General features: G+C 38.4%; 1 protein-coding gene and 1 long non-coding RNA gene across 2 annotated transcripts; both read right to left on the bottom strand.

Moving 5' to 3' along the window:
• Nucleotides 1-37,771: 37,771 nt before the first annotated feature.
• On the bottom strand, nucleotides 37,772-41,655 carry LOC138889572 (dual specificity protein phosphatase PHS1-like). Its single transcript, XM_070172903.1, has 7 exons — nucleotides 41,571-41,655; nucleotides 40,790-40,981; nucleotides 40,206-40,567; nucleotides 39,761-39,907; nucleotides 39,443-39,670; nucleotides 38,685-38,842; nucleotides 37,772-37,907 (listed from the first exon to the last, which is right to left on the bottom strand). The coding sequence occupies exons 3-7, from the start codon at nucleotides 40,326-40,328 to the stop codon at nucleotides 37,772-37,774; spliced, it is 792 nt and encodes a 263-aa protein (XP_070029004.1). The 5' UTR covers nucleotides 40,329-40,567; nucleotides 40,790-40,981; nucleotides 41,571-41,655.
• Nucleotides 41,656-42,085: 430 nt separating this feature from the next.
• On the bottom strand, nucleotides 42,086-51,779 carry LOC104224992 (uncharacterized). The gene is made up of 8 exons (XR_710479.2): nucleotides 51,552-51,779; nucleotides 49,900-50,211; nucleotides 49,737-49,808; nucleotides 49,595-49,657; nucleotides 49,310-49,399; nucleotides 44,885-45,547; nucleotides 42,616-42,678; nucleotides 42,086-42,139 (listed from the first exon to the last, which is right to left on the bottom strand). It is a non-coding gene; the product is annotated as an uncharacterized lncRNA (long non-coding RNA).
• Between the last annotated feature and the right edge of the window lie 20,310 nt (nucleotides 51,780-72,089).

Below are 72,089 nucleotides of genomic sequence, written 5' to 3'. Positions count from 1 at the left end.
ACCAGAAGTTGCTTCCTTTCCTTTTGTTTCTGACTTCACTAAATCTGGACCTGTTCTGTGCAACACTGATTTCTCACAACTGAGTCTGCTTGTTTGTTGTTTGTTCTACTCGAAAGTTTGGTTTAGTTGGGGTTGATCTCACTCCAATTGTTTTGTGAGTTGTGGTTGCTACTCTACTGTTTCTTGTTGCTGTTGCTATACTGCCCTTGCTGCTACTGTTAGTGCTGTTACTGCTGCTGCATTTGTTCATTGTTACTCTACTGATTGCCCTCTTCTTCAATTGCAAATATTCCCAGGTACACAACCTTTGAACCATGTATTGTTGAAAGTTTGAAGTTGAAGCAGAAATAAAGAAATGAACATCAGTTTATGTTATAGCATTGGTGTAAAAAGATAGTTCGAATGTTAGTTGGGCCTGTATTTTTACTGCAAACTGCAAATATTCTGTATAAACTAGCATACATTCTGTTTAAGATGAACTGTTAGATAGCATGGCTCAACAGTAATGACAGTATGACATAGACAACATGTTTGATTTAGTATACATTCAGTTCATCATAACACTTGTTTGGTTTAGTTACGACTCTATAACATAGAGTCATGGTAAGCACTTGTATGTATTTTGCCTAGACCACTGAATTGACAAATCTGTGGTACTGGGTCCGGGATAAATGTATCCCAAACAAACTCTCATGCGGTCGCATTAAGAGTTTGGCTATGAAGGCCAGCTTTCCTGTCAGATTATGTGCTCCAATATAAGTTCGATGTCGGGCCTCGGTATAGATTCCTTGTTTTGAAATAATGTGATGATTGTTGAGGGAAGCTAGTAGTCGTTTTGAGGTCAATTAGTCGTAATTTTCCTAATAAAACAGCCAATTTCGTTTATCAATTTCAAATAGGTTAGAGATAAAAAAAACAGAACTTGGAGGTCGTTAAATATAACTCAGTATATGTTGTTAGTTTGCTTGCAATCTCACTTAGCAAATTAATAAGCGCGTTCACTCGATGAAGACAAAGCATGAGGTGACTCTCACCTCATAAATATTCAATCAGGTAATCAAACAAACTTAGGTTCGGCAAACATAATAAAGATTCAGTCTGTATTTGTTCAAACAAGTAAGTTCGGTATCATCTTTCTTTTAGAGACACACATAGTAGAAATGTCGTCACTGTAGGATACCTTTCTAAAATAAAGAGACGAGCCTCGCCAAATAAAAAATGCAAATTGCGGGGCCCTCGATAAATAACCATAATAAATATTTTAGAATTCAGGCTAGGCCGTTTAGCGAATCTCACGGTCCTCCACTAAATAATAACGCGCTAGACTCTTCAGGCACGGTTTAAGTAAATTATATTCTTAAATTCGGGTGCACATTGATGTGACCCAAATTCAAATCTCAACGAAGTCGAAATGTGTTAACAACTACGGGTGCATTGATTGTGACGTGGTTCGAGATGCATTTTCACGACGTTGCAATTCTATAAAAATAAATGATAATGATAAAAGCGGTTTTAAACTTAATAAAAGCACATATAGTCATAACATGTACTTGAATCAGATATTTAGCCATTATAACAATTTAAGCGACCGTGCTAGAACCACGGGATTCGAGGGTGCCTAACACCTTCCCTCGGGTCAACAGAATTCCTTACTTAGAATTTCTGGTTCGCAGACTTCATTTGGAAAAGTCTAAAATTTCCTCGATTTGGGATTCAAGATAAACCGGTGACTTGGGACACCAAAAGCCAAACCTTTCCCAAGTGGCGACTCTGAATTAAATAAATAATCCCATTTCGAATATTGTCACTTAAATTGGAAAAACTCCACCCGCGCATTTAACCCTTCGGGGCGGGCGCGCAAAAAGGAGGTGTGACAAAGTCTGAATTCCTTAATTAAATGAAGTCTTGTATTGATTGATTTTTAATTGATATCCAGTTCCTTAATTGTTTTCTTACCTTATTTCTGCTTGTTTTTCACACTATGAATACACGACTCTTTCATTAACGAAAGACATCCATAACTCGTAGTATTTCTGCACTTACACTCAAAAGTATTCTCTCTTGTTGCTTGTACTGTGGCCTGTTTACAAGACTATTGCCTGACTTTCTTTATTTGCTTCTTTGAAATTGGTATATCCTTATTTAAGCTTTTTTAGCACCACAACAATGTGTTTATTTACAACTTTTGTATCCCTGTCTGCTTACTGCTTCTGTGTGGTTCAACACTACTGATTTCTTTCTGCCTGTTCTGTTATGAATCCCAAACCCCTGCCCCCCTATGTGTTCATGCTATGGTTTGAGGCATGGCAATATGCAAATTATTGTCCATGAATTAAACTTGATCCCTTGGGATCCTAGCCTCTAATAATGTGTGTTCTAGTAGGCTTATGGGTATACTAGCATCCTCCATTGCTGGGCATGCCTAAAGCCTGCCCTTGCCTAAGCAATAGGCTCTTTACAATCTCTCTATTCCCCTGAAGCCCCCTATGTGTGTTTATTAGTAGATGTTTCCCTCTCCTTTTCCCCTTTAGCATTCTATTCTGTACATGCACACCTTCTTAGTCTTTAAGTTCTGCCCCCCTCTTGTGAGCCTTGCCTTGGGACCCTTTGAGTTCCCTCTGAACTTGGACACTTGAGGGCTGGCCCTTCCACACTACACTTATCCTAATCTGATTATATATTTGGGTGTGAGCAATGCCCGAAGTCCCTTTGAGGCTCTTAGAGAACTTTGACACACTCAAATGGGAGAAAGGCTTTGGATCATGATCTCATGGAGTTGGTTTACCTCATATTTCAGACATGAAGTCTGAATCAGGCTCTCTTTTGGTTGTACTTTTATTTTCTGATGTATTTTTACTTTATTCCGGGCTGTAATAATTTGTAATAAACTCTTGGGGATGGTTAGTGAAAAGGGTGGGTAACTTTGTATGCAAAAAAAGGGTAGATACCATGTCTATAGGAATTTTGAATATGCATATAGAAATCATGCCTATAGGTGTTTGGAAATCTGCATATGCAAATGCATATAGAAATCATGCCTATAGTTCCTTCTGAATTCTGTATATCCTACATTCATATAGAAATCATGATCATAGGACTACTATATTCATATAGAAATCATGCCTACAGGATTGTCTAAATCTGCACGATCAATTGCACCTAGATATCATATCCATAGGTCTTAAACAAATTTCTGCACCTAGACATCATGCTCATAGGACTTAAACATTCAATTGCACCTAGATATCATATCCATAGGTCTTAAACAAATTTCTGCACCTAGACATCATGCTCATAGGACTTAAACATTCAATTGCACCTGGATATCATGTTCATGTCTTAAATAAAATTCAGCATCTAGATATCATGTTCATAGGTCTTCTGCATTTTTATACCATGTCTACAAGGTTCAAAACCAACTACGTGTAGAAAGCATGTCTATAGGAATTCCTAATCGAATCTGAACCGCTTCATTCCCATATAGAGCTAAAACCAGTAATAACAGGTACCATCAGTTGCAGAACTTATAACCTTGTTAAAACTTGCCTTTCTTTTAATAATCTGACTATCCCTTTTAACCAGTACGTATTCAGTTTACTTTAGACCTTGTTATTTCATTGCTTTCTAAATTCAGTAGATACCATGCCTATAGGATCCTTGTCCAACACTTAGGCAAGCCTTAGGGTAAAGTTATAAAATGAATCTATTCTATTAACTACAACCAGCAGGCAGGCCTGATTCGGGCTTCTTATTTGAACTATGTAATAAATCAGTCTGCCTCAATCTTTAAGTTCTTTCATGTCTTGTATTAATCAGACCCTAAACAGTATATGTAAGTCATAATAATTACATGTTTCTTTGTGTAAGGAGGTATATTTGAGCCTCTGGGACTGATAGGATTGGGACGGGTAATAATCCTATCCGGGACTGATAGGATTGGGACGGGCAATAGCATGCAATAAGTAATCGAGACCATCCCGCGCTTTAATACCTTAACGGGGTGGGAAGGGTAGATATGGATATAATGACCACGCGATAATGTCACGTGTAACCCCTCATTGAGGAGTGATTACCGGGCATTGTGTGGGGTGATCCATATTATTACTAAACCTAGGACCCCCTTCCCTTTATTCTTACTTCTTTTCTTTAACATTTTTAACTCTTCTATTTCTAAAATTAGCTTCCTTAAATTGCTCTTTCAAACTTTATCTATTCTTTTTTTTAACCTTTATATGTGAAATCCCCTCTTATTTGAGCCTTATCTGTCTATATGTTACTTGCACCTAAGTTCACAATAATTGTATGACCGGGAACCACACTAGTGGATTCTGAGGGGTGCCTAACACCTTCCCCTTAAGATAATTTCAAGCCCTTACCCTATCTCTGGTTATTCAAACAAACTTAGAATTGAACCCTATTGGTGTCTTAATGCACCTTAAATCATTAGGTGGCGACTCTTCAAATGCAAATCCAGTTCCCAAAAGGAAAGAGTTGTCCCTCCAAATGTCATAAACCCGACTTCGCGAGAAAAAGGGGGCGCGACAGCATGGCGACTCTACTGGAGATCTTTTAGGCTTTTACCATTTCAGGCTATTATTGTGACTTTACGCTTCTTTATATGTCTTTATTTGTTTAAATGCCTTTAAGTATTTAATTCCCTTTTCAATTACAAAACTGACTTGTCTTTTGTTTCTTTCCTTTATTTCTTTCCTTTACTGCTTTCCTTTATTACTGCTTTAAATTATGAAGAACTGTTGTATTTACTACTTTCTTAACATGCAAATACCTGACAACTTGCTTTAATTATTGCATAAGCAAGTTTTCAACATCATATTTCACTCGTGCCAAACAAAATATCATAGCAACGCTTATAATGAGTGGTTGTGCTCTTCCGATATTAACACCCCTAAATCCAGAAAAGGCATATTTGCGGTAAAACCAGTCGATCAACGGTGTAGTCGATGGTTCCGTGCCTTTCCCCCTTGAGTTGTCCGTTCAAGGGTACCAGTCTAAAACCCCATAGAAACCTTACTCTGTTTAATTGTGCATGCATCATGGTCAAACCTAGCCAAGTCAGTTATGTTGTCCGCATAATGACTCTTTAAGATAGCCTTGTCCAAAGTCTACTGGGTTTCCCTAAAACCCAAACGGGCACTATCACGTTCTGTGCATTTATTTGGAGAACTAAATGCTTTTATGCCAATTATTGATATTTAATAGTCAAGTCCGGTGGGGGTAAGGGCCTAACCCTTTTGTCTTGCAGAAATATGAGGCACGAAGTCCCCAGATTCGGCATAGACACCAATATCCACTTAAAATTTCTAAGCTGGTGAGAGGATCTTTATTCCAATGATCAGACTCTTATTCGGAAATACCTAGGAAATCTACCTTCCCTCTTGGAAATCCAACCCAACAACAAGATTATTGAAGATGCTACTCTGTTTTGGGATTGTGATAGGTCTGTGTTCCGCTACGGGGACATTGAAATGACACCCTTGCTAGAAGAAATAGGAGGATTGGCCGGTATACCATGGAAACTCGAGGTTTGTTAATGCCGGAAAACCGCAAAGGTAGAGGTTTCCTCAAAATGATGGGTCTAAAGAAGAATCCAGACTTGACATGCTTGAAAGAGTCGTATATTCCCTTTGATTATTTGTCCGAGAGGTACGATCACAGCAAATCCTACCGTACTTATCCTGATGAGTTCTCCCTCACATCATTAGGGTATATTCACCGAAGGGTCTTTGTCTTCATGTTTTGCTTCTTGGGGATGATAATGTTTCCAACGAAGAAAGCAAGGATCTATACCAGGATGGCTATGGTAACTAAAACTCTAATGGAGGGAATTGGTGGACAACCATTTAGCATAGTGCCCATGATCATTGCAGAGATATACCGAGCCTTGGAGAAGTGTCAACAAGGAGCCAAACACTTCGAGGGCTGCAATTTGCTACTCCAGCTCTGGCTCATGGAGCATCTCCAAAAGGGTGAATATCGGCAAGAGATTTAGCGAAGGGATTGGGATTATCATATAGCCTTCCATCATTCAAGGCGAATGAACTACATGCCCAACATGTTTGCCCAGCCGGAAGATGCCAAGGGGTGGTTAGAGCTATTTGAAAATCTAACTGAGGATCAAGTACAATGGATGTTCGAGTGGTTCCCTACTGAGGAATTCATCGCCCGATCCAGAGATGCACCGTTTCTGATACTGGTCGGTTTGAAAGGAACCTACCCTTATGTCCCTCTTCGAGTTATGAGACAGGCTGGTAGGAAATAGGTTATACCAAGGGTCGACAAGATGAGTCACTTTCGGGCCGAATTTCAGGATGATGATAGCCCTTACAAGTGCCAAGCTCAGCATATGTGGCACTGCAAAATCGTCATGGGAAGGGATACCATCGAGCGAGACAGATACCATGCTGGTTGTACTCCATACTATTCAGGCTGGCTGGAGGATAATCATAATGGTATGGGTCAACCCGGGTTTGTTCGAGGTCACAAAATCATAGATGAAAAGGTCGAGGCACAGTTACAATCAATAGCACAAGAGAATTCGGGAATGTGAAAGCAAGCACCGTGAGATACAAGAAGCCAACTAAAAGCTGATCGAAGAGTGGAAAGACATGGCTATCAGTGTCAACAAGCGACTGGGATACTTGGAGCGGGGTTCAGTGGATTTGGAAAGGAAATTTCTCAAAAGAATCGAGGATTGCCAGAATGCTGAAGGAAACGAGGGCGGACACCTAGCCAGAGCCTACCTGTTGTTGGGACTTCACGAGTTGGTGAAGTTGTTTGATGTAGCCAAAGATGCCGAGTTTGGGGAAGGTCCTTTTGGGACCAAATAGATAGGAGTTTTTTTCTTTTTGCTTTGATAAATGTAATAAGTCCAATAGCCACTAGTGACATTATATTTCCTGTTATTTAGTGTCGTTTTGGGATTCGTCTACTTTTTATCAATAAAATGAGGCATTTAGCATTCTAAGTTCTCCAAATCAATTTGTCGCTCGGCCTACCTCGGACACAAAGAGGTTCCTCAAATTAGGACACGATTTACATTCTTGCACTATGTGTTTAAATATCGCATCATTTTCTTATAATCCTCACTAACTTGTTACTTTTTGTTTTATTCCCCTCCCCAAAGGTTAGTTTGTGCACTCTGGCATCATCATCCTGTTCCACGAGATCTAGGGGCCTTCCACCCACTCCTCCTCTTAGTCCTGTCAGAAACAAGAACAAAGGGAAGATGGAAGATTCGAACAACACCAAAAAGGAAAACGCAACTGAACGGGTAGAGGTCACTTATGGTGCTCAGGTTTCCAAAGAAAGTGTTTCCTAACTCGAGCAAAAACTGTTGAAATTTCAGGAAGAGCTTGATCAGGTTCGGAATCTGGCGAATTTGTCATTTTCCCTCACCACTCCAGACGTTAATTTCCCAAACACTCAGAACCCCGCACCTCCACAAAATATCCCAAAACTACAAAACCATCCCGCTCTTCACCACCACTGCAATACTTGCCACACTTCCAACAATACTCCACTGCTCATCCTAGAACCTTTGAACTCCACAAATGACCATTTCCACACTCATCATAACACCCCCATCTATGTGGAGACCATGCCACACTCCACCCAACCCATCTCAAGCACACCCAAGTCTGATGATAAAGACGCACTCATCAGGAACCTGGCTGAAGAACTTAAGAAATTGACTAGGCGAATTCAGGGCGTCGAAGGAAGTAAGGGGATTGAAGTGTGAAACTACGAAGATCTTTGCATACAACCCGACGTCGAACTGCCCGAGGGGTACAAACCTCCAAAGTTCGAGACGTTTGATGGTACAGGAGATCCGAGAGTTCATTTGAGAACATACTGCGACAAGCTGGTCGGAGTAGGGAAAGACGAGAGGATCCGTATGAAACTTTTCATGAGGAGTCTTAAAGGAGATGCACTGTCTTGGTACATTAGCCAAAACCCAAAGAAATGGTTAAACTGGGTAAGTATGGCGTTTAACTTTATGGACAGGTTCAGGTTCAACATACAAAATGCATAGGATATGTTCTACATTCAGAACTTAAAGAAGAAGCCCACAGAAATATTCTGCGAGTATGCTACTCGTTGGAGATATGAAGCTGCCAAGGTCAGACCTGCCTTAGAGGAAGAACAAATGAACAAATTTTTCGTCCGAGCTTAGGACCCGCAATACTATTAAAGACTGATGTTGATTGAGAACCATAAATTTTCTGACATTATCAAGTTGGGTGAAAGGATCGAAGAAGGCATCAAAAGTGGTATGGTTACGAACTTCGAGGCTTTGCAAGCTACCAATAAGGCCTTACAGTTCGGTGGCGCGTCCAAGAAAAGGGACGTAGGTGCCGTAATGGTTGCACAGAGAAACAAATCTCCTGTCAAATACCAAACCTACCCAATGCCTCCACTCATATATCAGCCTACTTCGAACTACCAAGCACCCCCACCCTCTTACCAAACTCCACCACCCACTTATCAATCACCTCCACCTCTCACATATCAACCTACCTCACCAAGATATTCCCAACCTGCACATGTCTACAAATTTACAATGCTCAACCGTCCAACTATCAATCACCTCCTACATGCCAAAGCTTCCCAAGACAGCGACCCAATTTTGACCGCAGGCCTCCTAAATAGTATACGGCCATTGCTGAACCAATTGACCAGCTGTACGAAAGGCTCAAAGCTGCTGGTTATGTCACCCATATCCCTGCTGTAACCTCGGAGAACCCTTCTCAATGGGTCAATCCAAATAAATCTTGTGCATACCATTCCGGCATGAAAGGACATACCATCGACGAGTGTCGCTCCCTGAAAAACAGGATTCAGGCTCTCATTAAAAACAAGATTATTGTGGCAAAGGAGCCCGCTCCGAATGTCCGCAATAACCTTCTGCCAAACCATAAAGGTAGAGGCATACACATGATTGAGGTAGAGGATGATTGGGATCCCGAGGGATCAATCGGGATGATCACAGAAGGTGACAACCAAAAGAAGCCAATAGTTACCCTGAATCCAATTGTGGTCCAGATTCAGCCCTCTAGGGATGTTGAGATAAACATGTCTATGTCACTTGAGTTTGAAGCAACTGCAAAGGCACCAACACTAATTGAGTTCGGATCCGTGTCTCCAGCGAATGCACCTGCACCATTTGAAGTTATGGTTTTACCTTCCAAAGCACATGCACCATTCGGAGTAAAGATAGCCACGCCAATTCCAGTAGCGATGTCGGCCATGCCACCGTTCTATACCAAGGCTATGCCATAGGACTATACATCTGAGGTAAGAAGGAAAGGCAAGGGTAGGTTCGAGGAAACTGTCGTTGCACAGGGTATGACGAGAACTGGTAGGGTCTATACCCCGGAACACTTAGTTGAGTCAAGCAAGTAAGCCTCCAATCGGTCACCCATCATTGAGACCGGTCTAGAAGATCTTTGGAGAAAGATACAGCCAAAGAATACTTGGTCATTGACCAGTTGAACAAAACAGCGGCGTAAATCTCCATCCTGCCTTTGCTACAGAATTCTGAGGCACACAAAAATGCTTTGTTGAGGGTATTAAGTGAAGCACATGTGCCCAGCAACATCACCGGCGGAGAAATGGCCAACATGGTCGGACAGGTGCTGGAAAGTCACAAAATTACTTTTCATGACAATGAGCTACCACCTGAAGGTTTGGGTCACAACAAAGCGTTGCATATCACTATGCAATGCGAGGACTACTTTATTACCAGGATCCTGATTGACGGAGGTTCTAGTCTCAACATTTGTCCACTGGTAACACAAGAGAAGTCGGGAAAGGGACTGCACGAGATAAAGGATGGAGCCATCAACGTGAAAGCCTTCGACGGTTCCCAGAGGTCTACTATCGGGGAAATTAGTTTGTGTTTGCAAATGCGGCCAACTTGGTTTGATGTTGATTTCCAAGTGATGGACGTGCCGGCATCTTACAATCTACTGTTGGGACGACCATGGATCCACACCGTTGGGGCTGTGGCATTGACACTGCATCAGGCAGTGAAATTTGAATGGAATCATCAAGAGGTGATCATTCACGGTGATGGCAGCAACCCTATATACAGTCGCCAGACAATCCCATCAATTGAAGGAAGAAGGAAGCCGGGTGGAGAGACTTACCATCACATCGAAAGGGTAAATGTTGTTGACTAAGACAAATGGTGGGAAAACAAGATCGAGAGTATACTAAATTGGTATGGGTACAAGCCTGGCAAAGGGCTCGGTAAGAACCTCCAAGGAATTGCTAATCCCATAAAGCTCAAGAAGCATGGCACTACTTTCGGTCTAGGATGCGAGTATACCTGGGAAGAATTCAACAGTTGGTCTCCACCATGGAGCGGTCCTTACTATCCACTGGAGCAGCCAATACCACATCTGGAGCAGACTTTCCAGCCAGCCGATATTATTTATGGTTCAGAAGAAGAAGAAGCACTTACAGTAGTGAAGAACTTGCTCTTAGAGGATAGTGACATGGATTGTTGTGTTGTTCTCAAAGAGGAGGGGGAGGAAGTCCCTTCCATACAGGTCGTAAACAGAGGAGCTAGCCTCAACAACTGGACCATCAGGACAACCAGAGCCCGACGAGCCTCGGGGTAGCAAGGCTAAAACAAGCATTGTTTCTGATTTGCTAAAAAAATTTATTCTCACACGTCTTTTAATTCCCGCAATAAGATCTACAGTGTTCAAAACAATTATGCAATTTATCCAAGCATTTTGACTTTTCTTATAAATCAACGCTTATTACTATTGTTTTCTCTCACTAATTTACTCATACAGCATTACTATTACTTGTCTTGATGAACCAATGACTGTGACGTGCAACGAAACAACACAACAAACGGACATAGATTTAGAGGAAGATGACATACCAGAAGAGATTATTAAAGAAGTCGAGAATTTTGAGAACAGACCTAAGTCCAACCTGGACGAGACTGAGATTGTTAACTTGGGAGATGTAGAAAACGTCAAAGAAACACGAATCAGCGTTCATTTGTCACCGTTAAAAAAGGAAGAGTACACAGAATTTCTAAGGGAATATGAGGACATATTCGCCTAGTCGTATGATGATATGACTGGTCTGAGTACATCTATTGTGGCCCACAAACTGCCAACCGATCAGTATGTCCGCCGGTAAAGCAAAAGCTCATGAAGTTTAAGTCTGATATAAGTTTGAAAATCAAGGAAGAAGTCACTAAGTAGGTCAAAGCTAAGGTTCTCAGGGTGGTAGAATATCTGACATGGTTAGACAACATTGTGCCAATGCCAAAGAAAGACGGGAAGGTCAGGGTCTGTATTGACTACCGGGATCTCAACCGGGCCAGTCCGAAAGATGACTTTCCTTTGCCAAATATACACATCCTGAATGACAATTGCGCCAAGCATGAGTTGCAATCATTTGTAGATTGCTTCGCTGGGTATCATCAGATCTGGATGGATGAAGAAGATGCTGAGAAAATGGCTTTCATTATGCCTTGGGGAATGTACTGATACAAGATGATGTCGCTTGGGTTAAAGAATGTAGAGGCCACCTACATGAGGGCTATGACCACCATTTTTCATGATATGATACACAAGGAGATCGAGGTGTACGTAGATGACGTTATCGTCAAGTCTAGAAGGTCCACTGATCACATGGAAGATTTGAGGAAGTTCTTCAATAGATTGCAAAGGTACAACCTAAAGTTGAATCCCGCAAAATGTGCATTTGGGGTTCCTGCTGGAAAACTGCTTGGGTTCATTGTAAGTTGCCGAGGGATAGAACTGGATCCATCAAACGTCAAAGCTATTCAGAAACTCCCACCGCCAAAGAACAAGAAGGACGTAATGAGTTTCTTGGGGAGACTTAACTACATCAGTCGATTCATAGCACAATCTACGGTTATCTGTGAGCCAATCTTTAAGATGTTAAAGAAAGACACTGCTACCAAATGGACTGACGACTGCCAAAAGGTCTTTGACAGAATCAAGGAATACATGTCAACACCACCAATTTTGGTCCCACCCGAGCCAGGTAGACCTCTATTACTCTACCTCGCAGTATTGGATGGAGCGTTCGGTTGTGTTCTGGGGTAGCATGATGAAATGGGGAGGAAGAAGCAGGACATCTATTACCTCAGTAAGAAGTTCACCCCGTACGAGGCCCAGCATTCTTTGTTAGAGCGGACCTGTTGTGCATTGACTTGGGTAGCTTAGAAGTTGAGGCACTACTTTTGTGCCTATACTACATATCTCATTTCAAGGATGGATACTTCGAAGTACATCTTTCAGAAGCCCATGCCTACCGGCAAGTTAGCCAAGTGGAAAATCCTGTTGAGTGAATTCACATTGTCTACGTGACTTAGAAAGCAATCAAAAGACAAGCACTAGCAGATCACCTTGCTGAAAACCCCGTGGACGAAGAATACGAACCCCAAAAAACGTATTTTCCTGACGAAGAGGTATCATTCATAGGAGAGGATATTGCAGAATCGTATGACAGGTGGAGAATTTTTTTCGACGGAGCAGCAAACTTCAAAGGATTTGTCATAGGAGCGATCCTAGTATCAGAAACTGGTCAACATTATCCGGTGTCTGCCAAACTTAGGTTCCCGTGTACCAACAACATGGCCGAGTACGAAGGATGCATCCTAGAGCTCAAGATGGCTATTGACATGAACATTCAAGAGTTGCTAGTGATCGGAGATTCAGACCTATTTATACATTAGGTCCGAGAGGAATGGGCAACCAAGAACTCCAAGATACTCCGCATCTGCATCATGTATAGTAATTGAGGAAAAGGTTCACGAAGATGGAATTCCAGCATGTTCCTAGAGTCCAGAATGAGTTCACCGGTGCATTAACTACCCTGTCATCTATGATACAACACCCAGACAAAAACTTCATTGATCCCATTCCAGTAAAGATCCATGATCAGCCAGCTTATTGTGCTCATGTTAAGGAAGAAGCAGACAGAAAACCTTGGTTTCATGATATCAAGGAACATTTGACGAAAGGAGAATACCCAGAACTTGCAAATCCTACTCAAAAACGCACACTTCGGAAATTGTCCAACATTTTATTTCACAACATAGGAATCCTATATAGGAGGACTCCTGATTTAGGGTTGCTAAGAAGTGTCGACGCAAAGGAAGCATCCAGGCTACTAGAGGAAATTCATGTTGGGACCTGCGGTCCGCATATGAATGGCTTTGTCTTAGCAAGGAAGATACTCCGAGCTAGTTACTTTTGGATGACCATGGAGACGGACTGCATCCAATATGTCCGAAAATGCCACCGTTGCCAGATACATGCAGACATGATAAAGGTACCTTCAAATGATCTTAATGCAACGAGCTCACCATGGCCTTTCGCCGCCTGGGGAATTGATGTTATTGGACCAATCGGGCCCGGTGCTTCCAATGGGCACAGGTTTATCTTGGTAGCAATCGACTATTTCACCAAATGGGTTGAAGCAGCATCTTACAAAGCAGTAACTAAGAAAGTCATGGCAGACTTTGTCCACGATCGCATTGTTTGTCAATTCGGGATTCTAGAGTCAATCATTACCGATAATGGCTCCAACCTCAACAGTGACTTGATGAAATCTATGTGTGAAACCTTCAAGATCATACACAGGAACTCTACAGCCTACAGACCTCAGATGAATGGAGTCGTAGAAACTGCCAATAAAAATATCAAGAAGATACTAAGGAAAATGATAGAGAAACATAAGTAGTGGCACGAGAAGCTATCATTTGCTTTATTGGGGTACCGCACCACAGTCTGCACATCAACTGGGGCAACCCCCTATATGCTGGTTTATGGTACAAAAGTCGTCATTCCCGCCGAAGTGGAAATTCCTTCCTTAAGAATCATACAGGAAGCTGAGCTCGACGATGCAGAATGGGTAAAAATTCGTTACGAACAATTAGCTCTCATAGATGGAAAGAGGATGAATGCAGTTTGCCATGGTCAACTCTATCAGAACCGAATGTCCAGAGCCTTCAACAAAAGAGTCAAGCCGAGATAGTTCATACCGGGACAGCTGGTATTAAATAAAATCTTCCCACATCAAGATGAAGCCAAAGGGAAATTCTCTCCCAACTGGCAGGGTCCGTACATGGTTCACTGGGTTCTAACAGGAGGAGCCCTCATTCTTGAAGAAATGGATGGTGAAGTCTGGCCAAAGCTGATCAGTTTAGATGCAGTCAAGCGATACTATGTGTAATCTATGTGCATTCTTATATGATGTAATTTGAACTATGCCTGACCTAATTCCCGTTTAAGGGGGGATACGTAGGCAGCCTTATGGGTTCGGTCACAATTCAATAAAATTTTCATTTCCCCCCGTAATTGGAAACTGGGAAGAATTTTGAGGAGGACCCTCAAAATTCCTAAGTAATTTCAGCCAGTAATCGCAAGCAGCCGTCAAAAGCATCAACCCATTAAACTGGGGCAGAATTTTGAGGAGGACCCTCAAAATTCCGAAGCAGGAGAGGTTACAATGTCCTGAACCACGTCACAGTTGTCGGTTCATCTAAAAGCTATTTTTAAATATATATTTATGTCATATTTTTACAAACTCATGCGTGTTTATTATCGAAATCACTTTATTCAGCAACGCCACCCCAATGATACATACTGTATCACCAGATCAAAGCCGAACAGGTCGGACAAGGCCAGCAGGGATACGAACTAACCTCCCCTCTACAAAATTAACGATTTTTCTTTGGATGCAGAATTGGGATTGCGAAAGCATCTGACATGCTATACATTCACGAGATAAACATTATTCAGAAATACAACCCTCAGAATTGTTCGCGTTTACCAGCATTTGCTATCCACGCACGCCGGCGATATTCCCTATATCGCAATGTCCCTAGCAGTCACAATGTCGCAACCTGCTATCAGCTAAGAAACTCTATTACCATTTTCCATTTTATTTTTATTTTTGCATTGCATAAGGCTACCATTCTGCCTTCCGAGACTAAACATTGTCTCCATCTGCATTCTCTATATTGCATAAGGCTACTATTCTGCCTTCTGAGACTAAACATTGTCTCCATCTACATTTTTGCATTATATAAGGCTACCATTCTGCCTTCCGAGACTAAACATTGTCTCCATCTGCATTCTTTGCATTGCATAAGGCTACCATTCTGCCTTCCGAGACTAAACACTGTCTCCATCTGCATTTTTACATTGCATAAGGCTATTCTGCCTTCCGAGACTAAACACTATCTCCATCTGCGTTCTCTGCATTGCATAAGGCTACTATTCTGCCTTCCGAGACTAAATACTATCTCCATCTACATTTTTGCATTGCATAAGGCTACCATTCTGCCTTCCGAGACTAAACACTGTCTCCATCTGCATTTTCTGCATTGCATAAGGCTACCATTCTGCCTTCCGAGACTAAACACTGTCTCCATCTGCATTCTCTGCATTGCTGAAAGATCGCCACCTCATTTATATTTGCGTGGTAGAAATACCGCCACCTCATTTATATTTGCACGACTGAAATACTGCCGCTTCATTTTGCATGGCTGAAATATTGCCGCTATATTTTACACTTGCATGGCTGAATCGCCGCTTTATTTTACATTACATGGCTGAAATATCACCAAACACTGCATTTCATGAGCTGAAAGATCGCCAAATTATCCAAGGGTGTCATTGTTCGGAGGCACCATTTACATAACCCGAGAACACCATGTCATGGCCTGAGGACCCCTATTATCTTTTGCATATCATTATTCAAAGATATCATAGTTCGGAGGCATCATTCTCATAGCCCGAGAGCATCATTTCATGGCCTGCGAATCCTTTATCATACACTTCATGGCCCAAGACATCATGGTCTGAGGACGTCATCCTAACCATCTAAAGACAACATTCATGGTCCGATAGGAACTTGCATCACTTTTAAATTCACGCACAAGATATGCTTGTATTGCTTATTTGCAGGTAAACCGACAAGTAATGGCCATCTCAGCAGGAGCGATCCCACTCCAGTTCCCGCAGCCCTATCCTGAATATTACGTCTGTGCTTGAAAAGTCTCCATCGGCATACTCTGCCGACGGATCTTGAACTACATATGGCCTGATTCCTGTAAGACCAAGGATATGTAGGCAACTCAAAATTCAGGGCACGGCCAAACCTCTTCAAACCATTTTGTTCGGTCAAAATTAGTCATCATCTCTTTACCCGACAACTCTTTCATCCTTCCCGGGTAAAGAGGGGCAGCTAATGATACCCAATTTTTCTCTGTATTTTTAAATATGCAAAATACCTTAAAAATAGCCTATATATGCATATATAAGTATATCCCAAGGTTACATTATTTTCCCTTAATTTTTCAAAGATTTTAAATCAATTTACTGCCTCATTTTATCAAGAAAAATCCAATAATTGTCCCCAAAATTATCATTTTTTGGTGATTCATTTATTGGATTCTCATGTTTATACTAAAATATAGCTAAAATATTTTTTACATATTTTTACAAATTTATTTGGTATTTTTAAGGATAAAATTGCATAATTGCAACATTAGCCATTTTTTAGGTTTAAATTTGTCTCATATTTATAAAATGGGATCTTATATTTTAACATTTATAATTATATATTATAAATCATTTTAGTACTTTCAATTTGTTTTCAGAAATTCATTTACTATTTTTTTATAAATTAAATGGGAAAAGGGCTATTTAACTTATAGCCAGATTTGGCTTTCTAATCTAGCCTAAATTAAATCAGACCCCAACCCAAATTAAACCAGCCCAAAGACCCAGGCCCAATCCTTAAATCTACCCGACCCAACCGGATTAAATCTTGGCCGTTGATCAATTTTGATCAACGGCCTAGATTCGTTCTTACCAAATTAAACCAAACGACCCCCCTCCCCCAAACTCCTCTCATTCCTCACTCAACCGACTCTCCTCTCTATCTCTCTATCTTTGGTTCTCTCTAGAACCTTCCCCTCCCCCTCCACTCTGATGAGCTTCACTCACCTTCTCCGGCCATTTTCTTGCCTGAATCCATGGTGGTTTCACCACCCACCAGCCTTCTATGGCTCCTCCACGCTTAGTTAATGAAGTCTCATGACCTGACCACGAAGAAGCTGGGTCCATACCTTTCTTGATTCAAGTTCCATGGCCATCTTCGGCCTTGCTCCGGCAAGCCATGTCTGTTCGAGCCTAGCCTCGACTCCTCCTACTTAGATCAATGACTATACAAGCCTTTCTCGTCGTTTGGGTTCCTCTGAAACCCTAGCTTTTGAGGTTCTTCTGATTTCTTTAGATCTGGTCTAGATCCATGTTTTCCCTGAACTTTTAAACGATTTCTTGAGATTTCTTTCAAAACTGTGCTTTCAAAACCTTCATTTTTTCGATCTAGGGTTTTTGAGTTACTTAGATGTTCTCTGATTTTTTCTCTTATGTGTTTATTCTACTATGTTTCTTATCAAGTTTCTTTCTGTGTTCTTGTTAAGTTTTTGTTACCATGTTCTTATCAGTTTCCTTTACTGTGTTCTTATTAAGTTTCTTCTACTATGCTTTTTTATATGTTTCTCCTATTGTGTTCTTTGTGTGTTTCTTCTACTGTGTTCTTATTAAGTTTCTTCTACTATGCTTCTTTATATGTTTCTCCTACTGTGTTCTTACTAGTTTCTTCTATTAGGTTTCTTATTAGTTTTTCCTACTATGTTTCTTTGAGTTCTTCAATTGTGTTTCGCATGTTGTTCTTTCACTATGCTTCTCATGAGTTCCTGCTACTGAAAGAGCATGTTAAAGGTCTCAATTCCTTTCTGAGACCTCTGAACCTGTCTCGATTAGTATCTTTTTCCTTGATTACTTGTCCTCTCATCTCTGCACTCGATTGATGGTAAAAACCCTAAAATTTGGGGGTTCATCCGAGTTTTGAGACCATTGGCTATGTGATTTGATTGAACTTGTTTGATTCCAGAAACCCTAACTCTTTTGGACCTATTTTGAGTTTCTTAATTTGTTTCATCTGCTGCTCAACTGAGTCTTGAAATCTTTGTTTCAACCTTTGTTTCTTTAAGCAATTCTGATTCTCTACTAAGCTCTTCTAAGGTCCTTATACTGGACCCTTTGTATGCTATTTGATACTATCTCTTCTACATTGCTGACTTATGTGACTACCATGATCTTACAGTCTACTACCTACTGATTTTGCAATGGCATGATGTTTCTCTTTGCCCTAAATTCAGCCTAGCATATTTGTGTACTCTTTATATGTGCTGAACTTTCCTCTAAAAATGGCTTTCAATTTTGATTAATTTCAGACTTTCTTTGTATAAGTTTGATTGATTTCTTTCCTTGTTTGCTGACTTCCCTGTTAATCGATTTGAGACAAAAACTTTCCTTAGCTTTTCTGACTTGGTTCATTCATGGACCAGTGATTACAAAATCTCTGACCCCTTGATTTACTGTGTACTAATTGATTCTTACCTTATTTTTTTAACTGTGTACTTCAAAATTCTTCCCTTAATTAAACCCCTATGTATTTACCCCTAATTGCCTACTTTGCACACGATGCTTATTTGATTTGTTTCCTTAAATAACTTTTACCGTTTAAGTCTAAATTCCTTAATTAAAAGAAGTCTTGTATTGATTGATTTTTAATTGATATCCAGTTCCTTAATTGTTTTCTTACCTTATTTCTGCCTGTTTTCACACTATGAATACATGACTCTTTCATTAACGAAAGACATCCATCACTCGTAGTCTTTCTGCACTTACACTCAAAAGTATTCTCTCTTGTTGCTTGTACTGTGGTCTGTTTACAAGACTACTGCCTGCCTTTCTTTATTTGCTTCTTTGAAACTGGTATGTCCTTATTTAAGCTTTTTTAGCACCACAACAATGTGTTTATTTACTACTTTTGTATCCTTGTCTGCTTACTGCTTCTGTGTGGTTTAACACTACTGATTTCTTTCTGCCTGTTCTGTTATGAATCCCAAACCCCTGCCCCTCTATGTGTTCATGCTATGGTTTGAGGCATGGAAATATGCAAATTATTGTCCATGAATTAAACTTGATCCCCTGGGATCCTAGCCTCTAATAATGTGTGTTCTAGCAGGCTTATGGGTATACTAGCATCCTCCATTGTTGGGCATGCCTAAAGCCTGCCCTTGCCTAAGCAATAGGCTCTTTACAATCTCCCTATTCCCCTGAACCCCCCTATGTGTGTTTAGTAGTAGATGTTTCCCTCTCCTTTTCCCCTTTAGCATTCTATTCTGCACCTGCATACATTCTTAGTCTTTAAGTTCTGCCCCCCTCTTGTGAGCCTTGCCTTGGGACCCTTTGAGTTCCCTCTGAACTTGGACACTTGAGGGCTGGCCCTTCCACACTACACTTGTCCTAATCTGATTATACATTTGGGTGTGAGCATTGCTCGGAGTCCCTTTGTGGCTCTTAAAGAACTTTGACACACTCAAATGGGAGAAAGGCTTTGGATCATGATCTCATGGAGTTGGTTTACCTCATATTTCAGACATGAAGTCTGAATCAGGCTCTCTTTTGGTTGTACTTTTATTTTCTGATGTATTTTTACTTTATTCCGGACTGTAATAATTTGTAATAAACTCTTGGGGATGGTTAGTAAAAAGGGCGGGTAACTATGTATGCCAAAAAGGGTAGATACCATATCTATAGGAATTTTGAATATGCATATAGAAGTCATGCCTATAGGTGTTTGGAAATCTGCATATGCAAACGTATATAGAAATCATGCCTATAGTTCCTTCTGAATTCTGTATATCCTACATTCATATAGAAATCATGATCATAGGACTACTATATTCATATAGAAATCATGCCTACAGGATTGTCTAAATCTGCACGATCAATTGCACCTAGATATCATATCCATAGGTCTTAAACAAATTTCTGCACCTAGACATCATGCTCATAGGACTTAAACATTCAATTTCACCTAGATATCATATCCATAGGTCTTAAACAAATTTTTGCACCTAGACATCATGCTCATAGGACTTAAACATTCAATTGCACCTTGATATCATGTTCATGTCTTAAACAAAATTCAGCATCTAGATATCATGTTCATAGGTCTTCTGCATTTTTATACCATGTCTACAAGGTTCAAAATCAACTACGCGTAGAAAGCATGTCTATAGGAATTCCTAATCGAATCTGAACTGCTTCATTCCCATATAGAGCTAAAACTAGTAATAACAGGTACCATCAGTTGCAGAACTTATAACCTTGTTAAAACTTGCCTTTCTTTTAATAATCTGACTACCCCTTTTAACCAGTACGTATTCAGTTTACTTTAGACCTTGTTATTTCATTGTTTTCTAAATTCAGTAGATACCATGCCTATAGGATCCTTGTCCAACACTTAGGCAAGCCTTAGGGTAAAGTTATAAACTGAATCTGTTCTATTAACTACAACCAGCAGGCAGGCCTGATTCGGGCTTCTTATTTGAACTATGTAATAAATCAGTCTGCCTCAATCTTTAAGTTCTTTCATGTCTTGTATTAATCAGACCCTAAACAGTATATGTATGTCATAATAATTACATGTTTCTTTGTGTAAGGAGGTATATTTGAGCCTCTGCTTGTTATGTGCTTTCCTCAACTTGCAATACGTGTTTTGTATATCACCATAGAATTTTTGCCTTTGAAACTACAAATAAGCTAATATCCCTTCCCTTTAGGATTAGTAGCCCTAAATGCCTCCGGGACTGATAGGATTGGGACGGGTAATAGCATGCAATAAGTAATCGAGACCATCCCGCGCTTTAATACCTTAACGGGGTGGGAAGGGTAGATATGGATATAATGACCACGCGATAATGTCACGTGTAGCCCCTCATTGAGGAGTGATTACCGGGCATTGTGTGGGGTGATCCATATTATTACTAAACCCAGGACCCCCTTCCCTTTATTCTTACTTCTTTTCTTTAACATTTTTAACTCTTCTATTTCTAAAATCAGCTTCCTTAAATTGCTCTTTCAAACTTTATCTATTCTTTTTTTAACCTTTATATGTGAAATCCCCTCTTATTTTGAGCCTTATATATCTATATGTTACTTGCACCTAAGTTCAAAATAATTGTCTGGCCGGGAACCACACTAGTGGATTCTGATGGGTGCCTAACACCTTCCCCTAAGGATAATTTCAAACCCTTACCCTATTTCTGGTTATTCAAACAAACTTAGAATTGAACCCTATTGGTGTCCTAATGCACCTTAAATCATTAGGTGGCGACTCTTCAAATGCAAACCCAGTTCCCAAAAGGAAAGAGTTGTCCCTCCAAATGTCATAAACCCGACTTCGCGAGAAAAAGGGGACGCGACAGCATGGCGGCTTTGCTGGGGATCTTTTAGGCTTTTACCATTTCAGGCTATTATTGTGACTTTACGCTTCTTTATATGTCTTTATTTGTTTAAATGCCTTTAAGTATTTAGTTCCCTCTTCAATTACAAAACTGACTTGTCTTTTGTTTCTTTCTTTTATTTCTTTCCTTTACTGCTTTCCTTTATTACTGCTTTAAATTATGAAGAACTGTTGTATTTACTACTTTCTTAACGTGCAAATACGTGACAACTTGCTTTAATTATTGCATAAGCATGTTTTAAACATCATATTCCACTCGTGCCAAACAAAATATAATAGCAACGCTTATAATGGTGGTTGCGCTCTTCCGATATTATCACCCCCTAAATGCGGAAAAGGCATATTTGCGGTAAAACCAGTCGATCAACGGTGTAGTCGACGGTTCTGTGTCTTTCCCCCTTGAGTTGTTCGCTCAAGGGTACCAATCTAAAACCCCATAGAAACCTTACTCTGTTTAATTGTGCATGCATCATGGTCAAACCTAGCCGAGTTAGTTATGTTGTCCGCATAATGACTTTTTAAGATAGCCTTGTCCAAAGTCTACTGGGTTTCCCTAAACCCAAACGGGCACTATCATGTTCTGTGCATTTATTTGAGAACTAAATGTTTTTATGTCAATTATTGATATTTAATAGTCAAGTCCGGTGGGGGTAAGGGCCTAATCCTTTTGGCTTGCAGAAATATGAGGCATGAAGCCCCCAGATTCGGCATGGTCACCAATATCCACTCGAAATTGCTAAGCTGGTAGGAGGATCTTCATTCCAGTGATCAGACTCTTATCCATAAATACCTAGGAAATCTACCTTCCCTCCTGGAAATCCAACCCAACAACAAGATCATAGAAGATGCTACTCTGTTCTGGGATTGTGATAGGTCTGTGTTCCGCTACGGGGACACTGAAATGATACCCTTGCTAGAAGAAATAGGAGGACTGGCTGGTATACCGTGGGAAACTCCGGGTTTGTTAATGCCGGAAAACCGCAAGGGTAGAGGTTTCCTCAAAATGATGGGTCTAAAGAAGAATCCAGACTTGATATGCTTGAAAGAGTCGTATATTCCCTTTGTTTATTTGTACGAGAGGTACAGTCACAATAAATCCTACCGTACTTTTCCTGATGAGTTTGCCCTCACATCATTGAGGCATATTCACCGAAGGGTCTTTGTCTTCATGTTTTGCTTCCTGGGGATGATAGTGTTTCCAATGAAGAAAGTAAGGATCCACACTAGGCTGGCTATGGTAACTAAAACTCTAATGGAGGGAATTGGGGGACAACCATTTAGCATAGTGCCCATGATCATTGTAGAGATATACCGAGCCTTGGAGAAGTGTTAACAAGGAGCCAAACACTTTGAGGGCTGCAATTTGCTACTCCAGCTCTGGCTCATGGAGCATCTCCAAAAGGCTGAATATCGGCAAGAGATTCAGCAAAGGGATTGGGATGATCATATAGCCTTCCATCATCCAAGGTGAATGAACTACATGCCCAACATATTTGCCTAGTCGGAAGACGCCAAGAGGTGGTTAGAGCTGTTTGAAAATCTAACTGAGGATCAAGTACAATTGATGTTCGAGTGGCTCCCTACTGAGGAATTCATCGCCCGACCTAGGAATGCACCGTTTTTGATATTAATCGGTTTGAAAGGAACCTACCCTTACGTCCCTCTCCGAGTTATGAGACAGGCTGGTAGGAAACAGGTTATACCAAGGGTCGACAAGATGAGTCACTTCCGGGCCGAATTTTAGGATGATGATAGCCCTTACAAGTGCCAAGCTCAGCATATATGGCACTGTAAAATCGTCATGGGAAGGGATACCATTGAGCCAGACAGATACCATCTTGGTTGTACTCTATACTATTCAGGCTGGATGGAGGATAATCATAATGGTCTGGGTCAACTCGGGTTTGTTCAAGGTCACAGAATCATAGGTGAAAAGGCCGAGGCACAGGTCAAATACAATCAACTGCGCAAGAGAATTCGGGAATATGAAAGCGAGCACCGTAAGATACAAGAAGCCAACCAAAAGCTGATCGAAGAGTGGAAAGACATGGTTGTCAGTGCCAACAAGCGACTGGGATACTTGGAGCGGGGTTTAGTGGAGCTTGAAAGGAAATTTCTCAAAAGAATCGAGGATTGCCAGAATGTTGAAGGAAATGAGGGCAGACACCTAGCCAGAGCCTACCTGTTGTTGGGACTTCGCGAGTTGGTGAAGCTATTCGATGGAGCCAAAGATGTCGAGTCTGGGGAAGGTTGGGACCAAATAGATAGGAGTTTTTTCTTTTTGCTTTGAGAAATGTAATAAGGCCAATGGCCACTAGTAATAAGGTCAAATACCAAACCTACCCAATGCCTCCACTCACATATCAGCCTACTCCGAACTACCAAGCACCCTCACCCTCTTACCAAACTCCACCACCCACTTATCAATCACCTCCACCTCCTACATATCAACCTACCTCACCAAGATATTCCCAACCTGCACATGTCTACCAAGTCTACAATGCTCAACCATCCTACTATCAATCACCTCCTGCACGCCAAAGTTTCCCAAGACCGCGACCCAATTTTGACCACAGGCCTCCTAAACAGTATACGGCTATTGTTGAACCAATTGACCAGCTGTACGAAAGGCTCAAAGTTGTTGGTTATGTCACCCTTATCCCTATTGTAACCCTGAGACCCTTCTTAATGGGTCAATCCAAATAAATCATGTGCATACCATTCCGGCATGAAAGGACATACCATCGGCGAGTGTCACTCCCTGAAAGACAAGATCCAGACTCTCATTGACAATAAGATTATTGTGGCAAAGGAGCCCACTCCGAATGTCCGCAATAACCCTCTGCCAGACCATAAGGGTAGAGGCGTGCACATGATTGAAGTAGAGGATGATTGGGATCCCAAGGGATCAATCGGGATGATCACAGAAGATGACGACCCAAAGAAGCCAATAGTTATCCTGAATCAAATTGTGGTCCAGATTCAGCCCTCTAAGGATGCTAAGAAAAACATGTCTATGCCACTTGAATTTGAAGCAACTGCAAAGGCACCAGCGCCAATTGAGATCGAGTTTGTGTCTCTAGTGAACGTACCTGCACCATTTGAAGTTACATTTTTACCTTCCAAAGAACATGCTTCGTTCGGAGTAAAGATAGCCACGCCAATTCCAGTAGCAATGTCGGCCATGCCACCGTTCCATACCAAGGCTATACCATGGGACTATACAGCCGAGGCAAAGAGGAAAGGCAAGGGTAAGTTCGAGGAAACTGTCGCTACACAGGGTATGATGAGAACTAGTAGGGTCTATACCCCGGAACACTTATCTGAGTCAAGAAAGCAAGCCTCCAATCGGTCACCCATCATTGAGACCGGTCCAGACAATCTTTGGAGAAAGATACAAGCCAAAGAATACTCGGTCATCGACCAGTTGAACAAAACACCGGTGCAAATCTCCATCCTAGCTTTGCTACAGAATTCTGAGGCACATAAGAATGCTTTGTTGAGGGTATTAAGTGAAGCATAAAATTACATGGTCGGACAGGTGCTGGAAAGTCACAAAATTACTTTTCATGAAGATGAGCTACCACCTGAAGGTTTGTGTCACAACAAAGCATTGCACATCGTGCAATATGAGGACTACTTTATTACCAGGATCCTGATTGACAGAGGTTCTAGTCTCAATATTTGTCCACTGGTGACACTAGAGAAGTTGGGTAAGGGACTGCACGAGATAAAGGATGAAGCCATCAACGTGAAAGCCTTCGACGGTTCTCAAAAGTCTACTATAGGGGAAATTAGTTTGTGTTTGCAAATAGGGCCAACTTGGTTCGATGTTGATTTCCAAGTGATAGACGTGTCGGCATCTTACAATCTACTATTGGGACGACCATGGATCCATGCCGGTGGGGCTGCGGCATCGACACTGCATCAGGCAGTGAAATTCGAATGGAATCATCAAGAGGTGATCATTCATAGCAACAGCAACAACCGTATATACAGTCGCCAGACAATCTCGTCGATTGAAAGAAGAAGGAAGCCGAGTGGAGAGACTTACCATCACATCGAAAGGGTAAATGCTGTTGACAAAGACAAATGGTAGGACAACAAGATTGAGAGTATACTAAATTGGTATGGGTACAAGCCTGGCAAAGGGCTCGGTAAGAACCTCCAAGGAATTGCTAAGCCCATAAAGCTCAAGAAGCATGGCACTACTTTCGGTCTAGGAAGCGAGTATACCTGGGAAGAATTGAACAGTTGGTCGCCACCATGGCGCGGTCCTTACTATCTACTGAGAAGCCAATACCACATCTGGAGCAGACTTTCCAACCAGCCGATATTATTTATGGTTCAGAAGAAGAAGAAGCACTTACAATAGTGAAGAACTTGTTCTTAGAGGATAGTGACATGGATTGTTGTGTTGTTCTCAAGGAGGAGGGGGAGGAAGTCCCTTCCATACAGGTCATAAACAGAGGAGTTAGCCTCAACAACTGGACCATCAGGACAACCAGAGCCCGACGAGCCTTGGGGTAGCAAGGCTAAAACAAGCATTGTTTCTGATTTGCTAAAAAAAATTATTCTCGCACGTCTTTTAATTCCCGCAATAAGATCTACAGTGTTCAAAACAATTATGCAATTTATTCAAGCATTATGACTTTTCTTATAAATCAACGCTTATTACTATTGTTTTCTCTTACTAATTTACTCATACAGCATTACTATTACTTGTCTTGATGAATCGATGATTGTGACGTGCAACGAGACAACGCAACAAACGGACATAGATTCAGAGGAAGATGACATACCAGAAGAGATTGTTAAAGAAGTCGAGAATTTTGAGAACAGACCTAAGTCCAACCTGGACGAGACTAAGATTGTTAACCTGGGAGATGTAGAAAACGTCAAAGAAACACGAATCAGCGTTCATTTGTCACCGTCAAAAAAGGAAGAGTACACTGAATTTCTAAGGGAATATGAGGACATATTCGCCTAGTCGTATGATGATATGACTGGTCTGAGTACATCTATTGTGTCCCATAAACTGCCAACCGATCCAGCATGACCGCCGATAAAGCAAAAGCTCAGGAAGTTTAAGCCTGATATAAGTTTGATAATCAAGGAAGAAGTCACTAAGCAGGTAAAAGCTAAGGTTCTCAGGGTGGTAGAATATCCGACATGGTTAGCCAACATTGTGCCAGTGCCAAAGAAAGACGGGAAGGTCAAGGTCTGTGTCGACTACCGGGATCTCAATCGGGCCAGTCCGAAAGATGACTTTCCTTTGCCAAATATACACATCCTGCTGACAATTGCGCCAAGAATGAGTTGCAATCATTTGTAGATTGCTTCACTGGGTATCATCAAATCTGGATGGATGAAGAAGATGCTGAGAAAATGGTTTTCATTATGCCGTAGGGAATGTACTGTTACAAGATGATGTCGTTTGGGTTAAAGAATGCAGGGGCCACCTACATGAGGTCTATGACCACCATTTTTCATGATATGATACACAAGGAGATCGAGGTGTATGTAGATAAGCCAGAAGGGCCACTGATCACATGGAAGATTTGAGGAAGTTCTTCAACAGATTGTGAAGATACAACCTATAGTTGAATCCCGCAAAATGTGCATTTGGGGTTCCTGCTGGAAAACTGCTTGGATTCATTGTATGTCACTGAGGGATAGAACTGGATCCATCAAAGGTCAAAGCTATTTAGGAACTCCCACCGCCAAAGAACAAGAAGGACGTAATGAGTTTCTTGGGGAGACTTAACTACATCAGTTAGTTCATAGCACAATCTATATTTATCTGTTAGCCAATCTTTAAGATGTTAAAGAAGTACGTTGCTACCAAATGGACTGAAGACTACCAAAAGGCCTTTGACAGTGTCAACACCACCAGTTTTGGTCCCACCCGAGCCAGGTATACCTCTATTACTCTACCTCACAGTATTGGATGGAGCATTCGGTTGTGTTCTGGGGCAGCATGATGAAACGAGGAGGAAGGAGCAGGCCATTTATTACCTCAGTAAGAAGTTTACCTCGTACGAGGCCCAATATTCTCTGTTAGAGCGCACCTATTGTGCTTTGACTTGGGTAGCTCAAAAGTTGAGGCACTACTTCTGTGCATATACTACATATCTCATATCAAGGATGGATCCTTTGAAGTATATTTTTCAGAAGCCCATGCCTACCGGCAAGCTAGCCAAGTGGCAAATCCTATTGAGTGAATTCAACATTGTCTACGTGACTCAGAAAGCAATCAAAGGACAGGCACTAGCAGATCACCTTGTTGAAAACCCCGTGGACAGAGAATACGAACCCCTAAAAACGTATTTTCCTAACGAAGAGGTATCATTCATAGGAGAGGATATTGCAAAATCCTATGACGGGTGGAGAATGTTTTTCGATGGAGCAGTAAACTTCAAGGGAGTTGTCATAGGAGCGGTCCTAGTATCAGAAACTGGTCAGCATTATCTGGTGTCTGCCAAACTTAGGTTCCCATGTACCAACAACATGGCCGAGTATGAAGCCTGCATCCTAGGGCTCAAGATGGCTATTGACATGAACATTCAAGAGTTGCTAGTGATCGGAGATTCAGACCTACTTATACATTAGGTCCGAGAGGAATGGGCAACCAAGAACTCCAAGATACTCCCGCATCTGCATCATGTATAGGAATTGAGGAAAAAGTTCACGAAGACGGAATTCCAGCATGTTCCTAGAGTCCAGAATGAGTTCGTCGATGCATTGGCTACCCTGTCATCTATGATACAACACCCAGACAAAAGTTTCATTGATCCCATTCCAGAAAAGATCCATGATCAGCCAGCTTATTGTGCTCATGTTAAGAAAGAAGCAGACGGAAAACCTTGGTTTGATGATGTCAAGGAATATTTGACGAAAGGAGAATACCCAGAACTTGCAAATCCTACTAAGAAATGCACACTTAGGAGGTTGTCCAACAATTTCTTTCACAACGGAGGAATCCTATATAGGAGGACTCATGATTTAGGGTTGCTAAGATGTGTCAACGCAAAGGAAGCATCCAGGCTACTAGAGGAAATTCACGCTGGGACCTGCGGTCCGCATATGAATGGCTTTGTCTTAGCAAAGAAGATACTCCGAGCTGGTTAATTTTGGATGACCATGGAGATGGACTGCATCCAATATGTCCGGAAATGCCACCGCTGCCAGATACATACAGACATGATAAAGGTACCTCCAAATGAGTTAATGCAACGAGCTCACCATGGCCTTTCGCCACCTGGGGAATGGATATTATTGGACCAATCGAGCCCAGTGCTTCAACGGGCACAGATTTATCCTGGTAGTAATCGACTATTTTACCAAATGGGTTAAAGCAGCATCTTACAGAGCAGTAACTAAGAAAGTCGTGGCAGACTTTGTCCGCGACCGCATTGTTTATCGATTCGAGATTCCAGAGTCAATCATTACCGATAATGGCTCCAACCTCAACAGTGACTTGATCAAAGCTATGTGTGAAACCTTCAAGATCATACACAGGAACTCTACAGCCTACAGACCTCAGATGAATGGAGTCGTAGAAGCTGCTAATAAAAATATCAAGAAGATACTAAGGAAAATGATAGAGAAGCATAAGTAGTGGCACGAGAAGCTATCATTTGCTTTATTGGGGTACCGCACCACAGTCCGCACATCAACTGGGGCAAACCCCTATATGTTGGTTTATGGTACAGAAGTCGTTATTCACGCCAAAGTGGAAATTCCTTCCTTAAGAATCATACAGGAAGCTGAGCTCGACGATGCAGAATGGGTAAAAAGTCGTTACGAACAATTAGCTCTCATAGATGGAAAAAGGATGAATGCAGTTTTCCATGGTCAACTTTATTAGAACTGAATGTTCAGAGCCTTCAACAAAAGAGTCAAGCCGAGATAGTTCACACCGGGGCAGCTGGTGTTAAAGAAATTCTTCCCACATCAAGATGAAGCCAAAGGGAAATTCTCTCCCAACTGGAAGGGTCTGTACATTGTTCACCGAGTTCTAATAGGATGAGCCCTCATACTTGCAGAAATGGACGGAGAAGTCTGGCCAAAGCCAATCAGTTCAGATGCAGTCAAGCGATACTATGTGTAATCTATGTGCTTTCCTATATGATGTAATTTGAACTACGCCTGACCTGATTCCCGTTTAAGAGGGGATACCTACGCAGCCTTATGGGTTCGGTCACAATTCAATAAAATTTTCATTCCCCTCCCCCATCCCCCGTAATTAGAACGCAATTGGAAAGTGGGGCAGAATTTTGAGGAGGACCCTCAAAATTCCGAAGTAATTTCAGCCAGTCATCGCAAGCAGCCGTCAGAAGCCTCAATCCATTAAACTGGGGTAGAATTTTGAGGAGGACCCTCAAAATTCCGAAGCAGGAGAGGTTACAATGTCCTAAACCACGTCACAGTCGTCGATTCATCTAAAAGCTATTTTTAAATATATACTTATGTCATATTTTTACAAACTCATGTGTGTTTATTATCGAAATCGCTTTGTTCTAAACGCTACCCCAATGATACATACCGTATCACCAGATCAAATCCGAACAGGTTGAACAAGGCCAGCAGGGATACGAACTAACCTCCCCTCTACAAAACTCACGATTTTTCTTTGGATGCAGACATTGGGATTGCGAAAGCATCTGACATGCTATACATTCACGAGATAAACATTGTTCAGAAATACAACCCTCAGAATAAGTAATCGAGACCATTTCGTACTTTAATACCTTAACGAGGTGGGAAGGGTAGATATGGATATAATGACCACGCGATAATGTCACGTGTAGCCCCTCATTGAGGAGTGATTACCGGGCATTGTGTGGGGTGATCCATATAATTAAAACCTGGGACCCCCTTCCCTTTATTCTTACTTCTTTTCTTTAACATTTTTAACTCTTCTATTTCTAAAATCAGCTTCCTTAAATTGCTCTTTCAAACTATATCTATTCTTTTTTTAACCTTTATATGTGAAATCCCCTCTTATTTGAGCCTTATCTGTCTATATGTTACTTGCACCTAAGTTCACAATAATTGTCTGGCCGGGAACCATACTAGTGGATTCTGAGGGGTGCCTAACACCTTCCCCTTAGGATAATTTCAAGCTCGTACTCTATCTCTGGTTATTCAAACGAACTTAGAATTGAACCCTATTGGTGTCTTAATACACCTTAAATCATTAGGTGGCGACTCTTCAAATGCAAACCCAGTTCCCAAAAGGAATGAGTTGTCCCTCCAAATGTCATAAACCCGATTTCGCGAGAAAAAGGGTGCGCGACAACAGCATTGAATATTGCTGAACATGACTCAATCTTGGTCCTCTTAGGATCATAACCTCCATGTTACCCTTATATGTTGTGTATTCTGGTTGATTTTACAAGCATGACAGCACTCTTTATTGCTGTGCACGCCCAGAATTAACTTATGCCTAAGTATATAGGCTTCTTGCAATGGATTCCCAAACCCCTGCCCCCTTTGGTATAAAATTATCAACTTGTTTGAAGTGTTAATGGTTGTTTTCCAGCACCTTTTTCCCTCTTCTAGGGGTATGCATTTGAATCTGTTTATCGATAAATCAAATCGATTATTTGTTATCGGTTTATCGATATCGGTTTATCAATTTATCGATTTCGATTTCGATTTCGAAATTTTCCTTATCGAGTTATCGATTTTGATTTCGATTTGTCCTTTTCGATTATCGGTTTATCGATAAACCGATAAGATATACTAAAAAGACAAATATGCCCTTATTTTATAATACTACCCTTTCCCTTCACTTAAGTCCCTAACCGGCTAACCCTATTTTCCTCTCTTCTTCAGCGCCGCTTCTCTTCAGTCTTCACTGTGCGTAGACCCAAAACTAGGTGACTCTTCAGTCTTCACTTTCTGCTTACAAAGTACAAACCTAGCTTTGTTCTATCGCCACTCGCCATTATCGCTGTTTCCGAAAAGCTCTTGGCAGGTACCATGTAGAAATTAGTCTTTGTTTTTGGTTAAGAATGATTTGTTCTAGTCAGTTCACGCTACTCCTAATTGATTATATTACCTTCTTATTAGTCATTACTAGTTTTATGATTCATCAATTAAATATAGTACTCTACTTTGCCAGTATTGTTCTTCAGTTCTTGTACTTGTAAGAAATCTCCAATATCTCCAACTACAATGAGACATGACATTAAAGTGACGAGAAGAAGAAGAGTTAAAAGTGGAAAGCCATGACATTAAAGAAAGTCCTTCTTGATGCAAACCAGAAATGGCAGTAGGGAATAAATATATGTCCAGAAACAAGATGAATAAGGTGAATGTTAGTTTGGTTGACATGATTATAATGCTGATGAGAGTCTGTATGTACTCTGCTCTACTGGGATAGAGAAGTATTATTGCAGTGTTGGTTTGGAAGATTTTGTTTGTACAAATATACCTTGTTGTTGTTTATTGTCTATATATAATGCGATAAGTTGTTGTCTCCACACATGGCTACATTTTGCTATTATATCCTTCAATTCTCTCTACACTAATATCTTTATGAGACAGAAACATTGACCTTGACAGTGGAGTATATAAATTATCTCGACTTCAACTTCTACTAGTTTCAATCAAATTTGAAAGCCTGAAACTTTTAGTTCTTAATGTTCTTCTAAGTGGATACAAACCAAATTTGACAGTGGAATATATAAATTCCTTTTTAATTCTTAATGTTCTTCTAAGTGGATACAAACCAAAACTGAAAGCCTGAAACTTTTACTTGCAGTTGCGCTCACTTGACAGCTCTAAGACGAGATTCAATTGCGATGAGTGCTGACTTCGTCTTGCTTTGATTCATTCAACTCATTTAAGATTGTAAGTTACATTCTTCATTCACTTTATATGGCTGAAAATGATAAAATTGATCAAGTGGTTGATGAAAGTAGAGGTTCTGAGTCTACTGCTGCAACTAGTCACTCGACAGTTACAAAACAAAGGAAAAAACGATCTCGGGCATGAGATTTTTTTGAAGAAAAAGTTGATTCTAAAGGAAATAATAAATATACATGTAGATGTTTTGGACAAGAATATTTCGAGACAAAAGGAAAAAGTACGACACAAATGAATAATCATATCAGTAAATGTCCAAGGAATCCTTATAAAGTTGAAAAAGGTCAAAAACTATTATCATATCAAATAGTGTCGGGGGGTAATAAAGGTGATCTTATTCCATGGAAATTTGATCAATAAGAGTGTAGGATGGCTTTGTGTCGTATGGTGATTGTTGATGAACTTCCATTTAGTTTTGTTGAGAAGGAAGGCTTTAGAAACTTTATGAAAGTGGCACAACCTTGTTTTCATATTCCTTCCCGTGCTACTGTTACACGGGATTGTTTTGCTCTTTTTAATGTGGAAAAAAATAAATTAATGAAGTTTCTTAAAAGAACAAGTCAAAGAATAAGTCTTACCACTGATACATGGACTTCTATTCAAAAAGTTAATTATATGTGCATCACAGCCCATTGGATTGATAGTGAATGGATTATGCATAAAACAATTATTAACTTTTCTCCAATTACTAGTCATAAAGGTGAAGATATGGCAAGGTGTATTATTGATTATTTGCATGAGTGGGGTTTGCAAAAGATTTTCACTGTCACAGTTGACAATGCTAGTTCAAATGATGTGACCGTAGAGAAGTTGTCTGACAAATTAGATGATTGGGGAACCAATTCCATGAATGGTCAACACCTTCACATAAGATGCATGGCTCATATTATAAATCTTATTGTGAAAGATGGTTTAAAAGAGTCAGGTATTTATATTGCTCGTGTTAGATGTGCAGTCAGATACATTAGACAGTCTCCTGCTAGGTTGAGGAAGTTTCAGGAATGTTGTGAAAGTGAAAATATTGGGAAGATTACTATTTTGTTCCTTTTGTCTTTCCTGTCATTTCATGTCAAAATCCTTTATATGCATCAGATCTTCTTTCGTGCCATTTCGTATTGCCAATTCCTTCTATATTTCTTATATTAGCTTCTTTTTGTCCATATTAGTTAGGCGTGTTTATAGCGATATACTTTCCGTGGAATCCCGCAAATTTTTCTTATTGGTGTAATCGATAACCAAATCGATAAGCCCCAAAAATCGATAAATCGAAATCGAAAAAATCGAAACCTTATTGAAACGATAACGATAAGCCTATGTACAAATCGATAATCGATAAATAATTATCGATAAGGGTCAAAATCGAATCGATAAATCGAATGCACACCCCTACCCTCTTCTTTACTTCCTTAGTTCTTAAAGCTTTGTTTTTGCACTTGCACTCTCCTCTTAGACTTAAGTTCTACCCCCCATGTGAGCCTTGCCTTGGGACCCATGAGCTCCCTTTGAACTTTGACACATGAGGGCTGGCATTTCCACACTACACTTGTCCCTATTCTGGTTATGAAACTTGGGTGTGAGCACTGCCCGGGGTCCTATTGAGGCCCTTAGGGAACTCTGACACACTCAAGTCTGAGAAAGGCTTTGGATCAGGGTCTTTGAGTTGGTTTATCTCATAACTCAGATAGGAAGTCAAGAATCAGGCTTCCTCTGGTTGTAATTCTTTTCTTTGTATTTTCCTGATGTATTTAGTACTTAGTATTCCTGATTTGTAATAAGTTGTAATAAACATTTGGAGTTGGCTAGTGAAAAGGGTTGGGTATTTATGCATGTCAAGGGTAGAAACCATGCCTATAGGACTATTTTAATTATGCACAATTCAAACTGCATCTAGAACTCATGCTTGTAGAGATTTATTTGCTCTATATGTTTAATATCACACCTAGATAACCTGCCTATAGGACTTCATTCTAAAATTCTGCACGTTTAGATATCATGTTTTAGGGCCCAAGTGATTATAATCCAGTAACGTGTTAAAATCAGTCATATCTAGAAATCATGCCTGTAGGGGTTCATAAGTGAAATCCTGTTCGTTTCTGCTCACATGCAATGTTCGGTATTATGTCTATAAGGATCTAAAGTCAGTATCGCATAGAAATCATACCTATAGGGACTCTTAAATCAATCTGATTCGCTTCATTCACAGTCAGTGTTAGAAATCATGCTCCTAGGGATTAAAATCAGTAATAATAGATACTATCACCTACAAAGTCTGTAATCAGTCTAATTTAATTTTGTCTATTCTGAATCTTTTTTTAATAATCTAATTCCCTTGTTTAACAAGGTTTAGCGAGCATGCCTATAGGATTTCAAACAATCCGTTTTGAGTTCTACTATCTCACCACCTTCTGAACTAAGTAGATATCATGCCTATAGGACCCCGTCTAAACACTTAGGCAAGCCTTGGAGTAATAACTGTAAACTGAATCTGCTTCTGTTAATCGCTACAACCAGCAGGCAGGCTTGATTCGTACTTCTTATCTGAGTTATGTAATAAACTAATTTGCCTCAATATTTAATCTCTCTCGTCTTTAGTATTTTTAATCATACCTAGAAAAAGTATGTGCAAGTCATGCTAGTTATGTGCTTTTTGTTCAAGGAGGTGTATATGAGCCTTTATTTGTTTATATGTTTCCCCAAACATGCAGTATGTGTTATGTATATCGCCTTAGAATTTTCTACCTTTGAGACTTCAAATAAGCCCAATATCCCTCCCTTTTAGGATTAGTAGTCTTAAGTGCCTCCGGGACTGATAGGAATGGGACGGGTAATAGCATGCAATAAGTAATCGAGACCAATCCGCACTTTAATACCTTAACGGGGTGGGAATGATAGATATGGATATGATGACCACGCGATAATATCACGTGTAGCCCCTCATTGAGGAGTGATTACGGACATTGTGCGGGGTGATCCATATTAAATATAAACCTAGGACCCCTTTTCTTTATTTGCAAATTCCTTCTTTTTTTTAAAAAACGCTTCTTTTAAATGTTCTTTCTTTTATGTGTTTAAATCCCCTAATATTTGAGCCCATTCCTGTCTACTTGCTAAATTCACAATAACTGTCTGGTCGGGAACCGCACTGGTGGATCCTGAGGGATGCCTAACACCTTCCCCTTGGGATAATTTTAAGCCCTTGCCCAATCTCTGGTTATTCAAACAAACTCAGAATTGAATCTCTATTGGTGTCCTAATGCACCTTAATCATTAGGTGACGACTCTTCAAATGCAAAACCCAGTTACCAAAAGGAACGAGTTGTCCCTCCAAATGTCATAAACCCGATTTTGCGAGAAAATGGGGGCGCGACACTTGTAATCGGAAAAAGTTTCCGAAAACACCATCCCTCAACTTCTTCCGTTTCGTGTTCGACAAGAAACTTTTTATTGTTTCCTTAAACTGAAAATCTCCTTTCCAATAGCTCATCGAATTACGCCAAACATCAAACTCGAAAATACGATCTCCTTCCATTAGCACACTACAAAGAAGGAAAAAGAACATAAAAAAATAGGACTATTTTTCTGAAATGTCCTTATTATTTAAACTAAAAAATTAAAATTGATGACCTAAGTAGATGCATCTTAAATAGAAGAATAGTTAACTAAAATTAGCTTACAGATTCCTAGGACTATTTTTCCGAAATGTCTTTAATATTTAAACTAAAAACTAAAATCCAGGACCTAAGTAGATGCATCTTAAATAGAAGAACAGTTAACTAAAATTAGCTTACAGATTCCTAGGACTATTTTTTGTGACATTTCCTTAATATTTAAACTAAAAAAACTAAAATCCAGGACCTAATTAGATGCATCTTTAATAGAAGCACAGTTAACTACAATTAGCTTACAAATTCTTAGGACTATTTTTCCGAAATGTCCTTAATATTTAAACTAAAAAACTAAAATCCAGGACCTAAGTAGATGCATCTTTTATAAAAGCACAGTTAACTAAAAATTCATAAACATAGTTAGCTTACAAATTTTTAGGACTATTTTTATGAAATGTTCTTACATAATCAAATATATTGATTGAATCACAAACACATTTCAATACCAAAAAGTTATAAATAACTTCCTCACAAAAATCCGCTCCTTATTCCACACTGAATCAAGTTATAATCATTATTTTCGACATTTCACACATACTTGATGACAAACACAGCATTGATCGCGGTTAGAGATATACAAAAAGAAAAATAAAAAAAAAAAGCAAAATAAAAAAATATACCAGTTCGGTGGTTCGATGCAGAGAAGATGACAAAGGAGAAGAGATTAAGTGGAACAAACTATACGCAGAGAATTGCTGGGCAGGAACAAAATTGAACAAAGATTTGCATGCAAGGAACGATACTGATACTAAGGGAGTGAAATTTGCCTCTAAAATTTTGGCTCTCAAATTAAATCCACAGAACCGTATAAAAGAAGGGTTTGGGAATAAAAGAATAGAAGAAAGGGTAAAATTATCTTTTCAAAATAATTTTAATAGAATAGTGATTATTTTTGCTCAATATTAGAATTGGTGGATAAAAAATAAACACCACCTTATTTAGTGGCTATCATAAGCCATTTATACGAAAAATACTTATCTAATTTCTTTAACTGAATACGGGGAAACAATATCTTCCTCGATCTGTAACCTCTCTCATTTTTCGCCTCCGATGCCAAAATTTACTATTTATGTGATTTCTAGAGACACATAATCAAACAAATCTTCCTTTTGGAATTAATTAATAAACAAATTACTCTATCCGTCTAAAATTATCTATCGTGCTTTATAAAATAATTGTCTCCAATTATTTGTTATTTTAAAAGTGTAAGACAAAATTAATTATTTTTTTCATTTACTCTTAGTAATAATTGTTCTTGAAGATGAAGATAGCACATAAATAGAGTAAATATTCAATGAAGATTAAAGAGAGATTATATTTTTAAGATATAAATAAGGGTAAAATACTCCAAAACTTCTTTAAACTAATATCTTTTAAGGAGCGTGTAAAAGAAAATTACGACAAATAATTTGAGACAGGTAAAGTATTAAAATCACATATAATGTCAAGTACCTGATAAACTCCCTTTTAATTTAAGAGTTATATATACCTCCTCGTCGAATCATCATTAGGCAAATTTTATTTGCCATTAATTCATTTTCTTATGCAAAAAAAATAATATATATGTCATAACTTTATCTTGGATTCGTTTTCGTCTCATTCTTTCTTACTTTCTTTGCCTTTTTTCTGTTTAAGTCAACTTATATAAAAAAAATATAATTTCTATATTTCAACTCAACCTTTTACTGTGCTTTGAAATAATAGGGAGACGTTAACACTTGGAAAGCATCAAAATTATGAAGGCAATCCAACTTTTGCCATAACAAAATATATACACAAAGAACAAACTCTCTCTCTCTCTCTCTCTCTCTCTATATATATATATATATATATATATATATATATATATATATATATATATATATATATATTGAATTTAATACTCTCTTCGGTTCACAATAAGTGACAATTTTATCTTTGGCACATCCATTAAGGAAATACAAACTCCTGGAGAAAAAAAGATGTATTCATTAAATTAACCTTAATTAATTATTACCTTGACACATTGAAATATGTAAATAAGAGCAAATTTTGAAAAAATAAAACTAATTCCTTTTAATTATGTGATAAATGATCACTAATTATTCGAGTAATTATGGAGGGCCAAAAGGAATGCAACACTAGTCTATATGTGGAATGCATGTGACAGTTCTTTAAAAAAAGAGTGGTCACTAATTATTCGAGTAATTATGGAGGGCCAAAAGGAATGCAACACTAGTCTATATGTGGAATGCATGTGACAGTTCTTTAAAAAAAAAGAGTGGTGCTTTTAACCCGAAAACTCGAGAAAAACCGAGATTGAAAAATTCGAATTTTATTAATTTGGTCTTTAAATTTTATAACCCGATACAATTAGTTTTGTTTGATAATTGCAAAACTCGAATCAACCCGACTTATGTACACTCCTACTCAGAATTTATTTTCAACTTTTCATTTCCAAAACACGGCAACTTTATTGAACATATCACTTACAATTATTTACTACTTCATAAGTCTGGACAGTTTGGAATGATAGTAACGCAAAGTTAGCTCGACATTATTTTCTCTGGCTTTATAGATTAAATCATACTTCATGCAATCTTAAATATTACTAGATGGGATTGGCCCGGTTGGATTACAGTATATTTCATTTCGACAAATAATTAAAAATTAAGCTGAAACCAAAACATGTGTAAGAAAACGTAAGTCAATGCATAAACCATTCATTAAATCTTTTGCACTTACTTCCTGAGCATTAAATAAGCAAGAACTACTGTAGCACTCCTGCTTCTCCCTTCAAAACAATGAACCAGAACCTTCCCGCCGTTTTCTTCAACAAGATCGATAAAATCATGAGCTTCGTTAAAGAGTTCACTGATATTAGAATTTTTTTCATCACATATCTGCCCATACAAGAAAAGTATCACCACACATGCAACCTCTGTTAGTATACAACAAATACAAGAGTTGAAGAGCTTCTAAGTGTGTTTAAGAGTTGTTTACAATAACAACTATTACTAATACTTTTCCTCAATCCCAAGCAAGTCGAGTAGATATTTTAAAAAATAAACAACAGATTACTTAGTTGCTAACTTGGAAACATCAGTAAGAAACTTCTTCAAATTTGTAGCTTGTACACTCTTAACAGGTTTGAAAACTACTTCCTCCTGAGTCAAAGATCAAAGGTTTTAGGATAATTATTTCATAGTATGCAAAGACTATACAAATCACCTAAGTTAATTTTTAGGATACTCAACCAAAAAAGTTATACAGAATGGAAGATGGGATGCATCTTGTGAAGAGAAACAGGTGTCATCTCAGTAGCCACATGATGAAGACTCAAAATAAGTAGAATTCTAGCACTTTTACTGCTTTAGAAGACTTCAAGATAGAAGTAGTCAGAGATGCATCAAACAGAAGGGCCTATCATAAATTAAATGCCAGATTTTAGCCAGCATGAAAAATGTATATCAAACAAAATCAAGAAGGTTTTGAGGACTCACGGAAAAGTTCTTATATTCATATAAATCAGGAAATTGGGAGTCTGACTGCCCCGTTTCATTTGCACAGAGACATAAGATATGTGTGATCCCTAAATGTTGCAGTGTGTACACAGATCTAGCAGCAAGTGCGCCACCAATAAACAAGCTGGCTGAGATTGCAGATGGTTTGTCTGTATTTGCAGCATCAGAAATTAATGATATCCTCTCCAGAATGTGCTCAAGCCTGATCTATAAGTTGCAAAATTGAACATGAAAAGGATTACAGAAAGACAAATTACCATAGTGTCTCAAGGGACAAGCTGAGTAGGACATTAGTACCTTTAGCTCATAAGCATCAACCACGTAATTACTATCACTTCCTTCAAAGAAACCTGAATTAAAATTATTTTCCTGGCATAGTTTAACTGCATCACTTTTAAGCATCTCATTCCATTGCTCCAACTCTTTATTTAGTTCTGCATCTACCTGAAAAGGAGAAGCAAATGCCTTTAATTGAGAAAAGGAACTTGCTCAAGACTTAGAATCTTCTTTTTCATAGAAAAAAGTCTCCAGGATATGGAAGAATTTTGTGTCAAGAGACAAATAAAATTCTAAAAACATTACTGAAATACTTTTAATGATACCCAGCAACTAAAGTAGATTTTTTTGCGAAGAGATAAATACTTTCTTGTTGGAGTAAATTTCCAACGCACATCGCAAACCTTAGCAAACTTGTGAAAGTCACGGAGTTTTGAGGTCAAACGGAGACTACGAAGTGGCTCACCACTGCCCTTACAGAGCTTTCCTTGCCAGCTATCACGTGAACTTGGAGAAACGGTAGAATCCAAGCTGTCTCTGCATCCTGAAGATGATGGCCTAGTAGCTGTTCTCTGACATTCTGATTCATTTAAATCCAAATAATTATCATTTGGTGTGCGTTCTTTACTTGGTGTTGATAGGCAGTGCCCCGCAACGCCAGCAGATTGTGAAGGTGACTCAGGAATTACCAAGTCTTCTTTCTCAAGATCGCCAGCAGAAGCTCGGTTGATAATATTAAGAATATAAAATTTAATTGGGTGGCTATGCAGTCAAAGCCTCAACAGAAGAACTGGAAAGTCCCACCAAGACTCTTTCTCAACATCACCACTATTTTGTTTGTAGATATAAATCCAACCATTGCACATTGGTTTCAGAATACAGACCCGGGAAAAAAAATACAAGAGCACCAGTTAGACGTTAAAAAAGTTTACACCTTTTGGATCAAAAAATGGAAGACAACGAATTTGTTTTTTACAGAATGGCAATTAAAATTCAACGAATTGAAATAGCATTCCCTCTAATCTTAATCTCTCAGTAAAGAACAATTACCTCATAGAACAACAATGTTATTGTAGCAAAGGGCAAGAGTTAGTATGCCAGGGAATACGTTTGTCCGTAGCAACTGAAAGATCTTGGCCACACCATCATTTTCCAGGAAACAAGATAGCTTCCAAGAATAAAGGAGAGATGATCATAGAGCAATTTTTTTTCAAATGCAATCAACATTAAAAACCGGTAGACCTGTATAAATATTATACATTGTGTGATAAGACTCAGAATGGACCAATTATATCAAAAGAGACATGTAGACAACATATTGAGCCACAGCAACAGGAACTGAATGATAAGGAAACCGGGATCAGCAAAAGAATCAAAAACAGATGATTTATCACTTTCCATCCAGCCAATTATCAGTTCATATAGCAACAAACTTGAAATGAGCAGTTTGAACAACTTCGACTTAACATAATAAATGGAAAGGTAGCTTAAATCCAGTAAGTGATGGAAGTGCATAAAATGCTTCTTTATAAAAATTCGAAGTTGGAATACATAGTTTGAAAACTTTAAGAACATCAATCTTTGAATGGGTATAAAGATATACCCTGAAAATACTAATCGTTCTGTAAAGGCATTCAAGAAATCTTTTGTTTCTTCTAGCAGTTGTACCCATTCATAGCAATGTAAAAGAAAGATAACGACTATGATATTAAACAGACATGGGAAAAGTAAATACAATAATTGTTACATCTATTCACTTTAAACCTAAATTCCTGCAAAACAGAGACAAAAATGAGCTAAAGAAAATACCTGAACAAATTTAAGCACATACCGAAAGATTTCAACCAAAAGAAGTTGTGTCATTGGGATTTTTTTGTTGTTGAAGGTCAGTGGAAGAGGCAAACACGATAAAACGAACTGAAATCACATGAATTTTTTGTTAGTAAGCTAAGTCAGAAACACATCGAACAGCGTAAGAGAAAGAAAAATCAAATGCGTAGACGTATGTGTTGAAACATTATGCGGAATCACCATTTTACATACACTTTCATAACTAAGAGAAATACAATTATAAGTTTAAGTTACTTCTTTGACATATGAGCACGCAGAGTTAAAAAAAAATATCAAAGACGTACTGTACATTTTTCTAACTCCTCTGGAATCTTTAGCACTTGGCTATGAGTTATTGGTTTATCTATTAAATCAGGAAAACCATCGTGGTAAAAGTAACATAGTTTCACCAATTCGATGAAAGTCATAGAATACCTGAGTTTGAAGCTTCATGTGTCCATCTCGACTTACTATCTCTCTCTGTTCCCAAGAACCAACAGCAAAATCATCATCACCAAACTCAGATACTGAAGATCAATTTGCAGTCGAGTCTTCCTTTGCCTTGTGCCACTGCAAGACAATATCAAAATTTACTTATCTCCAGAATAATCACAGTGACGTCACAAGAATGAACAGAGTGTCAAAGTATTAAGCTTCAGGCATCAATGAACAAGTGAATAACTGTTGTATAATGAATGACACATTAAAAGATTTTGCAGATAACAAAATGGCAAATTGGTACTTACAAAAAAATAATGAAATGGGCAATAGCAATATATTAGATAATTTAAGACAGTGTCGAGCATCAACGTTGACTCATTAGATGTATAAGGTAAGAAAATTACTATCTAAGTAATAGGTTTTGAATACTAAATACTCTAATTTATTTGAAACAACATTGTAGTTTGTGGTGACCAGATATACTAAAGTGTTCTTCATGAATCAGTGCACATAGGAACTATTTTAAAAGAAAGAATTGAGTTGTTCTTCTTTAGCTGGTCTTCATTCTCCGTAAAGCACATAGTACCAATAGTAATAGAAGGTACCTCTACATGAAATCAGAAGAAGTATTGCCCTGCAATAGTCATGCATAGACTTGAGTTCAAGCCCTGAAGGAATGAGCCATATATTAGAGAATAATCCTCATAAAAAAAAAAAGTAGTAAGAACTATAAAATTGGAACAAAGAGAATAGCAAATGCATGAAAGTAACATAGAAGTGTTAAGAATGATCTAAAATTTTAATTTTTCCATTAGAACTCATAACTTTTGATCTTATAAATTAATTATCAGAACTTAATTCAGCAACCTCTACACTTTCATAAGTATTTAGATTTTCTAACATCTTAGCCTCTTGAAACATATAAAGTGATTGGAGTCAACACACTCATTCAACAACCTTTAAACTTTCATGAGCATTTAGATTTCTTAACATCTTAGCTTTGGCAGTTTTCAGGGGAAAAAAAGGCACAGAAGACCACGGCAGAGAGTGTAAAACAACTGCAGCAACAAACTTGTGCCTAGTCCAATTCCTCCGTCTACTCTGCTAATAAAAGCAACCTTTAAATGTGTCATATATGCTATCATTGTTATACTCTTCAATGCAACTGGATAGGATTTACCTAACTTAAGATACAAAAGAAAATAATGCAGTTAGCTATGAAAATTTGTTTGGCAACTAAGCAACTTTATTTTAGCAGAGAAGAATAAATTCACAAAGAGTAGAATTGAAGCAACAAATTAAACTAACTTCTAATAAACAGAAAAACCCTCCTCCTTTGTCCGGGCTTGGGACCGGCTGTGTCACAATATAACTTGAACACAGGCGAGTTAAAAACGTGAATTTTTTATTGAGATAAGGGTCAGCTAGGTTATCTTCATAGAGTTTAATAAAAATAGCAAAAATATGTACTAAGCTTTGCAATTTTGCATTTGTTAATATCAATATTTTGATAATGTGAACATTTTGGTCTATATACTGTGCATAAAAAAACTATATGAGAATAGTAAAAGTTTAGCAACAATTTACAAGTATATAAGCCAACTCTTATTTAGTGGATACCAAATTGCAGAGAAATTATTTCAAGTTCCAGGAAAATTATTGAAATAAACAATAAGTACAATAATTACTAAAGAACATTATAAGTTGTTTCCCCTTTTTTTAAGAATTAGTAAATGATCACCAGCAGCCAATAAGACGAATGTATGGCTACCCAAGAAACATAAACAAGAGGGCTACCCAAGAAACATAAACAAACTTATAGAAGAGCTTTTTGAATGATTTCATCATAAACTATGTTAGACGTAGACTGATCATCATCATTATCGGCTGTAGGTGGTCGGATTAATATTTTTATACAGCTTGAACTCTTTGCTCTTGATAAAGCAACATATAGTTGTCCATGAGAAAATACTAGCTCGCGCAAATAGATTCCAACATAATCTAATGTTTGTCCTTGCGCTTTATTTATCGTCATAGCGAAACACAAGCGTAATGGAAATTGTGTTCTTTTAAATGGGATAAGCAACTTCTCATCGTCTGATGATAACAATGGTATTCTCGGAATAAATACATGTGTATTCTTAAAATCACCACTCGCAATTTTAGCGCTTATAACACGACTCTTAAAATCACAGCATATGAGTCGTGTACCGTTACACAAACCTTCACAAGGATTTAAGTTCCGTAGCAACATAACAGGACAATTTTCTTTCAAGGTTAATTTGTAAGGAGGTAAACCTGGGTTCAATGAGTAAAAAATCTTCAAACTGACTCTGATCAGTCGGTTCAACAGTTTCATCAGTTGCAACAAATGTCCTAGCATCTTTAGGAATTTTTTTTTTTTCAGCAATCCGCTAGGCAAGCGCCTAGGGCTATTTTTTTATTAATAAAAAAAAAAGAACAGAAAATACAACAATTAGGAACAGTACAAATAAGGGGGACAATAGCACCGGTATTGTTACCTATATGCCTTGGCTATATAATCACTCCTCTGCGCCTCACATTGCGTTATGATGGCAGCCTCATGTAGAGGATTCATGGTGTAGCTGCCGGCAAAGTCTCACGAGGGCATATAATCTCATAGCCGTGTGGATATTTTTCCAAAGGCATAGGACCAAGGCAACTCAAACCGGGCTAAACCTTACCTTACTAATCCTATTGAGGCAATGAAAAGGCCTCACCTACTAGCACGCATGTAAAAAATAAGAACCGGAGAGTACCAAATATTCAATGATCATCACAGAGTTTATAACATACTCTGTGATGATATTACAAATGAGAATACTAATAAAGTGGTATAATAGAATGACGTACCAATTTGGTTCATGTCCCTTCTTTTCCAAACATGTAAAATCTTCAATTTGCAGTTCTTTGTTGTTTTCCTCAACCGTGTTCAAAAAGTATTCAAAAATCATCATTTCTTTTTTGAACGGTTGGACCTCGTTGAGGTAGTTGGGGCAGCCTTCTTTTGTTTGGCAACTCTCATTGGAGGTCGCCTAACATTTAAAAAATCACTGACCTTGTCGTCCCAACTATTTTTCCTTGTATGTGCCTTTTTTATTTTTCCACTATGCATAGGTGATAGGTCACCTTTTCTTGATGCCTCTGTCCAGCATTGATTTAAGATATCATCTTCCTCCCCTTCTTCATATATATATCTCTACCTACCAAAATTGGATTTGGCATGTGTTGAGAAACACCTTGAGTCATCAATGTATTTCCAGCTTGTGCAGGAACCATATTTGCCGTACTTTGTTGTTGTTTTTGTGATTTGTTCCTGCTCACATTCCCACGACCAGTGCGAGAGACTATATGACTTAAAGAACGTAGAGGAGCAGTACTTACAATTGCATCCAGTAGTTGTCTCTCCTCAACCGAAATAATTGGAGTAGTTGTTGTGAGTTGCTGCTGCCCAGAATTTGGTTTTGTTGCTGTTGTGCGATCACCAGTATGCATACTAGAACTTGGGCTATAAGCCTATCATTTAATTCATCAACAAAGTCATTTTTGGTCGTCAAAATAACACGAGAAGTTAAAAAAACAGAATCATGAAAAGAAGTATGCAAATCAGGATATATTATTTTGAATAAGAGATCCAACGACTCTTTTTCAGTAATATAAGGAACAATGAAAGACCTCGAAATTTTTATTTTATCATCAATATTTGTCTTTTCTTTTTCATTTCCAATTCGCATCAAATATTCACAAAAAGAAGGATCGGTTTTTGCACGCATATTCTCTGATAGTCATAATTTTTCAAGATGATTCCATATTTCAGAATTGAGTATGCTTTCCCGAATAAAGTCTTCCTTTTTACCACTTCGAACAACTGGAAGGGTTTGTCTAAAATCTCCTCCAAAAACAACAACTTTTCCACCGAAAAGCATATTTGTGTCCATAAGATCTTTCAGAAGAGAGTCTAATGCTTCAATCATGTTCTTTTTGCCATCGATACTTCATCCCACACAATTAATTTTGCATCCCGAATCAAACATGCAAGTGAACTTTGCTTGTTGATATTGCAAGAGAACTTTTCATCGACATTATAATTTAAAACGTGAATGAGCCGTCCGTCCTTCCGGAAGGATCGAAGCTGCACGCTAGAGGTTGTTGTTGCTAAAGCTACAAATCCTTTTGATCTCACAGTTGCTAACAACGCACAGTATAAGGATGTCTTACCACTTCCTCCTGGACCATCAATAAAAAAGGCTCCTGAATTGTTGCCAAATACTCTATCAAGAATTGCATCGTATGCCTTTTTTTGTTCAATATTTAATTTTCTATGTAACAATAAATCTTCATCACTAACAATGATGTTTCTTTCGAAATATACTTCTTTCGCTTCATTTGCCATTTTTGAAGATCTGATAGTCTCTGCAACAAGGTTGAACTCGTTAATATCACGCCCCATAGAATGTAGTATATTATTGATGTGGTTTAGGACTGCAAGGTGAATATCTTTTGCGGTTATATTTTCTAGACTCTTAAAGTCGTTGGACATTGAATCTTCAAATTGTTCCCACAACTCCTTCGAATTAGTAGGATTGCAATATACTAATATTGTAGCAAATAAACGTCTTAAACTATAAGGCATTTGGTAACAAGCAGCCTCCGACATACAATCAATCAAGCTATTATCACAATACAACAGTCCTCTTTTTTCTGCAGATTCTCTAAATGTGTCACAGCATATCCCATTTACTGTCAGAAGATCTTCGTATGATTTTGGTCCTCTCACATTCATTAGTAGTAATCTAAGGTAATATCTTTCTCCTTCTGTTGGATGGCACGTTACAACTCGCCCAATAACATTACCTCGTTGTCGTCGAGTCCACATTTTGTACGTAGATGACCATACGAAATATTGTGGGAAATCTTTATACAATAACTTCAACTGTTTAGCATCTTTATTTGTTTCATTCATCAAGAAGAATTCTGTCAACATCGTCTTCTTAATCATAGGATTTTTCACAATACTGTCTATTGTGTCAGTTTTTTTAAAAGAAACAAATTGCAGTCCATCAAGATGTAATTGGAGGTGATAAACACTTGGAGTCATTTCACTGATAGGAAAGGCAAATAGGCGCCACATAGCTTCGGGCGGCGATACCCATCTAGCAGATTGATATTCTTTTATCTCATCTATTTCTATATTTGTGTTATCTTCACATAGACCAAATGAAATTTTATCATGTCCTTTACAGATATATTTGTATATATATTTCACAACTTTAATATCTGAGCAAACTTCGACATTTATATGACAATTATATTTGCACAACAGATAAGGATTGTAAGGAACAACCCAGGAGTTGTCAAGAAATTGCTCTCTTACTTTCACAGATTTGCCAGTGTTTCGTCTTCTATAAATTAGGTATGAGTCCTTTCCTTTTCTCGTATCATCGGCAAAACTCTTTGGATACTTAAATTTGCATTCTTTTTTTTTTTTGTTCATACAAGAATTTGTAGGATTCAAATAACCACAATGCCCATGCATCATATGTTTAATAACAAGTTTATGTAAGCAAGAGTTTGCATCAGGATCAGGTAGCTCAGCAGAGACAAACTTGTCATAAGCTTCAGGTGTCACTAATTTATAGTCATCAGTAAGTATGATAAGAAAATGAGCATGTGGAAGACCTCGTTTTTGAAATTCTATAGTGTACATAAAAGCTGCAACTTTTCCAAATATGTTTCTTTTTAAAATATCTGTTTTCATCTTTTCTACCTTCGCTCTAAATACTCGACTAACTAAATCGGGCCTATTTTGAGTTTCGTCTGTTGCGAGCAAATGCTCTTTTGTTTCTGGCCAAGCGGGATTGCATGTCATGGTCAGAAATATATCAGGCTTTCCAAAGTATTGCACTAACGCAATAGCATCTATATAACGCTGACGCATATCTCTCGGGCCACCTGTAAAACTTGTCGGTAGAAAGTTCTTTTTTCCTATCTTAGAAGCTTCTCTTTCACCAAGTCGTAGGATATCAAGAATTTCTTGTAGTACATCAATCCGAAATAAATCTTGGTTAAATGAGGCAAAATCTAACCTTTGAGTTTCTACTTTTATGAACTCATCAACTGAGTATTGTAGAAACAATCTGCCAGAATGTAAAACTCCGTTCTCTTCATTATTTCTCATCTGAAGTTTTTAACAATAATATTCACGACAAGAAACAGTATCCCTTTTTCGTTTTCCCTTTTCCAGAACTTAAGCTTCCATATCAAGTAGCCCATCAATTGAACACATATTAGATAAAGTTGGAAGTTGTTCTTTTTCGCAGTAAGCTCTCTTTTTTCTCAATTTATTCCCAGGTTGTGCAACCTTTTGAATACCAGAATGCCATCCGTTTTGACCGTAAGGTAGTAAAAGTGGATATTGCAAAGGGTCATAACAACCGTAATAGTAATTTACCATCTGACTCTTGTTACTTTGAGTATAAATTCGAATATGGGGTCCAGAAGTATTATAATTTGTTTCTTGTTCTAGCCATAACGCCGCTACGTCTGACACAGTTGGTAGGTTATATATTCGTTGATCTAAGCGAGAACTACTCCTCAATGCAATATAAAAGTTTGATAATTCTGGAATATGTATTAGAGATTTCAAGAAAATACAGTAGGGATTTATCTTCAGTGTATCCATTAACTTCTCAACAACTGATTGTCTAAGTATACCTGAGTAAGTCATTCGATTCAACATTTTAGTATTATCATCATAAAAATACAGTTGTAAATTTCTTGGTTGTCGATTTGATGGAATTAAATCATTTATGAAGTGATACATTTGTCCTTGTACTCCAAATGTGTAAATACCATGATTTCTTTTCGCTAGCACCTTGTCATAGTTCACTCCAAGTGAAGTAAACGCAAACATGTTATTGTACATTCTAAGGTAAGTACGAAAGTGCTCAGGTTCTTCAGTATTGGCTAAATAGAGATTCAATAGTTCAGCAAGCATTTCATGTGATGTCAACTTAACCGAACCGTTGCTACAACAAAATCCTGGAGGTTCATACTCAAATTTTTTGGCACCACAGTACTGGCAATTCGAAACCTTTTTTAGAACAACATAGTCACATTGTTGCTCTTTAGTAGCCAAGCATACCTTTCTAGTCCGGTTATTAGCTGAATACGTCAAAGTATCATTATGGTAGACATTAATGTAACATGAGGTATGCGTAGACACGCATGGTTTAATATGTCATTGCCAACAAAGTATAATATAAAGGCTAAGTTTACCTGTTTCACGAATGGTAGGAGCATCACATATACTCTTCCTTTTTTCCAAATTGCTCCTCAATTTAGGCACATGAGCTTCAAGGCTGGCAGCTGGCAAACAAAATTGTCAAGATGTTTAAAAGCGTATAATGAAGCCTGAGTAGGTACAAAACTGATCAGGAAAAAGCACAAAGTATTTATGTATTTTTTTAGCTTATAGACACATTTAAGATAAATAACATATAATATTATTCCTGTGAAAAGAGTAAAAATGAACGTCTTTATAAGATAAAAATTGAGGAAAACCTTTATTTTTAACAGTCGACGGCTCTGCATCGTGTCCCTCGCAAGGTACACCAGATGTCGAACCTAATGTACAAAAAATTGTAATTAATATATTAAAATACAATAAATATAAAGTGAAACAATATACTTTCTTGTTACTTACCAAGTTCAAACACAGACAAATAGTCTTCTTTGTTAGAATCAATTACTGCACCGTCAAATGCAGATATATCAACTAATATAGGAAGCAAAACATGTTTACCATTAGAAAATTTAATGTAACCAGTACCATCAAAGCAACACATATTTTCATGTAAGAACTATACCTTCTTTTCATTTCGTACCTTTGTTACCAACAGAAGATGGTTCGTTTATCGTGAGAGTTCTTTGCTTACGCAAGTTAGCCCCAGCTTGGAACAATGACTCTTCTTCAGTGTAATCAATCAGTACGTGTTGTTTTTTTATTCAAGCTCTTTTAATCGTCGCTGTGATAGAATCGACTCTTTTTTATCAACTGGTAACTGTTTATACATGTCACGTCTCCTAAGCTTGACTTTAGAGATTGTTTCTGCTGAGTACCGTCACTTCTTTTTTGGTGGGCAGCTAGTTGACGCTTTGGTTTTATTGTCTGTCGACATCTGCAATTTCAACAATTTAAATAAAACTACCTCCAGCTAGGTAACTAATCTTTCAGAAGAAACCCAGGATAAGTCATCATACTACCTCCAAGCATTGATAGTCAAGGTTAAGAAAACAAAATCAAGACTTACTTTGAATCATTTTATTGTTATGAAACTTCATGATCCTTATTTCGTATTCAGTAGTCTCTAAAAACTACTAATCTTGCCCATTTAAATTCTATTTCATATTATTTTGCCAATTAGTTTTCGAAAAGCTGAAAATTTGCAGGTATTTGTATTTTTTTTATCATATCAAGGAAATTCCAGCCTATTTGGAATATACAGAATTTTTTCTATGTTGGCATACTTACTCTGTAACTAAGTAGAGAAAAGATATTACAAATATTACAACATGATAGACACAACAGGGAGATATGATTACTTATTTCCTACCGGAGAATAAAGGATAATGTTCTGTTACACAATTCACCAACTCAGTAACTTCATATTGAATTTAAGACAATGAAATATGCGTTGTATTGAAGAGGCAATGTATGCCCTTTGACAAATGCATTTCAACTTAGATTTTGGATCAATATACTTATATGGCCCTTCATTGGTATGTCTGATGAAAGTTTCTACGTAGGCTAGTGTTTGATTGGTATTTCCATTGTTTGCTTCTGGTTTAAAATTTAACTTTATCACTTGGCCAAGAGGTTCTTGCTACTGTAGCAACAAATATCATGCTAACAATTTTTTTGGATACATCAATGAAGTTCTTAGAGGATATTATACACACCTAAAGAAGCAAAAGGTAGAAGCTAGTTTGATCGGGTCAAGTTTTCTCAATTTATTTAATGATGGCTAATATTAAAGATGATATTTTTTTGGCTCACGACATTGATATTGACAGAGGCAGAAAAACAAACAGCTTGTGGGCGTCGGTAAAGTACTCACTCGACACAAACAAAGAGACACGCAGTCATTCAAGAAGAATCTTATCATACTGTGATGCTTACCTTTCGATCCCGCGATACCCAAAGTTTTACCTTCGGACGCAGCTATTTTGTAGCAAAATAAAATAAATATTTTCTTTGGAAATCTATCCCACACTCTTTTGCAATTTCAGTGATGATATGAGTTTTATTAGAAGTGTACCAATTCAATCTGTACAAGATGTAATCAAATTTGACCATAACACATTCAGGAACCCAAAGAAAGATCCTTCAGTGGTCTATTCAAGAACCAACAGAACCACAAACAATTTCTACTATACAGATATATGCTCAGTAAAAACCGACTAAACAGGAAGCAAAGCAAACAGAAAAAGGGCACTGCAATATTACAGAAACACTCACCAGAAATATTGATATTCACAGAAGAGAATCCCGGAGAGAAATCGAGAATTGTTGGAGAAGAAGTACAGCGGGGAAAGACGATAGAGCAGAGAAAACTACGATTGGAGAAGAAGCGCAGTAGGGAAAGACGATGGAACAGAGTAAAGTAAGATGAAATCTGGTGATTAACGCTTGAAATATGATGCAAAATACACAAAGGCAACATCTGTAGCGGTGAGTGCCAGGTGGGATAGGTTAAATTGACCTTAGAATCCATATTCTAATCAGCATTAAGTGACATTGATAAGGGTCATAATAGACAATTCAATATACAGCTGGACTAAAATAACCAAATAGCCCTTGATCGGCAAGCAGGGATGTCGACGGTCTCCTGCTTGCTTTAGGGCTCTTCTATATAGTACTACTGACGATTAGCCCGGGCACAACCGTAAAGTTTTCGTATGTCCTCTATGATTATTTGAAGCAACAGATTCAAATGAAGTTGCAAGGGGCAATTTAGAGCTAAAGTATCGATTTCCTTAGCAAATATGCTTGCTACCTCATTTTCGCAGAAGTATAATTGTAATGCCAAAAGTGATTTAACCCTTCAGTAGTACTCAAAAAATAAAATATGTTGCTCTGACAGAAAGTAGGAAGTTATACTGATCTCAACAGTGGTCAATAGTAATGCAAACAGAAGCAGGAATAGGATCTATCGATTGACAAGCATCTAAACTAAAATCCTTATAACTTGTTACAAAGTGGTGCACTTATCCACTTTATGTCCATTTTTTTCCAACTGAGAGGCCAATGTACGTTATCTGCATTCCACGTGCTAGAAAACACAAAGTTGATAAACTCCATACTCTTGACTTAACTGTACATAGAACAGATATAACAATAGGTAAATTGTCCAGCACAATTAGAACGTGTAGAAATGTAGATTAGAATATTTAGCAATCAGAATAACTAATTAAGATATTATGTTTCTCATAGGATGAAAAGGCTAAACTTGGTAGGTTGACAACTTCAGATTAACAACAATCCTACATGAAACGAACACATTGGCATTTTTTACTAAAAACCCAAATGAGACCGTTTGATCTCCCTATGTTCACATAACTTACAAGGAAAAATTTTAGAACCTCATATAAGCAATTTAGAAACTTTCATTGCAATCTAAAAAGAAAGAAAAAAATTAACTTTAAGCAGACATAACATTCCAAGCAAATCTGAACATTCAATCATGAAGTTGCTGGTTTGAAACAATCAAGCGACCTTTCTATTTGTTAGGATATTTTAGGCAAATCCGTGTACACCGCCATGACAGAACTAAACAAAGGTTAACGATTTTCTAAAAGATTCAATATGCTAATCTTGCTGGAACAGAAGTGTAGAATCTAATGGCTGAAACAACTAAAAGAGACATTCCTGAAATGATGAACTGTGAAAAAGAAATAAAATATAACGGAAAACAAAAGGAAAAATAGAACATGATCTGGTGCAATTTACTGAAATAGACGTCAGATATATATCTACTTGTTTAAGAATAGGTAATGCGAAAGATACACATTACAAGCTTTATTATGTTCGTATGACACCATTAAGTTTTAAGTAATTGAATTACTACGAAGAATGAAACTAACCTGAATGAAATGTAGTCTGACTGGTTAGCAAATGTGATAATACGCTTTGTATCAAGCTTGGTTACTGGAAAGGAATGCTTTAGGATGTCAGTTGTCTTACCACGAAGCTGCATGATAAAAATACTCCTGGTTAATATAGAACATTATATAAGATGTTGCACTAAATATACAAAGACAACTTTGAAGACATCAATCTTTGAATGGGTAGTAAAGATATACCATAAAAATACTAATTGTTCTGTAAGGGCATTCATGAATTCTTTTGTTTCTTCTAGCAGTAGTACCCATTCATAGCAACGTAAAAAAAAAAGACAATGATTATCATATTAAACAGACATTGGAAAAGTAAATATACTAATTGCTACATCTATTCTTTTTAAACCTAAATTCCCACAAAACAGCGACAAAATGAGCTGAAGAACATACCTGAACAAATTTAAGCGCATGCCGTAAGATTTCAACCATAAGAAGTTCTGTCATTGGGATTTTTTTGTTGTTGAAGGTCAGTGGAGGAGGCAAACACGATAAAACGAACTGAAATCACATGAATTTTTGGTTAATAAGCTAAGTAAAAAGAAAAAGGTCTACAAATAACTATAAATTGGGATTGCCATTGTCAACTCGCATATACTTGTTCTTGATATAGACGGAATGACAGCTCACTGATGCACTTCATAAAATTTGAAGCTATACTGTTCCTGATGGTGAGTTAGTATTTGTTAAGGTTTCCATAGTCATTTTCAGCTGCAACGTATACTAAAGCTCTTCAATTTCAATTCTCCGTTCTCCTATTGCTATCAGAAAAGTGGTGATCTACAAGAGGAAAACAGAGAAGATCAAAAATCAAGAATAAGCCTGTAAGAAAGAAAAAAATAGATAAGAGTAAAATTAATGAAAGAATATAAGTTTCTATTAGAAAGGCAAAGAAGGTTAAGCGTCGGACGTGATGGATCTTTCTCTTGCCACTATTGACATAGTTGTTTTGAGCCCTAAGAGAAGAGCATTGATACATTGTCGTTGACTACCAGGTAATAGGTAATCAGGTTGTTACAACTAGCTCCTTTTTTCAAATCTGAGTACATGAACACTTTAGCCTTTGTTATCCAACTTTCACTTGCTTGTGGCAGAGTTTCAACCTGCCTTCCACCGAATATAAAAAACCTTAGAGCTCACAAGCTCGTCTATCTGGTAGTTAAGTTGTCTCATGGCCCTTAAAAGTATATTGAATAGTGTGTAGCAGCATCTCATAACTGAGTAGGCATATTAAACAAAGGCAGCTTAATATTACTCCAATCTGAAGGTGGAGCATTTAGTAATAGCATATTAGAAAATATTGAACAGATATCCATATCGTGAACGTAGCGGTGTGAGAATTTTTTTAAACTCATATACTTACCTTCTGCAATTATCAGCAGGAGAATGTTTGAAAATTTTAAGAAACTTAAATTTGTTGTTTATTGGGTAATAACACATGAATATTAAGTTCCACCCACTTCAATGGGGGGTTTTGTATTTTTTGTATTAGCTCTACAACATCAGCAAGAACATTTGTGCAAGCAACATAGACAATGCACTCTCTAGTATCAGAACTATAGCTTTTTTCTTTTAATAAGTGTCACACCTCCTTTTTCGCCCGCGCCGCCCGCAAAGGGGTGCGGAAGGGAGTTTTTTCCAATTAAGGGACAATCGAAACGGGATTTATTTATTTATTTCAGAGTCGCCACTTGGGAGATTTATGGTGTCCCAAGTCACCGGTTGAATCCCGAATCGAGGAAAATATTGACTCTGTTTAACAGTCTGCGCACCAGAAATCCGGATAAAGAATTATGTTAACTCGGGAGAAGGTGTTAGGTATTCCCGAGTTCCGTGGTTCTAGCACGGTCGCTCAACTGTCATATTCGGCTTGATTATCTGATATAATACATGTTGAACATATGTGCGAATTTTAACTTTTAACCGTTTTTATCATTATTATTTTTTTTATCGAGAATTGCAACATCATGAAAATATATCTCGAACCACGTCACATCAATGTACCCGTGGTTATCGACATATTTCGACTCTGTTGAGATTTGGATTTGGGTCACATAAATGTGCACCCGAGTTTAAGAAAACAAATTGCTAAAGGCGCGCCTGAAGCGACTAGTGTATCATTATTTTGGGCTAAGGCCGTGAAATTTGCTAAACGACCGATTCCGAAGTCTATACAATTATTAACCATTTATTGAGGGCCCCGCAACTTATGCGTTTTATTGGGTGAGGCTCATCTCATTTATTTTAACAGGATAATCCTAAAGTGCCTACATTTTTTCTATTAAATTTGTCTCTAAAAATGAAAGAGAAAAGGTCCTAATTTATTTACATGCTTACGAGTTGTTATAGTTGGGTTCCGAATATGATTCGAAAAATATGAAAATGATGCAAGCAGGGCAGTCCATTGCCAATGCGGGCCCAGACCCAACGTGTATGGTACAAAACTGGACCCGGGCCATCTCATTCACATATTACTACCTAGTTACATTATACTAGGCATGCTCACAGTTTGTCAAATTAAAAAAAAACTTGGCAATCTAATTTTAATCCTAGACCATTTACATGCTGAAATTAACCAATAGTATTTAGCTAAACAATATTCCTACAAGTTCCGAAACGGTCTATTCGTTTAATGAACTAACTGTTGAATGTTTAAGAATAGTCTAAATCAGCTAACATGCTTTTTGAGACATGATAATCATCCAACAATAACGAATTAACTAGACAGAGTTACTACACCATTTATTTATTTTTTAGGCAATACATAGGTAGTTCGTCCGCTAAGCTACCGTCAGATGTTCCACTATATATATTAAACAACTACATGATTCTGATTAGAGTAAGCTAAATAATGTATATATATACAAATAAAATTCAGAATATAATTAAGATAAATTCAGAACTTCAACTCTTCATTTCATATTCATGCTTCATGTTTCAGTTTACAGTAACCAGCGTGTCATTGTGTACCTGATATTGGAAGCAAAAGAAAAGGAAGATCAGCAGAAATGCAGTAGCATACAACAACAGCAACACCCAACAACCAGTAACAACCAGCAACGAGAAACCAGTGACAGATTTTAAAATCAAAAAAAAAATCCAGCAAACCAATGAAGTAGTGGCAAACAACCAACCAAACTCAAGGAACAAATCAAACGAAAATCCAGAAACACCAACAACAATCAATGGGCAGAAACAAAGTGAATCTTTTTTAGATTGAAAGACCAGTTAATGTTTAACCCTTAAATTCTGACCCCTCTGTATATCCAGTGTATGCAGATTGTATATCAGGTGTATACTACTCTCTCTTTCGAATCTCCTTCGAAATGTTTTCTCAATATTCAGCCAATCCCTTATCCCCTTTCAATATTTTTCGGAATCCTCTCTCTATTTTTCGGAAGTCTCTTTTTTTTTCTCAATATCCAGCCCATTTTATTTGTGTCCAGCTCCTCTATTTATAGCCAAACTCTCCTTATTTAAATTAAATCACACTATCTTCCACACATCCCCCTTTTTAATCTCATTACCTAATGTGTTGTCCCCCACTACATTAAACAAATATATTAGTTTCCACTAACATATATCTTTTCTTTATTTAATTCCATTATTCTCCACTACCGCATGCTTTGTCCCCCACTATATTAAACAATGTATTAATTCCCCACCATTATGTCTTGTCCCCCACTACGTATTATTTTAATATTATTGAATACTTAGTGGACAGAGCACTCCTATTAAATAATTGTTCAAATTTTCAATTCCAAGAATACCCCTCTGAAATTACTGAAATTACCATTTTACCCCTGAAAATACTGCAATTAACCATTCTACCCTCATCAGCTATAACCAATTCACCTAATTAATTCTAACCAAAATATAGCAGCTATAACTAATTCCTAATCAAATTTCATCAACAAATAATCAACTTCTGCATAATAAACTTGCCAAATTAACAACATTCATGAATTACTAACAGAGTCAGATTCATATCAACAAACTTAACAGGACAAACAAGTAGATTTAAATCACTAAACTCAACATCAGTTGAACTCAAACTAAATCGAAAAACATCATAACAAAGATGAATGATTCAAACTAAATCAAAAACTAAAGACCAACACATAAACACTCACATTAAATCACTTGATGAAAAACTAACAAACTTCAAACAAAAAAAATGAACCCGAATTAAATCTAACACATTCCTATATAAAAACTAAACAAGAACAAATGAATAAAAACAAACTGAAGAAATAATCAAGAAATGATAAACAACGAACAAGAAAAGAATCAAACATATACTAATTTCAGATCCGAGAATATCAAACAAATTACGGATAGAAATGAAACTTAAACCAACTAACCGGATCAGAACAACGATGAACTCGAACGGAAACGGAAAACTTGAACCAAAACTGCCAACAACCTAACGGATCTTGACTTCAACGACAACCCACCTTCTCTTTTAACCTCGACGAACTCAGAACGACAAATGACGACCTCGACGGATGGAACCTGAAGAACGACAAGACAGTAGGTTGTTTGGACGCGCCACTGTGTGTGTGTGTGTTGTGGTGGTTCGTCGTTCATGGCTGGAGGTCGCAGACTAGGCAGCAGTCATAGTGGCGTGGGGCTATCGGACGTGAGGGGGGTTGACTTGGGTGGTCGATTGAAGAAGGAAGCAGCTGTGGTTGTTTGGACGTGAAACAGATGCAAAAGGGCAGCCATGGGACGTGAGGCGTTTGGGTTTGCTGGAGGTCGACGAGGCAGTGGCTATGACGAAGAAGAAGAAGAAGCAGCGATGGTGGTTTGGACGTGAAGCAGATGCTCGGCGAGCAGAAACGCAGCAACATTGCTGCTCGTTATCGGCGGACGCTGGAGATGGTCGTAACTCGACTAACGGAAAAGAAGAAACAACAGCCATGGCTGCGTGTGTGTGTTGACAGAGACGAAAGCGAGCAACTATGGGAGCTGGAGTCTCGAGGGTGGTCGACGACGAGGCTGGTGGTGGTGAGGCGACTGCTTCAGGTGGTCGGCGATGAGGAGGCAGCCATGGCTTCTAGGGCTTGGAGGGGTTTGGTTTTGGAGAAGAAGAAGAGGGAGGGGGTGGGTAGGTTCTTTAGGTTTTTGGGTTTGTTTTTTTGTAAAATGAAAGATAGGGAGATAGGGGTGTTGGGTCTTTTGGGTTATGGACTGGGTCGACCCGGTTTGAAATGGACCGGGTCGTAGGGGAAGGTTGGGTATCTTTGGGCCTTGTGATTTAAAATTGAAGAAAAGGCCCAATCCGATCTCTTCTATTTTTGTTCTTTTCTATTTATTCAATTTCCTAAATAATAAAGCTAAAATGCTAAGATTAAATTACAAAAACCCAAAATTATCTAAAAATACTAATTAACTCCTAATAACAATTATCACACATTTAAATAGCAATTAACGATAAAATCACTTAATTTGGACGCTAAATGCTAAAAATGCACCGTACATTATTTTTTATGATTTTTTCATTTTGTAAAACAAATTCAGTTAAATATTAAATGCAAACGCGACATATTTTTATATTTTTATTAATTTAAACAAATAAACATGCACAGACAAAAATACAAATAATTATCCAAAAATGTCATAAAATTCAAAAATTGCACACAAAAGAAAATTATTTTATTTTGAATTTTTGGGAGTAATTCTCATATAGGGCAAAAATCACGTGCTCACAGCTGCCCCTCTTTGTCTGAAAACACGAAGAGTTTTCGTGCAAAGATAAAGTGAGCGGATACGAGCGATTTTTGCCTGTTCGGGTACTCCGTGTGAAGCATTTTTTGAAAGATTTAACCGAACCTTTGCTTCGAAGGTTTCCTACATATCCCTGGCTAAAAGGGAATCAGGTTAATGTAGTCCGGAAAGTTTTGGTAGCTGGGACTACCATGGAACTTGCAATTTTGCCGTTACTGTTGCTGCATGCTGTTGCTACTGCTTTTCGATCTCCTTATTACACCGTGCCAAAAGAAAACAAGAAGTTAGACTAAACTAGGAATTACAAAATCTTATCTAGATCATGCTCTTGTGTCTCTTGTTGCTTTGATGTTTTGGTGACTCCTCTGGTATTTCTTTACTTCCGATTTGTCTTGCATTCTCCCTTGACTGCCGATCTCGAATTGCTCATGTCCTTCTCGGGAGCTTCGCATTATTTTTCATCGAGTCTTGGACTTCCTTCCTCTGCTGGGGATTCTTGTTGTTTCCTGCTGGGGATTTCGGTTGTATTCCTCTACTTTACTGACTTGAAATGTATTCCTCTGTTATATGGGCGGGATCCCAACTTCAAAACTTAAAATGTAAAGACTGAAATGTATTCCTCTGTTATATGGGCGGGCTCCCAACTTCAAAACTTGAAATTTAAATCGTCATTCTGTTCTTCAGGGGGGCTCCTGACCTCAACAACTTTCTTAAATATAAATCGTCATTCTGTTCTTCAGGGGGGGCTCCTGACCTCAATAACTTTCTTAAATATTAACACCTCCATTCTCCAGGCGTGCTCCTGACCTCAACAACAACCTTTTGCGAAACTTTAAACTTCAATGACTCAACCTGGAAGTGTGTCTCCTATGACTGAATTATTGATTTAGGAAGCGTGTCTCCTATGGTGAAGATAAACTTAGTAGGAAGTGCGTCTCTTATGGGTGAAAACTTCAGTGACTAAAACTAGGAGGTGCATCTCCTATGACTAAACTATTGATTTAGGAAGTGCGTCTCCTATGATGAAAACAAACTTTTAGGAAGTGCATCTCCTATGGGTAAAATAAACTTAGGAAGTGCGTCTCCTATGGGTGAAACTTTAATAATTTTAAACTAGGAAGTGCGTCTCCTATGCATGAAATCTTAATTTAGGAAGTGCGTCTCCTATGCATGAAAATAAACTTAGGAAGTGCGTCTCCTAGGGGTAAAAATAAACTTAGGAAGTGCGTGTCCTAGGGGTAAAAATAAACTTAGGAAGTGCGTCTCCTATGGGTAAAACTTCAGTGACTAAAACTAGGAAGTGCGTCTCCTATGACTAAACTATTGATTTAGGAAGTGCGTCTCCTATGATGAAAACAAACTTTTAGGAAGTGCATCTCCTTATGGGTAAAAATAAACTTAGGAAGTGCGTCTCCTATGGGTAAAAATAAACTTAGGAAGTGCGTCTCCTATGGGTAAAACTTTAATGATTTTAAACTAGGAAGTGCGTCTCCTATGCATGAAATCTTAATTTAGGAAGTGCATATCCTATGCATGAAAATAAACTTAGGAAGTGCGTCTCCTAGGGGTAAAATTAAACTTAGGAAGTGCGTGTCCTAGGGGTAAAAATAAACTTAGGAAGTGCGTCTCGTATGGGTAAAACTTTAATGATTTTAAACTAGGAAGTGCGTCTCCTATGCATGAAATCTTAATTTAGGAAGTGCGTCTCCTATGCATGAAATCTTAATTTAGGAAGTGCGTCTCCTATGCGTGAACCATTTCCTTCTTCCTGAATTATCTTCTTACAGAACTACTTTCCTTAAAAACTTGTGTTGTCTTCCCTCGAAACTGCTGGGGATAACACTGCTGGGGAATTATTTACTTACCTGTTGGGGGATAATATTACTGGGGGAATCTCCTTTCTTCCCTTTTTTTCCAAAACTACTTCCTTCAACACTTTTCTCTCTCAACATTGCTGGGGATAAAATGTTATCGGGTGGGGATAACGCTGTCGAGGATAACACTGCTGGGGGATTTTGATTCCTTCAAAACTAGTGCTTCACTCTTCTGAAGGCTGCTGGGAATGACACTGGCCTTTTGCTCTTTCCGAGCACAAGTTTCATCCTTTTGTTCTGTCCGCTGGGGAACAACTTCCTTCATTAAAACTTGTTATGCTGGGGGTAACACTGGTTCAAAAACCACTTCCCTTGAGACTGGTGCTATCTTTATTCTTCCTCAAATGGGTATCTGACTTCCAGAAAATTTTCTAAATGAAAGGAAAATTTCCTGCTCCAGTTTGATAATCTCCCTTGTGGCATGCATTTCCGTCATCAATGCCATTTCCTTTACATGTTTCAAATCAAACAAAATTTGTTAGTTTAAAACGTGGTGGTTGGTTGTGATACTCCTACTGGGGATGGCTTTTCCCTTTCTCCTTCCCTGCTCTACGTTCCTATTACACTATCAAAACTTGCTTGGGATGATATTATTTGTTGGGGATGATATTCCTGCTGGTCTTAAAACGACTTGCCCTGCTTTGCGTCGTTCGGCTATCTTGAAACTTGGGTGATAACTTCCGACCTTATTGTCGATTCCTTATTCACCAACCTTTCAACGTTGTTTTTCCATCTGACCATGTATCTTTTCCATGATAGCTGATTCCCCTTGAGGATTTTGCAATGTTTTGCTGATAAACCACATTCTTTGTTCATTTGTGCCACTGAAAACAACCTTTTCTGCTGGGGATATCCCTCTTCTTTTGTGGCATAGCTCGGAAACTGGAATTTCCACGACCTTTTAGTCTCATATGAATTTCCCAAATCATGCCCATTGCTCTCCGCGCTGTTCTTTCTTGATTTGTCCACGGGCCTTGGCCTTGAGGTCTATAACCTCTGATTTCGGCGGGGATATCCCTCTTGACACTCGTCCATCCTTTTGTCAATCTCCTTTTGTTGGGGATATCTTTCTTGACATTGGCCTCGCACTTGTTCCTTCCTGACTTATACCATTTGGATGTTCTAATCGGATCTGGTCTTGCATAATTGGAAAGCTGATGGCAGATTTTGAAGTCATTTCTCACTTGTTCTGACCAAACAGACTCTACTTGGGAATTTTTCCATGAAAGGAAAAAGATAAACAAAAAAGGAACCGAATAAAAGACAAAGGAAAAAGATGGCTCTTTAACAAGAGAAACTATAAATAAAAACCTATCAAACGCAGATACCGACTCTAATGGTCATGACATGTACATGTGGCCTATCCTCTGCCGTCAATCGTCTTTCAAGATCTTCATTTGGCGATTCCCCATCTGATTCTCAATCTTATTCGACTTGTAGTGCTCGAAGGGTTTTCACTATCAAGCCTCTCTCATTTTGTTTTTTCTCTCAGCTTTCATCGCCTTATGGTGCCCGCGAAGATCTTCACCGATAAGACTCTCTCATTTGTATTACTTTCCAGCTGGAGATTGGGGTGTTACCCATAAGACTCTCTTTTTATTTCTTTTCTGTTGGGGATTAGAGTCCTTTCTGCTGTGGATCAGAGTGTTATGTTCACCGGTAAGACTCTCATTTGTCTGACTTGGCATCTTTTGAATACTGATCAGAAGGTCTTTCTTTGGACCGTAATGTGGGATTTTGGATAGGCTAGAAAGAAAGGGGTATTAAAGGCTCAAAAACAAATCAATTTGGGGTTCAAAATTACAACCTTAAGAACCATATTTGTTTACAACAAGCGCAACCCTTGCCCCAGTTTCTTGCTTGGGGATTTTTTAATTTTTTGTTACACTATGACCGAGCCGTGAGGCGCCTACGTATCATCTTTGAGGAATCAGGTCGAACGTAGTTCACAATTCCTTGTTGTGACTTTCTTTTGTTTTTGTTGTCATTTTTCCTTTTCTTTATCTCTTCTCTTTTTTCTTTTTGTTGTTTTTGTTTTTTCTTTTTCTTGTTTCTTTTCTTATCTTTTTATGTTTATGTTTCTACTCTTTGGTATTGATTCCGAAAGAGGGGTATGAAAGAAAACAAATAAGGCTCAAAGGGTTAACGAAGGAGAAAGTGTTTAGATAGCAGAATAAAATGCCTTCGTCATTCCAATCTTCAAAACACGCCAAGCACAAACAACACCATTAAATATTCGCCACATTTTCTGATTGTGCCGGACTTGATAACCATATACATACATTTGCCTTTTCATTTTTCATTTTTAAAGCACCGTTGTGCAATACTCTCACTTGATTTTATGGTTTTTCTTTATGTTTTATTTGCCCCAGTTCCACGTGACTCGAGCTCCAAATAATCTCAAATCGTCCTTATTCCTTTTAAATGTTCCGATCACCTCTCAATGGTTTTATGATTAACTTTTAAGATTAGGCCCAAACTGTGTGCGCATGTCATGTCACCAGAATCAGCGCTGAACAAAATAATAAAAGAACTAAACAAAAGATGACTGGAAATAATAAAAGACCGGATTTTGCATTAGACTAACGGTAAAATGGTTTGAATAACAAAACAAACAAAACAACTGGGGTACAACCTAGGAGCAAACCTAAACGAACCTAGACAATACTAAACAAACCATTATGACAAAAATGGAAGGATAAGAGGGTTTGACACAAGACAATGTCCGGATTACAACCCTGCAAATAACCCGGACAACAGAAATGACAACAAAATAAACCACCAAGTCTCCTCTCCAGCTAGCCAAGAGATGAAGCGTCTTTCCAATTACCAAGCACGACATCTTAACCACTGGGTTCCCCATCAATATTGCCAAAACCATTAATAACCTCAATATCATTAACTTCAGTCCGCAAATTCCCAAGAGGATTCGCATGCTCCTTGTCACTATCATTGATCACAATTACCCCTTCTTGAATCATTCTTTCTATTTCCCTTTTCAAAGAACGACAATCTTCAATGCTATGCCCTTGGACATTAGAGTGGTACATGCATCGTACAGTAGGATCAAAGCCCTTTGCATATGGGTCTGGAGTATAGCCGAGGAGCGGCTCAATCAGGCCAAAATGCTTTAACTTTTCAAACAAGCTTGTGTAGGACTCCCCAATTGGCGTACAACTATTTCTTTGCCCTTGTTCCCTTCCCTGCCCCTATTTTCTAGGGTCGTTGGGTGCTCGAAAGCGTTGTGAAGGCAAGAATGCATTATGTGATGCCGGCGCTCGCCATAGGGAGTGACCTGGTGGTTGGACATATGACCGGACATTGTTCAGAGGATAATACTGAGGTAGATTATGTGGAGCTCGGGGACAGATTTGGGCGTGATGGGCGGAAAAGAATGGCTCTGATGGCGGGTAGTAGGGTTGTGGAAGGCCATATGGCATGTGTGGGTAATTTGAGTGATGAGGTCTGGGCTGGTAGTGAGGGGGAGAACCTCCGAATCTGGACCAAGTACCTGCCTCGACCGTTGTGACATCCTCCTTTTTTTTTTCCGAGCGCACCTCCCATGCCGTTTTGGATAGCCTGAGTCGTGGCCTTGATTGCTTAATAGCTCATTATCTTGTTGGACCTGAGTCCCTCTTCAACCATACTGCCCATTTTTATTACTTCGTTGAAAGATTTACCAACTGACGTCACCAGGTGACCGAAGTAAGTTGGCTCCAAAGTTTGTAAGAAGTAGTCCACCATTTCACCTTCCCTCATTGGTGGATCGACTCTTGCTGCTTGTTCTCTCCAACGGAATCTGAATTCCCTGAAGCTCACTCCAGGCTTTTTCTCAAGTTTCAATAGTGTGAGACGGTCGGGGACGATCTCATGGTTATATTGGAAGTGACCTGCAGATGCTTGTGCTAGATTGTCCCAGGTATACCACCTGCTAGGATCCTGTCTCGTGTACCATTCCAGTGTGGACCCACTTAAACTTTGACCAAAATAAGCTATCAGCAGCTCATCCTTTCCACCTGCCCCTCTCATCTTACTGCAGAAACCTCGTAGATGTGCCATGGGATCACCATGTCCCTCATATAAGTCAAACTTTGGCATCTTAAAACCTGCCGGCAATTGAACATCAGGGAAGGGACACAGATTTTTGTAGGCCACACTAACTTGGATGCCCAATCCATGCATATTCCTGAAGGATTACTCCAGGCTTTTCACTTTACGGAGCACTTCATCCTGCTCCGGGTTCTTAGCTGGCCTCTCAGTTTCTGTTGGGAACTGAAGGTGAGGGGTGTAAATGTATGGCTCGGGTGGTTTGAAGGTGAATTCAGGAGGATAGTACTGGTTGTCGTGAACCTGAAACACTGGTTCCTCGGGTGATTTTTGCAATGTGGCAGGTGGAGGTGCCACGAAAACAGGAACAACTGGTGGATGAGGGTTTTGTTTGGGTGGTGGAGCTTGGGGATTATAGGAAGTTTCCCCTTGATAGTATTGGGCAATGGGGAAGCTCGTTGATGGACCAGTGGAAGGGTGTTCCGGAATCCGAGCTGGTGAAAGGGTAGGAGTAGGGGGAAGCATTGGTGGTGTTTGTCCCTTAGCCCAGGCTAGGTGCATTCTAGCTATCTCTTGTCTCAACCTGTCTACTTCCTCCTTCATCATTTGCATCCCTGTCTTTCCCTCCTCAACACTTTTGTCTGAACCAGACATACTTTTCGGAATCTGCCAGAACGTTCTAACGAACTAACTGTTTTGAAATCTCTTTTTCTAATATAAACAACAAAACTTGTTAGCGTTAGAGTTTAACACATATTGCAATTTCACATTGGGGAATGCAATGTTCCTAGGCAGTTTAACCATTTTTAACATGTTTTTGCTTCGATTGCATGCATCATCCCGGCTTACTCTTTCTTTTTATGTCATTTTTCCTTTCTTTTGTTCACAATGCCCCTTTTTTCTTTTAGTGATGGTCGAATCTTATGGAGATTGCCTACGTAGCATGACCCCGCATGAATCAGACCTTGCGTAGTTCGGACTGAAAAAAGATAAACAACAATAAAATATTTTTTTTTCAATTTTCATAACAAAACAAACATGATTACAACGGTTTAAAAACTGACCATACTAACAGACTTTGACGAAAAGACGACCTACAGACTTGAAAATCAAAACATACCACACCCTAATCAAAAGAATTACAAACTCAAAAACAAACGGCCAGATTCCTTTCCCTATTTGCTAATTTTAACCAAATGGTTGTTTTTGCAAATATGGCCCCTTCCCAATTTCACATGAATTTTGAGGCCGAGGAGATTCTATTTTATGGCGCTTTACAAATTTGTCCGTTCTTTTACGAAAATAGTCTTTAGACAATTGAAAGATACTCCAAGGCTATCTCGGCAAGAACGGTTTAATACATTGCCGAAGCTGGCTCGGCTTATTTTGATAAAAAATCCAAACGGCATTCAATCGCCCACTGACTTTTTTTTTCTTTGTTTTTTTTTTCAAATTAAAGCCTGATTTTGCAAACACGATCTTTCAGCACCTCGAGGACGAAGATTTTAAGACTGCGTGGATCAACTGGCAAAAATCTTTAAAAAATGACCCAAAGGTGGTTGTTTATGCAAAGTCAGCCTTCCGGCGCCCCTTTCGAGAACATTCAGCTATTTTTGACAAAACAGCATTACCCGACTTATTTATGACTCTCTTATTTTATTTTATTTTTTTTCAAAATAGAAGACCCGATATTGCAAACACGACCTTTCAGCGCCTCGGCGGCGAAGATTTTAAGGCTGCGTGGGTCAACTGGCAAAAATCTTAAAAAATGACCCAAAGGTGATTATTTATGCAAAGTCAGCCTTCCGGCGTCCCTTTCGGGAACATTCGGCTATTTTTGACAAAAACTGCATCACCCGACTTATTTATAACTCTCTTTACAATTGACATTTTATTTTATTTATTTATTTATTTATTTTTGGCTATTTTAGCAAAAGGGGAGGTTGGACCCGATTAGGGTTGCCTACGTATCTCACATCCGGTGAGAATCAAACCGGCGTAGTTCGCCAAATTAACTGAACTATTTTAAAACATGATTTTTTTTTCATATTTTCATTTTTGGCAGCAAATAACAAAACCACTTTCAAAGCACGACTCTTTTCATTTTCATTTTTGGCATTTTCATAAACAAATAAAAAAACTATTTTAAAAATAAGGCTCTTTTTCATTTTCATTTTTCATGGCAAGACAAACTATTTTCCTTTTCTATTTTTGAAAACAAGACAGAACAACTACTCTTTTTTTTTTCTATTTTTCCTTTGCTTTTAGTAAAACAAACTAATAAAACATTTTTTTTCATTTTCTCAAAATTTCGGCAGAGTTTCGACAGTATTTGGGCATTGGGTTTTTCAAAAATAAACAATTAACTCCCTAACCGCTATTTTTTTCTTTTTTTTTTCTTTTCCTCAATTTCACAATATTCCTGATATTCAAAAGTCGGTCAACATACGGGCGCGAGACAAATAAATGCACGGAAAACAAATAGGATGTATCAGGATGGTCTTTTTATTTCAGGTTGCTAGTCCTAGACGAACCCAACCCCTGTGTTGAGTCCCCTAAGTCAAATGCAACATGATGTACATAAACGTTCCTACTAGGGATCCGGCATGAGGTTTTGTTATACTAGGTTTATCCTGGGTGTTTGTTCTAGACCTGGCTTACCCGAGTGGACAACTCGAGCCGAGGATGGGAACTGCATACCGGTCACCAAAAGATCATCCGATTTTGCAACTCCTCCGAATCCTCGTTCTATTTTGGAATAGGACACTAACAGAAAGAAGTCACGACCAGCGTGCACTCCCCAAGAGAGAGAAGAGAGGGATTTCGTAGCAGTTTTTATATACAGTTCAGATAATATCAAAGCGGTAAGAGTAACATTTTGCACATTTAGGCTAAAACATGTAATAAAATTAGATATTAAATGAAGCCAAATAATAACAATTATTCTAAGCTCGAATTTTTGAACCCTGAACCAAAGATTCTGGATTACCTCCCCAGTAGATATTCAGTCCCCTAAGTCAAATGCAACATGATGCAAATAAACGCTCCTACTAGGGATTTGGAATGAAGTCAAGTTATTCTAGGTTCAACCTAGGTATAAGTTCTAGACAGTGTACCCGAGCGGACAACTCGAGTTGAGGAAGGAGCTCCTTTTCGGGAACCAAAAGGCCAGCCGGCTTAGAAACTTTCCGAGCCTCTTTTATTTCAGGGTATGACACTAACAGAATAGGGAGTCTCAACCAGTAAGCACATCCCCAGAGGTAAGAAGAGAAGGGTTTCAGCATAGTTTATATACAATTCAGATAATATCAAAGCGGTAAAAGCAACATTTAGCACATTAGGCCCAAACATGTAACAAAATCAAATAAAACCAAATATAACAATTTATCTAAGCTCGAATTTCTAACCCTGAATTAGTGGTTCTGGGTTACATCCCCAGCAGAGTCGCCAGAGCTGTCACACCTCCTTTTTCGCTCGCGCCGCCCGCAAAGGGGTGCGGAAGGGAGTTTTTTCCAATTAAGGGACAATCGAAACGGGATTTATTTATTTATTTCAGAGTCGCCACTTGGGAGATTTATGGTGTCCCAAGTCACCGGTTGAATCCCGAATCGAGGAAAATATTGACTCTGTTTAACAGTCTGCGCACCAGAAATCCGGATAAGGAATTCTATTAACTTGGGAGAAGGTGTTAGGCATTCCTGAGTTCCGTGGTTCTAGCACGGTCGCTCAACTATCATATTCGGCTTGATTATCTGATATAATACATGTTGAACATATGTGCGAATTTTAACTTTTAACCGCTTTTATCATTATTATTATTTTTAGCGAGAATTGCAACATCATGAAAATATATCTCGAACCATGTCACATCAATGTACCAGTGGTTATCGACATATTTCGGCTCTGTTGAGATTTGGATTTGGGTCACATAAATGTGCACCTGAGTTTAAGAAAATAAATTGTTAAAGGCGCGCCTAAAGCGACTAGCGTATCATTATTTTGGGGTAAGGCCGTGAAATTTGCTAAACGACCGATTCCGAAGTCTATACAATTATTAACCATTTATTGAGGGTCCCGCAACTTATGCGTTTTATTGGGTGAGGCTCATCTCATTTATTTTAACAGGATAATCCTAAAGTGCCTACATTTTTTCTATTAAATTTGTCTCTAAAAATGAAAGAGAAAAGGTCCTAATTTATTTACATGCTTACGAGTTGTTATAGTTGGGTTCCGAATATGATTCGTAAAATCTGAAAATGATGCAAGCAGGGCAGTCCGTTGCCAATGCGGGCCCAGACCCAACGTGTATGGTACAAAACTGGACCCGGGTCATCTCATTCACATGTTACTACCTAGTTACATTATACTAGGCATGCTCACAGTTTGTCAAATTGAAAAAAAAAACTTGGCAATCTAATTTTAATCCTAGACCATTTACATGCTGAAATTAACCAATAGTATTTAGCTAAACAATATTCCTACAAGTTCCGAAACGGTCTATTCGTTTAATGAACTAACTGTTGAATGTTTAAGAATAGTCTAAATCAGCTAACATGCTTTTTGAGACATGATAATCATCCAACAACGAATTAACTAGAAAGAGTTACTACACCATTTATTTATTTTTTAGGCAATACATAGGTAGTGTAAGCACGTGATTTTTGCCTCACGGGAATTACTCCAAAAAAGAAAAAGAAAATCAAAATATATGCATAAGTGTTTCTTGTCATTAGTTGATTTTTATTAAATATTAATTTGTGGGTGTATAATTTTATTTTTTGTTTTATTTAAGGGTTTTGTTTGAATTAAAGTGGAAAAGAATGGAGGATACCCGGTTTTGGGCCAGAAAATCAAACAAAAATAGGCCCAAAAATGAACTGGCCCAATGAGCAAAATGGTCCGCCCCCTTAAAGCGTCCAAACGGCATCGTTTTGTCCCGGTTAAGATAGGCCGTTGATCTCAAGTGGATCGACGGCCAGGATCACACCCCCAGATCCGTTTAACATAACCCGACCCAGTAACCATTTCAACCCAACCCCTCACTTAAACCAAACGACCCCGTTTTAATGCCAAACGACCTCGTCTCACCCCTCACCATCAGATCTAAGCCGTTGAGATCATCTAATCTAACGGCCCAGATCCAATCCTCTACTCCGTATATAAGCCTTCCCTCACACCCCACGCCCCCTATCCGAACCCCCTCCACTCATCGTCCTCACCAAACACTGAAACCCCCCAAACCCTAGCAGCCGCCCTGATTTCCCTTTCACCAGAACCCGGCGGCATGAACGCCGATGACCCCCTCCTGAACACCCTAGGACCACCTCACTCTCCTGAACATGGATCTGTAACCCCCTAGCCTCGAATCACCTTCCTTCGTCTCGAATCTTCATTTGAAGATTCGAGTCGAACTCTGACCTATGCCAAACCTCACCATCTTCGTACCAGACACTCCCATGACCTCCCTCGTGACCAAGCCAGGTTTGGTTTGGTCCGAATCTACCCACAACTCCTAAAAAATCAGATCTGAAGATCCAAAACCTAGAACACGAATAACCTTGGAATCCGGCCGGTCTTAACAGGGGTTTGAGGTCTAATAAACCTTAATCAAGGTGTTCTCAAGTGAGAACACCCTGATTAAAGTTTGTTCGGCCTCAAATGGTCAAAGTTGAGTCAGACTTGGGTCAATTTTGTTTGGACATTTTTCGGTAAGTTTTTCTTTGCTTTTCTGTTTTATTCGAGTGGTAATTAAGTTGTTAGCATGCTTTGTTGTGATTGTTTGTTATTTTTGGTATTTTTCTTAATTCCTTCCATCTTTGTAAGGAATTTATTTGGTCGTTGGTTTGTCTATGTGTGTTCTGAATATGTTCTGTGATATACATGATCGTCAATTAGATTAGTCGTCAAATAAGTTAATTCATATAGGTTCCCAGTAATCGAACAAAGTTGTCTGAAGTCATTCGGGACTTTGAACGTGTTGTTTATATGAACGACTGGTTATTATGTGTTACGATTAATATAGTCGAGTCGATGTATGTCGTCAATTAGTTTCAAGTCATTAATGGTAACAACTTGATTCGTTTGTTTATTTCTGCTGTGATCGTATTTGAATCCCATTAGGAACTGAATTGTATTGCCTATTGGTTTTGTTTAATTTGAATCAAAAAACATCTAGGGGGTAGGTTATAATGGCAGTTCAGACTGTGATCTTAAATGAATGCCATGTTTACTTGGTTCAGATTGTGGGCAGCATGTGTATGGTCAGCTGTTAAGGAATTAAATAATTGGACAACATGTGCTGTCAGATTATATTCCTGCTGCCCATACTTTGGCTAAATAAACAAGAGATTAGGACACTTTAACAACAAAAAGAGAGAGGGGCTGTCAGGGATCTCATGAGAGTTTTGTTATTTAAAATAACTGAGTGGAAAAACAACAGGGAGGGGGAATTTTGAGTTGTCCAGCAGGCTGTAAAGTGCTGGGAGTAGGCTATAAGAAGGGGGACCTTCCGTTAGAGAAAAAAAATTCTTTTTTAGAGCCTAAAAGAGAAGGTTTTCTTAAAAAACTGAAAGAAAGAAACATAAATTCTGAGAATATTGTAACCAAACATTGTCTGAAAACTACAGAAGAGTTCACATTGGTCAAGTTGTCTTGGCCAAGTTCTGTTGTTTGCCCTGATTGAGCTGCTTGTGATTGTTGAACTGCTGGTGTTGCTGCATTGAATACTCTGTTATTTCTGTTGGTTCATTACTCTGGTTCTGGGATTGTTTGTTTGTTTCTCGACTGCTCGTGAGCTTCATCATTGTTGGCTGGTTGTTGTAGCTGTGTTGTTGCTGTGTATCTGCTGTTGCTGTGTTTGTTGCATACTACTCAGCTGCTCATTCCTTTCTTCTTTTGCTTGGCTATACCAGGTACACGATTAGAACATTGTCAATGTAACTTGAAGGCTGAGCATTAATACAAAAGAGAAGATCTGAAGATTTTTTTTTTGACTGTTATGTTAAACCTCATGTAATGCATGATAGTTTGCAGTGTTGTTTGGATACTGAAGATAGTTTGCATGCCTAGTAGATATCAATTGTAGGGTAATTAAACGTTAGTTTGTATATGCAGGCTAGTAGATAAAAGTATTCCCAATGCAGTAGGTTGAATCTTAGATTTGGTTTAATTGTGTGGTATATTCTGTAATGTATGCCAAGCATGAAAACTGTACATTATTAGCTAAGCTC

The sequence above is a fragment of the Nicotiana sylvestris genome, chromosome 4, assembly GCF_000393655.2.
Source record: "Nicotiana sylvestris chromosome 4, ASM39365v2, whole genome shotgun sequence".
Taxonomy (NCBI): domain Eukaryota; kingdom Viridiplantae; phylum Streptophyta; class Magnoliopsida; order Solanales; family Solanaceae; genus Nicotiana; species Nicotiana sylvestris.
The sequence above is the reverse complement of the archived record's forward strand: the minus strand, read 5'-3'. Positions and strand labels throughout refer to the sequence as shown.

Coding starts and splice junctions, on each gene's coding strand:
- LOC138889572 (XM_070172903.1), bottom strand. CDS start 40,328: ATGAATCAGAATGTCAGAGAACAGCTACTAGGCCATCATCTTCAGGAT. Junction 39,908..40,205: donor AAAGCTCTGTAAGGGCAGTG/GTGAGCCACTTC, acceptor TCTCCTTTTCAG/GTAGATGCAGAACTAAATAA. Junction 37,908..38,684: donor GCTTATTTAATGCTCAGGAA/GTAAGTGCAAAA, acceptor TTTTTTCTCCAG/GAGTTTGTATTTCCTTAATG.